Source organism: Microtus oregoni, unplaced genomic scaffold, assembly GCF_018167655.1.
Source record: "Microtus oregoni isolate MIOR12 unplaced genomic scaffold, Mior012 000077F_ref0000221, whole genome shotgun sequence".
NCBI classification, from domain to species: Eukaryota; Metazoa; Chordata; class Mammalia; order Rodentia; family Cricetidae; genus Microtus; species Microtus oregoni.
This window is the reverse complement of record NW_024544029.1, coordinates 3628651-3689598: the sequence shown is the minus strand read 5'-3', so window position 1 is coordinate 3689598 and position 60948 is coordinate 3628651. Positions and strand designations below refer to the sequence as shown.

The 60948-nt window shown below is 42.8% G+C and overlaps 1 protein-coding gene across 2 annotated transcripts; it reads left to right on the top strand.

Moving 5' to 3' along the window:
- Positions 1–2715: 2715 nt before the first annotated feature.
- On the top strand, positions 2716–37819 carry Rpap3 (RNA polymerase II associated protein 3). Of its 2 annotated transcripts, none has more exons than XM_041642760.1 (17): positions 2716–2790; positions 5447–5605; positions 7228–7368; positions 14511–14633; positions 17289–17416; positions 17671–17792; positions 18640–18710; positions 20443–20568; positions 22367–22494; positions 25451–25572; positions 27808–27878; positions 27987–28088; positions 30513–30739; positions 32199–32385; positions 33313–33410; positions 34066–34166; positions 37531–37819. In XM_041642760.1, exons 2-17 carry the CDS (start codon positions 5453–5455, stop codon positions 37611–37613), a joined length of 1983 nt encoding a protein of 660 aa, XP_041498694.1. In that variant the 5' UTR covers positions 2716–2790; positions 5447–5452; the 3' UTR covers positions 37614–37819. The 2 variants fall into 2 exon arrangements, with proteins under 2 accessions (XP_041498694.1, XP_041498693.1); XM_041642759.1 differs by having other exon boundaries at positions 2722–2763.
- Positions 37820–60948: the final 23129 nt, after the last annotated feature.

Sequence of the window (60948 nt, the reverse complement as noted above, 5' to 3'; positions counted from 1 at the left end):
GTTTCAGTGGGTGTCCCCGTCATGACCTCTTTGTTCATATTCTCACTCCTCCCTCTCTTCAACTGGACTTTGAGAGCTCAGCCATAGTTGCTTTTCTAAGGATACCAATATCCATTTTAATAGATTTATGATTAATTTAAACATATATCAAGATTATTTCAACTTTTAATTATTTTTTAATTAAATTATTTTTTAAATCTTTTTTTTTTGGTATGAGTGTTCTGTCTGCATGTATGCCTGCATGCCAGAAGAAGGCACCAGATCTCAATACAGATGGCTGTGAGCCACCATGTGGTTGCTGGGAATTGTTCAGGACCTCTGGGAGAGCAGTCAGTGCTCTTAACCCCTGAGTCATCTTTCCAGCTTCCTTATTTTTTAATATTTACAAATGTTTTAAATTTATATGTATGAGCATTTTGCTTGCATGTATGTCTATGTATGATATGTGTGTGCCTGGTGCCCAGGATGTCAGTTCTTCAGGAATTAGAGTTACAGATGTTGGACCCTAGAGTCCAATCACTGAGGAGGAGTTGCTCCAAGAGACCATCTTTCACACCACAGTTGATATAAAAGCATGAGGATTTTATTAATTCTGTCACGACAGGGTCTTTCAGCATTCGAGGAGCCAGAAAGACCCCGAAGGGCTGGTACAGGCTATTTTTAAAAGAAAAAAAAAACACAGAAACAAGGGGGGTGTCTGGGGATTGTTCTTTAACTATTATGATTGGCTTATTCAAAAGGGCTATTACCAATAATTGGCTGGAGAGCGGTTGCCAGATCAGATGAGGTAAGGGGGAACATCTGAGGGTCACTTTGCCCCCTTCCCAGGGAGTCAAAACACCAGGAACTGAGTCAACACCTAAGGGCTATCTTGCCCCTATTCAGGGAGATGGAAAGTTCCCAACATCTCAGTATGTGCATGCATAGCTGTTATGTCCTTTGTTCCCAGGGGAAGGGGGAACACTACTGCTGAGAGGCCTCAGACATGGCTTCAGAATTGTCTTAAAGTTTTAAACAGACAGTTGTGAGCCACCTATGGGAATCAAATCTAGGTTCTCTGGAAGAGAAGTCAGTGAGCCAGTGCTGTTAACTGCTGAGCCATCTCTCTAGCTCTATTTTTATTTTTTAGGCTCATGGCTTTGGCTGACCTGGAACTCACAGAGATCCACCTGCTTCTCTCCTGAATGCTAAGCCACATTAATTTTTTTAAAGCTAGTTTTCCCTGCAATGGTTTCTGCTGGTTGTGGGGTTGTGCACACAGTAGGATGTGGTGAAGAGGTAGAGGCAGGAGAATTATGAGTTCAAGGCCAGTCTTGATCAAACTTTGCTAAAAGCCAGTTTATCAACATAATACCATCAACAAAATCTTTAATCCTCTAGTTTTATAAAATTTATTTTTATTTGTATAATTGTTTGCTTGTGTAAATATATGCGTACCACATGCATGCCTGTTGCTGATGGAGGCCCGAAGAGGGCATCAGATCCTCTGGTATTGGAGCTACAGACAGTTGAGAGCTGCCATGTGGGTGCTGGGAACTGAACCTGGGTCCTTTGGAAGAGCAGACAGTGCTGTTAACTGCTGAACCATTTCTCCAGTCCCCAGACAGCATTCTTAACCATGGAGACATTTCTCCATCCTCTGATCTTTACTTTTAAATGAATTTAAAATAAACAGTCACACAGTGTGGGAAAGGTTCTAATGATCCGACCTTGTGAGGGAAGATCTAAGGTGTTTTTCATTGACTGGAGCCTGGGTTAGTGGCTCTCAGCTTGCACAGCTGTATCCCATACTTTGAAAATGTCTGATGCCGAGGTTGGATTTCCGATTAATTATGTCAGACCTCTAGGATAAGATTCATAAATCAGCATTTGTGGAATTCTCTCTCTCTCTCTCTCTCTCTCTCTCACACACACACACACACACACACACACACACCTGCCTCCTGCGATGATTCTAAAGTCAAATTTGTGAATAACTAACTGATCTTAATTGGGGATGATAAAATTGATTCCATTTGAAAAACTGGTGTGTTTGTGGACTTTAAAAAATCATGTTTGTTTCAGCGTGCAATTCTAGAGTTGGTTTTTGTTTGTTTGTGGTTTTTTTTTTTTTTTTCGAGACAGGGTTTCTCTAACTTTGGAGCCTGTCCTGGCACTAGCTTTGTAGACCAGGCTGGCTTCGAACTCACAGAGATCTGCCTGCCTCTGCCTCCCGAATGCTGGGAGTTGTTGCAGTGGGAAGAGTTTACTCACAAAGGAAGCAGAAGCAAATGGTACAGGTTTCAAAGTCTCTGTTTTAGATAAGCCAGGGTAAGCCTGACACAAACCTGAGAGCCACAGATACTCTTAGAAAAGGTTACTTACTAGCAAAAAGTTCAAGGAAGACAAGCAGTCAAATGCAAGCCTTAGAGGAAAACAACAGAGTTACCAGTGTAGACGGTTCTTAGAAGTAACTTTCTATGATCCTCATGCAGAGGCTACAAACATCTTGTTAGCTGAAAACAAGGCTGCTCTCAGAGACACAATCGAGGGAAGTTTAAATTCCTATTGTTTGGAGGGGGGGGGGGTCGGAATATGTCAGGATGGGCGCACATTTCGGGTTCTCACACTCAGTTTACTTAAACACTCAGTTTGTCTGTGAGCTACCCGACCCAGACCTGCCGGGCGCGGGAGCCGAACCTTCTGCGCACGCGCGAGCGGCGCGCGAGTCCTTGTGGGAAGGCTCCGGCGGCGGCGCGTGACCCGCGCGTCTCCCTGGCTGCGGTGGGTGTGTGGTGACGCCCGGGGCGGGTGAGCACGCTTTCCCGTTACCGCCGGCTGCAGGGGCGCTCTGGGTGCCGGGCGGGAGCGCGGGGTCGGCCTGCGCCTGGCCGGGAGTAGGCGGAGACGGCCGCCGGGCAGCGGGCCTGCGCGGCCGGTTCCTGAGTGGGCTCCGCGCGCCGCCGAGGCCTGCGCGTTCGGCCTGACCGGGAGCCGGCTCTCCGTCCCGGCTCTACGGTGGTGGGCGCCTCGGAGCCGCCGTACGGTCGCCTCCTGTTGGCCAGGGTGTGAGGGTGTTTCGCCAGGCACTGGACGTTTCTGGTTGCCCGCGTAACGAATCCCGTCTGTAGCCGGGGCTGTCGTAGGTCCGAGGGCGGGTGGGTAGCGGAAGAAGAGCTTTTGGCTCTGCTGCATTTCATGGTGCCGCCCCCCTCCGTAGCTCTCTGGCTGTCCTGCTATAAACTTTGTAGTAGAGCAGGCTGGCTTCGAACCGGCTGCCTCTGCCTCCTGAGTACTGGGATTAAAGGCATGCAGCATCACCTCACGGCTAGTTATTTATTTAACTCACTTCAGGGTCTTGTTTCGATTTGTGCTGGTTTGTCTCCAGCAAAAGCATTATACAAGTTTTGTTTATGAACGAGATGCATGCGCATAACCAAATGTGTACACTGCTTGAAGCTTAAACTGTGTTGTTGAGGCGGAGTCAGAAGATCCATTGCACCCCAAACAGTTTCTTTTTAGTGGGGAGTAAAAGCTATTGTGTCCCTACTCTGACTCCCCCCCCCCCCCTTAGTTTCTCTACCTTAAAGTACCCGGTCTTATCTCTTTATCCCTTTTCATCTATCTGTCTGTCTGTCTCTGTCTGTCTATCTGCCTGCAGTCTTCAGGGTTGAACTTAACATCTTTTTCAATTGTTGGCAAATGCTAAGCCTTTAAAAATTATTCTTAGGCAGGGTCTGTTAAGTTGTCCTGTTGACCGTAATTTGTAATGCACCCTCTACCTCCTGAAGAACTGGAATAGAAAACAATGGCCCCTGTGCCCAGCTATAGTCTTCATGTGCCTTCAGTGGATTGAGTCTTAACATTACTTTTTTAATTTTTTTTTTGTTTTTTCAAGACAGGGTTTCTTTGTAGCTTTGGAGCCTGTCCTGGAACTAGCTCTTGTAGACCAGGTTGGCCATGAACTCACAAAGATCTGCCTACCTCTGCCTCCCGAGTGCTGGGATTGAGTCTTAACATTATTAAGTGCAAAGTTACTCTAGTCCCATATAATATAATTTATTTAACTCATTTCTACCCTTAAAAAATCCCATGTATATTCTCATTCTTTATAGGGCCTTTTCAGGTATGTGCGCTCATGTGGCATTTGGCACTGCTTTCCCACTTAACAAACTAATTTCCTCAGGTCTTTGGTGACAGTGCTCTCATATCCTCTCAGCTCCCTAGGTACTGATGCCTGGTTTTTCTGATGTAGCCATCTCTTCCTGGTCCCTAAGTATTACTGTTCTTCGGGCTCTGTCCAGTTTCCTGTTTTAAGTATTCTATCAGTTACAGCGGCTAAGCATGTTCAAACGCATGATGAGTTTCTAACTTTATTAATGCTGGTGTTGCCAGGTAGTAGTGGCACACACCTTTAATCCCGGCTCTAGAGAGGCAGAGGCAGGCAGATCTCTATGACTTTGAGGCCAGCCTGGTCCACAAAGGGAGTTCCAGGACAGCTAGGACTATTATACAGAGAAACCTGGTCTCGAAAACAACAACAAAACTTTAGTGCTGGTGTCCCCCACATTTATCTCTAGTCCCTTTACTTACTGGTTATCTTCTGATGACCCCTAAGCACTCAACATTCAGCAGTCCAGACTGAACTCATTCTGCTATTGTTGCCTCCCTTTTAAAATTGCTTTTCTTTTTCAAACATTTTAATTCCTTTTTACTGTGTGTGTATTTGATGTGTGATGGTGCATGCATGTGCTGTGGTATACATGTCAGAGAAAACTTTGTGGAGCTGGTCTTCCCTTTGCACCTTTATGTGGGCACCAGGATCAGACATAAGTTATCAGGCTTGAGTGGCAACTCCAACCTTGCTCAAAATTTCATTTCTTGACTCAAAATGACATTACCTGTTCCTACCAAGCAGAAATCTAGAACATCATTTAAATCTTTATTTCCCAGTTTCTCACCTAAGTAGTATCAAGTTATTTTTATTTTACCCGTTAGTCCTTTTACGTGGCCTTTAGAATGTAACACCCCATGGCTTGGCATTTCAGGATCTGTCCCATGTCCGTGTCTAAGCTCTTCATTCCCTCGGCGTTCTCTCTGCTGCCTTTTCCTTCCTGTTACTCCTTTAACTGGACCACTTTTCCAAGCCCAACTGAGGTTTGAACACTTAGTCAGTTCTACTGTTTTACCCTCTGATTTACGTTTATTCATGCCACGCCAGCATAGTAGTGACCAACACACGTGGCCTTGTTGAGCACCTCAGAGTGACCTTGACCTTTGACACTACTGCCTCAGTCTTCTGAGGGTTGGCATCACAGGCATGTACCACTACAGCAGGTTTAAATGCAGTTTTCTATTTCACAGAACCATTAAATTATGATGGATTTATGGAGATGCATCTCCATTGTGAATTTAAGCATCTGTCATCCCAATTCTTACCATAGGGTGTGTACTCAAAACTTTGCAGGTCAGAATGACTTCAACAAGTAAAGCCATTGAATTACAGCTACAAGTGAAACAAAATGCAGAGGAATTGCAAGATTTCATGAGGGATTTAGAGCACTGGGAAAATGACATTAAACAAAAGGACCTGGAACTAAGAAGACAAAGTGGTGTTCCTGAAGAGGTAAATGAAGGTTTCCGTTAGTATAATTTGTTATTAGTGTGTGTCCAATGTATGTGCGTGCACGTGTGCCAGCATGCTACAGGCATGATTAGAAGTCAAAGGCAGCTCCCTGGAGTTGGTTCTCTGTGGGGTCCAGGAAGTGAAGCACTTTCACCTGCCAAGCACGTTACTGATCCAGAAATTTATTTTTTAAAAAAGTGTGACCTTGTAAAATGTGTTCTGAAAAGCCTGAAATTGCCTGTAATCCTAGTACTCAGTAGGTGGAGGCAGAAGGCTCAAGAGTTCAAGGTCCTCCCTGGCTATGTAGAGAGTTTGAGTCTAGCCTGGGCTACATGAGATCCTGTTAATAAAACATAAAAATGCTGAGATTGAAGTGGTTTATGTCACCGTTAACATTTTCAGAGACTCTGCTTACTGAGTTTGAATAATGTGTTAACTATCATAAGATAACTTTTTTTTTTTTTTTTTTTTTGGAGACAGGGATTCTTTGTTGCCCTGGCTATCCTGGAACTAGTTCTGTAGACCAGGCTGGCCTTGAACTCACAGAGATCTGCCTGCCTCCACTTCCTGAGTGCTAGGATAAAAAGCGTGTGCTACCATGCCTAGTTAGGTTGAGCTATTTGTATTAAGCTGGTGTGTTTAAAATCTGGCTAGGTTTTCATGCTGTATGTAGCAGTTGTTAGCATGCCAGATTGCCTTTGAACTTGTGCTCATTTATCCTACTAACTGAAAATCAGGAAGGCTTTGAAGTTTGAATTTAGAGTTGTAAATTTAAAGGCATAATTTAGACTTCAGGTTAATACTTTTGTGATTGAACAATCTGCAACATTCATCAAATAATGAGTTGAACTTACAATCACTGCTTTTTTTTTCGTGTATGGGTTTTGTATGCCTAGGTGTGCATGCTCATGCATGTGCCCATGTGGTACATGTCTCAGCCCCTTGTATTTGGACACAAGGTCTTTCAGTGACCTGCCATATCCTGTGTTGTAGCAGCTAAGCTGACCGGCCTGAGAGCTCCTGAGATCTGCTTGTCTCTGTTTCCCACTACAGTCACAGGCATGGAGACCCAGGTCCTTTTGCTTGCATAGCAAGTGCTCTTACCCACCAAGCTATTTCTCCAGTCCTCATAATCAATACGATAAAATGATGCATCTGCAAATTAAATTGAAAAAAAATTTTGTATTTGAAAATATCATTTTTAGTGCCAGGCATGGTGGCACAGACCTTTAATCCCAGCACTTAGGAGGCAGAGGAAGGCGGATCTCTGAGTTGGAGGCCAGCTTGGTCTACAGAGTGAGTTGCAGGATAGCCAGGCTTATACAGAGAAACCCTGTCTCAAAAAAAACAAAAAACAAGCTGGGCGGTGGTGGCGCACACCTTTAATCCCAGCACTCGGGAGGCAGAGGCAGGCGGATGTCTGTGAGTTCGAGGCCAGCCTGGTCTACAAGAGCTAGTTCCAGGACAGGAACCAAAAAAGCTATGGAGAAACACTGTCTGGAAAAATAAAAAATAAAAAAAAAAGAAAGTATCATTTAGTGATAACTTCATACATTGTTAGTATACAAAAGTAACAAAGTGTCAAAGTGCTCAAAGCTTTTGTTTTTCTTTCTCTTGTCTAGAATTTACCTCCTATTCGAAATGGGAATTTTAGGAAAAAGAAGAAAGGCAAAGCTAAAGATTCTTCCAAAAAAACCAAAGAGGAAAACACGAAAAACAGAATAAAATCTTTCGATTATGATGCCTGGGCAAAGCTTGATGTGGTAAGTTTATCTAGTTATGTACTTCTTAGTAGTTAGATAAACATTTCTTGGCATAGATACTAGTCACAGATTATACAAAAAATGATAGTGTTTGTGTGGCCTGTGTTTCTTTCTCTTTTTGTGGTGGGCAAGGTGTTTGTTCTAATGTGGTTCAGGCTAGTTTTGAACTTGTGATTCTCTTGCATCAGCTTCAGGAGTGCCAGACACATTGTAGATAGGTACATACCACCATGTCAGCTGCAATGCAAGCACGGGTCCTGGTTTGCTTCTCTGCTACTGTGATGAATGAAGTACTGACCAAAAGCTGTTCAAGGAGGAAAAGGCTGGTTACATCCTATAGTTTAGAGTGCATCATCAGAGGAAGCCAGGGAGGAATGGAAGCACAGAGGAACACTGCTTACTGACTTACTCTCAATAACTTGCTCAGTCTGCTTTCTTCCTTTTTTTTTTTTTTTTTTTTTTTAAATTTCTTGAGACAGGGTTTCTCTTTATAGCTTTGGAGCCTGTCCTGGAACTCGCGCTGTAGACCAGGCTGGCCTTGAACTTGCAGAGATCCACCTGGCTCAGAAGTTAAGTGCACTGATTGCTCTTACAGAGTTCCTGAGTTCAATCCCCAACAGCCACATGATGGCTTACGACCATCTGTAATGAGATCTGATGCTCAGTCTGTTTTCTTATGCAAACCTGGACCACCTGCACAGGACGGGTTCTGCCCATAGTGACATTAATAAAAAGATTACCACACAGACTTGCCTGCAGGCCAGTCTGATGGAGGGCTTCACTTTCCTAGATCTGAGATAGTTACTGAGTACTGTGTGTATCTTATTTCCCATGTATGACTCACACAATGATAAGACATGCTCTGCCTCAGAACCTATCCCAAGGCTCCAGACGTCTACTGTCACGTTAGTTTGTGAACCTATTAGCCAGTTAGCCTACCTTATTCTGGAATCACACCTCTTAAAGTAATGTGGTTAGAAGTGTCTATATTTGGGGAGAGAAGTGAAACCCTATTTAGAATATATGGGGTTTTTTTTTTGTTTGTAAGAAGATTTATTTAGTTTTGTGTGTATGTGTTTTGCTTGCATCTATGTAAATGTACCACTTGTGTACAGAGACCTGAAGACAGAGTCAAATTTTCTGTAACCAGAGATAAGGAGTTGAGCTGTTGGTGCTGGGAAATAAACCTGGGTTCTCTGCAGGAGCAGCAAGTACTCTTAATGGCTGAACCATTTCTGTCATCATCAATGTCCTAGTAATGCCTCAGCATGTATGGGCAGCCCGTTTATGGTGGTTCTCCAGTTGTTCCTATCCTGGGCAGTCCTAGATGCTCATGTTATTGTCATACCCAAGGTTCCACAGTCCTCCTTTATGCTGTCTATCCATTGGTTTTTGGGCCTTCCTCTTTGCTTTATCCCGTGCACTCCTCTAAGCAGTGCTATCTTTGGGTATCGCCATCATTCATTCTCATAACATGGCCAAAGTATCTCAAGTGCTGTTGCCGTATCCTGTAGTTTACTTTCTTTTGTAGATGGAGATGTTTCTTAATGTCATCTCTTTGTGTGATACCTAAAATCCTTCTGAGACATGCCATCTCAAACACGTCAGCTGCTGTTCTGAGGAGCGTTTCATTGTCCAGTTTTTAGAGTTGTAAAGAAGGCAGCTCAAGACAAGTGTCTCATATACCTGTGATTTTGTTGTTGTCGTTATGTCTCTTGCTGATGAAACCTTTCCTAGTACCTGAAATGCAGCCCTCGCTATCCCTATCTGCCTCTTGAAGTCTGAAATAGTTCCCTCCTTTGAACTGAGGTTTCCTCCCAGATAGACAAAGTTGACTGTTAGCTTGAGGTTCTGATTCTTTATTACAATGTTAAAATCCTTATGCTCCCTTCCCAAGTGTAGCCTCTCAGTCTTCCCGATGTTTCCTTACTCCCACCACTCTATTCACCATGGCCTGCTGCTCATTCGGACTTTCAGCAACTAGTGCTGTATCGTCAGTAAAACACAAGTTATTGATTCTCACACCACCTATCTGCACGCCAATCTCCTCATCCTCCAGGGCTGCTGCTATTATTAATCCCAGAACTATATTGAAGAGCAGTGGTGAGAGGACACATCCCTGCAACACTCCTACGATTGTCTTAAACTGATCACTTAGTTCTCCGCAGACTTTGCAAAGGTGTCTTTATAGGCATTTTCTAGTATTCTTATGATTTTCTCTGGGTACCTGTAGAACCTCATTGTTTGCTAAAATCCTTTCCTCCAAATGCTGTGGAATGCCTTCCTGAAGCTCATGTAACAGATAATTCTTTGTATTTTCTGTCAGTTGCCTCAGAGTGAAGATCTGCTCAGTTTTGCTCCTGTTAGCTCTGAATGCACACTGGCCACTGCTAGGACTTCCTCTGTTCTGCCCTTGATCCTTTGCAGGATAATGGGGGAGAAGGTCTTGCTGCTATGGTACAACAAACTAATGCCCCTGTGTTTTGAGCAGTCCAGCTTGTCCTTCTTGTTTGTGGGAATTATGATTGAGTGCTTCTATTCTGTGGGAATCACTTTGTGTTACCGTATCTCTGAAGAGTCTGAGAAGTGCCTAGGCCACTGAGCTATTGTAGGCACTTCAGCTCCTCCACCGTGATGTCATCCTCTCCCAGAACCCTCCTGTGTTTCACTGTCTTGATAGCTTCCTCTATGTTGCTCCTATCAATATTTAATAGTTCCTCATCGTCTCTGGTGTTGGAGTGACTGCCAGAGTGTTTCTCGTTGTAGTCTACACTGACAGCATTAGGGTCATTGTATAGGGTGTCAAACTATTGTCTCCATCTTTGCTCTACTTCCCCTGGTTCTGCTAATAAATGACCTTGCCCATCTTTAATCACCCCAATCTGAGGAGCATATCTGGCAGTTATCCATCTGATAACTTCATAGACAAGATGTGTCTTATTATGGAGTCAAGCCTTTTCCACCTCTTTGCATATACATTGTATACACAGCTTCCATCCTTCTTCGCTCTTTAGACCTCCCTGCACAGGTAGTTGTGTTCTGCTGCCTGCTGATTGTCTTGTTTGCCCTTTAGCTTCCTTCTTTTTTCTGCCAGGTTGATTGTCTCTGCGGTAAGCCGTTCTACTGGTGTTGCCCTTTTTGTATACAGGCTTCTTCTTGGGAGCTTCCTGTGTAGCTCTTTTGATTTTCTCCCATTCACTTTCTTTATTAGTAAGGGTTGTTTCATGATTTCCCTCGTCTTTTTTCCAGCGGTTCTCTTGTACTCTGTACAGCTGTGTTCATCAGTTATTTACAATCAACCTTCCAGTTCGTCTTGCCTGGTGTGCCTCTCCTACGTTTCAGCTGAATGTTGGTCATAACAAGTTGGTGATCTGACCCTAAGTCAGCACTAGAAAATGATCGGCTCTTTTGGATGCTAGATAAGAATGTAGTCAGCTTGGCTGTATGTGCATTTGTCAGGGGATGCCCACATCCAGCATCTTGATGGTTGACCTGCTTGAATTTTGTGCTGGATATGTACAAATCATTTGCATAGCAGAGGTCAAGCAGTCGTTCCCCGCTGTCATTCCTTTGTCCAAATCTATATGTTCCATGACACTATAGTCCATTCTTTCTCCAGATTGCACTCTTGCATTGAAGTCATCCATAATCATTAGTATGTCATTCTTATGTGCTCTGCTTACCTCGTTCTATAGATCTGTGTAGAAACTGTTGATGACATTCTCTTCTGCTTCCTCTGTTGGAGCTTATGCCTATATGATAGTTACTGAATGTGTCATTGTCTGAGATCTGGCTGATATAATTCGGTCATTTACAGGTCTGTACCCGAGCATGCATTTTTGGGCCAAACTGCACAGCACTAAAGCTCCACCTGCTGCGTGTTTTCCCCTCCACCTGAGTTTATAATCTTGCATCCGTTTACTACACATTCTTGTGTTCCTGTCCAGTGTGTTTCTGTCAGTCCAATGACATCCCACCTGAAGTGACTGAGCTCATGCATGAGCAAGCTGGTTCCCCAGACTGTGTTTAGTGTTCTCAGGTTCCTGTTGTGACTCTTTTTGGTGTGAGGAAGTGCCTTTCCTGTCCATTTCTATCAGTTCCCCTCCCTCCTTTTGGCTTTAAGAGAGAAGCATCATTTGTTCTGCTCTTAGGACATGGAGGTCCTGGGGCACTGTTAGATTCTGGGACTTTAACCCAGGTGTTTCTGTTGAACTTGTCCATATTGGATTTTATGGTTTGAGTTGATGAGGACGACTGGCCAGGTCTCTTCCTCTTCATAATGTAGCCTTTAGCCATCTCTGTAGCCCCATTTATATGTTATCTTGCTTGCCTTTTATTTTCTTTCTTTTCTTTCTTTTAGACCAGGTTGGTTTTGAACTCCCAGAGATCTGCCTGCTGCTTTCTCCTAAGTACTGGGTTTAAAGATGTATACTACCATGCTTGGTCTTTTTGTTTATTTTCAAAAAGATTTATTTAGTCTGTTGTTACAATTTCTTCTCCGGGAGAGATATAAAATAGTGTCTACTTTTCCTTCTAAGGTCCAGATGACAACCTGAGGTACAGTTCTGCCAAAGATTGCTCTGGGGAATCCACGAATGTGTTGGGTTTTCTTACAGAGCCTAGATGAAGAACTACCTCCAGGGCTGTAGATACTCCTCCCCAAACCAGCTGCATCTGGAAAGCCCTGTCCAACAGGGGTGTGAGTGACCCCCATAGCCACATAGATGGAGTCCCCTCTAGCTTTCCCTCACCTCTGTGTGCTCTTATCCCTTCCCCAGGCCACAGGCTGAATACTCAGGTGAGACTCTTTTGCCCCGTTCCATGGAGATGATGTAGTGTAAGCCATCACCCAACTAAGCCGGGTGATCTGTGTGTTGGGGGAACATCTGAGCTCTCCAGAATATGGTCTTTTAAAAAGTAGTGGGTGGGGCTGGAGATGGCTCAGCCATTAAGAGCTATTGCTGCTCTTGCAGAAGACTTGGGTTCACTTCCTAGCACCTACCTGGTAACTCCCAACTGCCTGTAATTCCAGTTCCAGGGGTTGATTCTCTCATCTCCACAGACATCTGTATACATGTGGTATGTACACATACACACACACACACACACACACACACCCCACTTAAATAAATCTTTAAAAAAAATCATATTATTTAATAGCTAGGTGTCTTGGTGCAAACACCACTTGGGAGGCTGAAGCAGGTAGATTGCTAGGAGTTTGACTCTAGCTTGGGGTAAATAGCATGTATTATATATTTATTCATTTGAAAAAATGTATGGAGATATATACATGTCCTAGAGTACAATAATGAAATTAATACATGTGCTTAACAGTCTACAGGAGACTTCCCAGTGCTGTGAAGCTCTATTGTCCATTTCTTTCTTTTCACATGTGTAGAGACAGTAGCTGCTGTTAATTTTATGTTTATTGTCTTTGATTTTTTCTGTTTAACGTATATACTAAAGTATAATGCACATAAATTCCCAATGTTAAGTGAATAGCGTTCTAAATTTTCCTCCTATATACACATAGAAAAACCGTATTCTTTCCAGTTGTAAAGCATTTCAGTACCCCAGAAGCCTCCCTGTGCCCTGTTAGATAATCCCTCAAAGCCGCAGCTCTTCTGACCTCTCATACTCTAGGTTACTATAGTTCTGTGTTCTAGAGTTTATATAAATGTCGTATGCAGTATGCACTCCTGTGTTTGGTTTCCTTTGTTAGCTTTGTTTGCTGTTGGTCTGTGTCATTACAGTGTAGCGGTACTGTTTGTTGTTTTTATTCTGTTGTGTGGATTCATTGCAACATGTGTCCATTCTCTTGTTGATGTACACACAGGTTTTCAGTTTGAAGTCGTGTGGATAAGCATGCTATGAGTAGTCTCGCACAGGTTTAAGGATATAAGCACCTAAGAGGGGACTTGCTGGTCATAGTTCATTCTTCATTGAACAGTTTTCCCAATATATTGTGTTGTTATTTTTGTTAATTAAACCAAAGCTAATTGACTCAAGTGTGTGTGTGTGTGTACACACACTTGCAGAGGGGGCAGGGGAAGAGGGAGAGAGTAGGGAGGAGGAGGGTTTTGCTATGTAGTTATGACTGATCTGGAACTCATTACATAAATGTAAAAAAGAAAAAACCCTTTCTTTGTTACTGGGTGCTTAGTAACAATACTGTATAAATTTTACAAACTGTCATGTCATTCGTAATACCTCATTGCTATTTGTGATATGCAGATTGCGTTGACTGAACTTTGAGTTTAAAGTCATATATATATATATATATAATAGATATTATGCATTTTGAGAAGGACAATGTATTGGAGATGGGGAACTCTTACACTGTAACCCAGGCCAGTCTTAAACTCACAGTAATACTCCTGCCTCAGCTCCTGAGTGCTGGGGTTAGATGTGTGAGCTACTTACTATACTATACTTAGTCTAAGTCAGATTCTATTTATTTGTGTGTGTGGGGGGGGCATGCACATGCCATGCATGCATGTGGAGTCAGAGGACAGCTGGTGAGCTTTTCTTTCCACTATGTAGGCCCTGGGGATTGAACTGAGGTCATCAGGCTTGGTGGCAGGCACCTTTACCCACAGAACCATCTTACCATCCCCCAGAGTTAATTCTTTTTTCTCCCCCTTTGTATCCCTGAACTCTGTAAGTCCTGGAAATCTGTGGGTCGGGCTGGCTTCAAACTTATAGATCCACCTTCCTCTCTCTCCTGAGTGCTGGGAGGTGTGTGCTACCACGCCTGACTCAAGAGCTGGTTCTTTTTGTGAAAATTTATTTTTACTTTACTATATGTAGGTATGTGTGTCTGCATATGTATGTGTGCACATGAATATGAGTACCCTGAGACCAGAGGTGTCAGATCCCTGGAAATGGAGTTACAGGTGGTTGTCAGCTTTCCGGTGTGGGTGCTGGAAACTGAACCCAGGTCCTCTGCAAGAGCAGCTACTGCTCTTAGCTGCTGAGCATCTCTCCAGCCCCTCTGTTTTTAATCTTAATTGAAGGAGATTATTTGGCTTTCATTTATCTTTATGTAAGTCCCTAGATCCTAATGATTTAAATTCTGTTGAAGGTAATTGATTTTCTTAATTTCCACGCAAGTATGAGCACTGCTCTGCTTATGATTTCAGGACAGTATCCTAGATGAACTCGACAAAGAAGATAGCACCCACGATTCTGTGTCGCAAGAGTCAGAGTCAGAAGATGACGGTGTTCGCGTGGATTCCCAGAAGGCTCTCATTTTAAAAGAAAAGGTACCTTAGACTAGTTTTAGATTCCTTAGAGGAAGGCTGTATATAAGATTATGCAAATTCTAAAATTCTTAGCATGGTTCTGGGGATCTTCACATTTGAAATTGTTATTGGCTATATCCTTGTTTGGTGGCAGTGTGCATAATAGCCAGGAGCATATTCTTTAGAGCCAGATTAATTGCCTGGTTCTAAATCTATGACAAGTTCTTTAAACTTTTTATAGCCCACTTTCTTAGCTGTACAATGGGAACAGAAGTGTTGCCAAATCTCCAGTGTTGATGTGTTCAGTGAATTGATTCCAAGTGCTTGGACCATATCTGGGATTATTCATGCTTTCAGTGGTAGACAGTAGCATCTTGAAATGAGTATGTGATTGTTGGTATAAATGTTACTTTCCACTTCTCCATAGCACAGGCCATCTTTGGTTACTTTTGTGATGTTTAGTATCTCTCATTTCTCTTGGAGAGGAGGGCTAATAGAAATATTTTAAAACAGGCTTAAGTAGAAGAGTTAAGAAGGGTGCTCAGAAGGAAAGACAGTCCAGAGCGTGGGTGTGGGCTAGCAGTCAGATGTGAGGATGGGTGGGTTTTGACAGTCCAGAGCGTGGGTGTGGGCTAGCAGTCAGATGTGAGGATAGGTGGGTTTTGACAGTCCAGAGTGTGGGTGTGGGCTAGCAGTCAGATGTGAGGTTGGGTGGGTTTTGAAGGTGTCTTTAAAGATTGCTAAGAAACATAAATGAGATGACAAGGTGGGTTCCAGGGGCCACCTGGCAGAAGTACTGTTGGTGATGTAGAATGTGGACTACAGGGATGCAGGAAGGTAGGACATCTTCATTGTAGACAGAGTAGTTGTTGCTAACTCTGTAGTAGTTTCCTAACTACTAGTAGATTCTCAAGAGTGTCTAGGGAAGGAATCAGGCCCTACCCAAGGTCTTACGCATTTAAGCTCTAAGTGTGGGCCACTGCTATTTTAATAGTATTTTTATGTTAATAACCTTTATAGCAAATGTTAATTGTCTAGAATTTTTACTTCTCAGCTAATGTGAGGCTTTATTGAGAGACTCTCGGGTGAAAGGTTTCTTTTCCTTCTCATATCTCAACAGTTTTCCCTGTCTTTCTGTCCTGCCTCAATTTGCCCCTGTGAGACTTTGATTTCTTAATCTTCAGGGCTTCTGATACTGAACAGCGGCATGGAGCCTCCCCATCCAGGCATCAGAAGTTTCAACCCGAGTTCCCTAAGTGGGACATGAGAGAACTTGGGCTGTAGCTTTGTGGGTTGTTATTTGAAGGTAATCTTGAGGAGAGGATGTCATTGCTTGGGGCATCAAACTATATATAAGTAATAAAACATATAGGGAATTGTTCCTAAGGTTAGAACTAAAAATATCAGGGCCTATTGTCCTGAGAACTGTGATGTCAATAAATCATTAACGCATAAAGGCAGAATCTGGAAGGGATTTAATTAGGGTATGCATATCTTAGAGCACCAGCACATGTTGTTCTGGTTGTTAGGTGAATACTCCACAAGGTTCGTAGTACATCTGTTTTTATCATCTTCTAAGTGTGAGAGCCCATGGACTGTAAAAAGAACATACTGATAGTGACATATCAATACTATAGCAAAACACAAGGTTAGTTTTAAGAAGTGGAATAAATTAAAAGGAAAATAGCTTGAGATTATAATCACTGATGCATATCAACAGTGCCCAGGAAAGAAACAGTGTAACAACCAAACCATACAGTAACACTGTAACCACCGATAAATTAGAAATGGAGCATATTGTATTACCGCTAGGCTTGCTATGAGTATCCTACCTGCCATGTTAGCATCTCACACTTAGGGCTAATGGGGACGTCCTGAATTATTGCTTTCTGTCCCTTTGAAAAGTCTAGGAAATTGTTTGTTCTGAATTATTACCAGTCATTTTACTTTTTTTTTTTAAATTTATTTATTTATTTATTATGTATACAATGTTCTGTCTGTGTGTATATCTGCAGGCCAGAAGAGGGCACCAGACCTCATTACAGATGGTTGTGAGCCACCATGTGGTTGCTGGGAATTGAACTCAGGACCTTTTGGAAGAGCAGGCAATACTCTTAACCACTGAGCCATCTCTCCAGCCCCCAGTCATTTTACTTTTTAGCTATACTTCTTGCTGGGTGCTTAAGACCATACAGGTTGCCAAAAATCAACCTTTTTTCTTTAACTTAAGGTCTCTTGGCTCTTTCAGTCTTCTTTTATCATTGTGGCATCTGTGGGCATAGGTCAAGGCCTTGTAAGCAACATGACTTCTTAGAAGCATTTAGGGCACTTTTCTTGGTGTTGACCCTCTTTGTAGAGTGAACTGCTTACAGTCCAACTCTGAAATCTGTGGCCTCTCTGACCAAGAGGACAGGTGATTTAAGGAGCTTTAGGACACTTAGAGGTGTCCTGTTGTCCCCTGACCCCCTAGAACAGAAGCAGCCTGGGAGCAGAGTCCAAAGTATTGGAGGTTTTTTATAGCTCTGTATCCTCAGTGGTGTTGAAAGGCTCCCTTCTCCTTCAGGCTGTCACATTTCTGTGAGCTGGTACTGTCCAGGAGAGCAACGCGGACTGTTTTCATTCCTCTGGCAGAACTCGTGGATTCAACCCATTTTGCTTGATTCTCTTTTCTTTCAGGGCAATAAATACTTCAAACAAGGAAAATATGATGAAGCTATTGAATGCTACACAAAAGGCATGGATGCTGACCCGTATAATCCTGTGTTGCCAACAAACAGAGCATCAGCTTACTTTAGATTGAAAAAGTAAGGGCTTTCTACATGCCTGTGAGTGGTTGTACGTGTGTAGAGATTGGGTTTTTAAATTTTTGTTTGTTTGTATTTTAATTTTTCTTTTCTGTTTTTTTTTCCTTCCTTTCTTTCTTTTTTTTTCTTTTTTGAGACAAGATCTCATTTTGTACCCTGGAACTTACTGTGTAATTTCAGAAATTAATTTAGAAGTTTTTGTCTGTTAAGTTATTTTTATAACTTCATTTATTTTAATTTTTTTTGAATTGCAGATTTGCCGTTGCTGAGTCTGACTGTAATTTGGCAATTGCCTTAAGTAGGACTTACACCAAAGCTTATGCCAGACGAGGTGCTGCTCGGTTTGCTCTGCAGAAGTTGGAGGAGGCCAGAAAAGGTACTCATCTTTTTAGGTCATCATTTAAGTATTTCTTCATTCTGTAACACATAGAATACAGAGAATACTGATAAGTATAGTACCCTTTATACTTAGTGTTTTGAACAAAGCTTGTCTTTTTGGCAATTAAAAAAAATTTATTTTACAATTAAAAAAATACAGGTGTGTTTGGGTGTGTGTGCATGTCCCAGTGTGAGTGGATGCTGAAGAACAACTTGAGGGAGTCGGTTCTCTCCTTCCAGGGTGTGCAGGGCTCCCAAGGATCAAACTCAATTGTCAGGCTTGACAGTGGGTGCCTTTACCTGCTGAGCCATCTTGCCAGTCCTTTCGGTAATCTAAACGATGCCTTCTTATTTTGGGAAGAATGCATTGTTTGCTGCGATCAGACTTTGTTTCAGACTCTTACATAATTGAACACTGGAATGGCACGGGTGACTCGTGACTTCTGACCTTTAGTTCTCATCTGCAAAATAAAGGTGAAGTCATCTTGTTGGCTGTTGTGAGGCAGGACACAGAACAAAGTGTTTTTATTTATTAGTAAATGCTGTCTTGTTATTCCATAACAAGCCCTGTGTAATTACAAAGTATGAATAAAACTGATGTTGCATGGATGTTGTTCTGTGTGGCTTGGTGGTGTACACTTTATGATGACACAACCGCCTGGGAGCTGGTGGAAGATGGTTTGCTGAAGGGTTTTCTTAGGGTTCTGTCTGCCTGAGAGAGAATGAAAAATGCTTAGTAGATTAATAGCTGTTGATAGTTCATTTTATCGTAGCATAATTGCTATGGTTTTGTACAAGTTGTAAAATTATCCTCCTTTTAAAAAATTATCTTCTGTTTTACTTAGATTATGAAAAAGTATTAGAACTGGAACCAGATAACTTTGAAGCAACAAATGAACTCAGGAAAATTGATCAGGTAAATGATAAACATTTAAGTGCATCAGGTTCGACTTTTATATCATGAAGGTGAAACTTTTTGCATAGATTGTATATATACTATAGATTTTTTTAAAAGCACATTTATTTATTTTTATGTGTCTGAGCATTTTGCCTATATGCACAGGCTTGCCTGGTGCCTCTGGTGGTCAGAAGAACGTCGGGCCTCCTAGAACCAGAGTTACAGATGTTTGTGAGCTGCCATGTCATCAGCTGGGTCTTGAACTCGGAAGATCACACAGTGCTCTTAACTGCTGAGCTGTGTCATCAGCCTCCCAGCCACAGTAGATGTCTGTTTCAGGATTTCAGTACATAGCTCAGGCAACTTGTGCAAGCTTCAGCTTCCCAAGTGCTTTCCCAAGTTATTTCATGTACTATACAGTTTAACCAAACTGGCAAGGCAGAGGTACTGTAGAGATAGAACCCTAACTGGTAAGGTGGGGGGTACTCTACAGATATGGCCCCTACTCATAAGCTTTTTTTATAAATTGGCTAACATTGATTTACTTAGAAATAATGATTCTTAATAATTTTATTTCTTTGAAATCTATTTGAAGCACCATCAAATCGCTTTGTTATACATAATTTGTATTGCTATAATATATGTTATATATATATATATATATAATAAAATATGGTTGAAAGAAAAAAGTTGGCTGAGATTTCTAAAACTGTTGCCTCTTTTTTCCCAAATGACAGTTTTTAAATTTTTTTTTTTTTAAAGATATTTTTTAATTGAAAAATTTAAAAAATTTAAAGATTTATTTTCAATTATGTGCACATGTGTGTCCAGTAGAGGGCACTAGATCCCTTGGAACTGGAGTTACAGGAAGTTGTAAGCCACTGTTGTGGGTGCTAACAATCGAACCTGGGTCCTCTGCAAAACCCGCAATTGCTTTTAACCAGCCCAGTTTTAAAATTATTTCAGTGATAAATGTTTGCATATTATGTGATTCTCTGCCGTGTAAGCTGTATGTTAGTAAAATTACTAACTTTATAATAATAGAATCATCAGACATGGTGGCTCACTCCAGTGACTGACATTTGGGACAAGAGAGATGTGAACGCCCAGATTTGAGGCCAGTTTGTGCTACATAATGAGCTTGCGGCCAAAAAAAAAGGACCGTAGATGTTATTAAATGGGAGATCGGTGCTCCAGTGGCAGAGAGCAGTTGCGTACTCCTCTCACTTGGCCTTTGAATTAAAGCGGCAGTTGTTTTACAATCTTGGCACATTGTGAAAAGTGTGACAGTCATTGAGGAAATCTGGTTTTAAATATTACTTATTGCACATAAAATTGATGATAAGTATATCAACTTCATTATTGTTGCAAAGAGTATTTTCTTATATATTAGGTCAAATAATAGTTGAATAATAAATCTGGGAAATTTAGTAATATGACTCAGTTATTTTATGCTTGAAAAACAGCACCTAGGATAGCCTGGACTATGTAGAATTTGACAAATATTTGGAGTTTAAATAATCAACTATTTTGCTGGCTACAGCTCATTTTATTGAAATAGGCAGCATATTAAATTTATTTTACATATTTACACAATATTGCTTTTACTTTAATAAGTAGAAAGACTGAGTGAGAATAGAAAGTATCCCAGTGTTTGAGTGTAGCAGACATTTTACTCTATTTAATTGGGTCTAATACAGATGCATCTTGCGTTACTTGTTTTATTTTAGTTGAGTGCTGTGTCTCCTAGGCTTTAAAATCCAAAGAAAACTCATGTTCCAAAGAAGCTGCTGCAGTGACTAAACCAGCTGAAGGGAAGAAAAAACACATTGAAGAACAGCAGAACAAGCAGAAGGCCATTTCAGAGAAAGATCTGGTAATCCAGTGGCTTCTGATGTTCAGTGAAATGTTTGCTGCTAGTGTGCTACTTGTCAGCTACGTTTCTGTCTATCACATTAAAAACAAGTTTTTTGAATAGGATGTTGAAATTAAGTGCACTAAAACCTCTGGTGGCTACTATTCAAAATTTGAGTTATTGATGACTCATACATAAGCATAATCATGTGCAAATAATTATAGGCACATTTAGGTTTAGGGAACAAACTAAATGTATTTATATGTAGATAACTACAGATTTAATACAGAACTAAGTTACAGTTCATCCTTTTTTTTTTAATTGATTTTTATTGAGCTCTACATTTTTCTCTGCTCCCCTCCCTGCCTCTCCCCTCCCCCAAGGTCCCCATGCTCCCAATTTACTCAGGATATCTTGTCTTTTTCTACTTTCTACTTCCCATGTAGATTAGATCTTTGTAAGTCTCTCTTAGTGTCCTCATTGTTGTCTAAATTCTCTGGGATTGTGGTTTGTGGGCTGGCTTTCTTTGCTTTATGTTTAAAAACCACCTATGAGTGAGTACATGTAATAATTGTCTTTCTGTGTCTGGGTTGCCTCACTCAAAATGATGTTTTCTAGCTCCATTCATTTTCCTGCAAAATTCAAGGTGTCATTATTTTTTTCCTGCTGTGTAGTACTCCATTGTATAAATGTACCACATTTTCCTTATCTATTCTTCGGTCGACGGGCATTTAGGTTGTTTCCAGGTTCTGGCTATGGCAAACAGTGCTGCTATAAATATAGTTGAGCACATGTTCTTGTGGCACAATTGAGCATCTTTTGGATATATACCCAAAAGTGGTATTATTGGGTCTTGAGGAAGGTTGTTTCCTAGTTTTCTGAGAAATCGCCACACTGATATCCAAAGGGGCTGTACCAGCTTTTATTCCCACCAGCAATGCAGAAGTGTTCCCTTTTCCCCACAACCTCTCCAGCATAAGTTGTCATCCGTGTTTTTGATCTTGGCCATTCTTACAGGTGGAAGATGGAATCTCAGAGCTGTTTTGATTTGCATTTCTCTGATGACTAAGGATGTTGAACATTTCCTTAAGTGTCTTTCAGCTATTTTAGATTTTTCTTTTCAGAGTTCTCTGTTTAGGTCTATACTCCATTTTTTTTATTGGATTTGTTCTTTTGATGACCAATTTCTTGAGTTCTTTTTATATTTTGGAGATCAGACCTCTGTCTGATGTGGGGTTAGTGAAGATCTTTTCCCATTCTGTAGACTGTTTTGATCAGTTTCTAATGTAAGTAAAGACTTAGTGTAATATTTGGGCATTAACTGTTTAATTAGTTCAATAATGATGTTGTAGAGTAATATAGTAGCATTTTTGTGCTGAAAAGAGAATAGCACCATTTAAGAAATCCATGTTCTAATAGATAGTAAATGTCTCATGAAGTAGATGTTTGTAACATCTATGTAAGGGGTATGATTGTGTGAAGGCCAAAGATCATCTTTCTCTGTTACTTTTTATCTTCTCGTTTTTTTCTGAACTTGGAGCTTAAGTTGGCTAGACTGCCTGGGTAGACAAGCCCCTGAGCTCCTTGTCCACCTTCCACAGTAGGGGCTGCAAGCTGATGCGGTCACTCCTGGCTTTTCTGTGGCTCAGGTCAGTCCTCCAGCCTACTCAGCAAGCATGTCACTCGCTCACCTGTTTCCATCTCTAGATTGTCAGCAGTGGGAATATAATATAATTACTGATTTCATATTGGTATTTGGTATGGTTAAGATTTTAATTTTTCAGCATGTTTTGATTTTCATTTCTCTCCCAAATAATAGGGGAATGGATTTTTCAAAGAGGGAAAATATGAGAGAGCAATTGAATGTTACACTAGAGGGATAGCTGCCGATGGTGCCAATGCCCTCCTCCCAGCTAACAGGGCCATGGCCTACCTGAAGCTTCAGAAGTAAGTATTATGTTTTGCTCTCAGGGTGAAATTTACTACAGAGTGCATTTTAAATTAACCAATTAATAAAGTTTAGTCGATTTAGTATTTTTGTCATCTGTCTTTGATTCTTTTTTCTCCTTTCTTTCTAGTTTTTTCTTTCTTCTTGGTGTTAGGGTTAGAATCCAGGACCTCTCATACACTAGAGATGTGCTCATTAACTTTAATGCAATGCTTAAGAATAAATCAACCCCCAGCATTGCATTAAAGTTAATGAGAGTAAAATTTAGAGACAAGGAATGTGTGTACATGTGGTGTAGTATGTATCATGTGAGTTTTATTATATTTACATTTTTAATAGCCATTGTACAACATAATTATACTGTTGTGTATTATTTTAAATTATTTTTATTACATTTATTATTGTGTGTGTGGTATATGTGTAGTCAGAGAGCAGGTTGCAGAATTGGCCTCTCCTTCCATATCAGTTTTGGGGATCAGACTTAGGTCATCATGCTTGTGGGCAAGGACCTTTACCTGCTGAGCCATCTTCCAAGCCCTACAAACTTTGTTGTTATTGTTTTTGAGGTGGTGTCACATGCAGGCAAGCAGTAGGTTGAATTACTGCTGTGATTCTGAAATAATAATGAGCATTAAGGACATTTTGAGGTCTAATGTAACATTGTATTATACATAATAATATCTGTGTTTTATTGGTTCAAAGTTACAGTACTGCTTTACTAGTGAGCTTAATTATCTGTTTGTAATTGAAAGAAAGCTAAATTTCACTTCAGGATTTCTGAGACTATGTAATTTTTCCCCTTGCAAGTTTTCAGACTCCTCAAAGGACTCCAGGTTAGGAAGGCTATTAAGGAGGGAAATGTTGGTTGTGTTTTTAACTTCACTTAAGCCAATAGACACAAATTGAGCTTTGTCTTTTCTTGATTAACCAGTAATGGCTATTTCACCTTTTGGGAGCTTATGAATCTTGCCATTGAACTATCATACGTTGTTTTAGACAAAGACCCAAATGGTTTGACTAATGTCAGACATAATAGCTTCATAGAGGTGAGATTTTGTTTGTATTTGTGAGTGTATCATTGTATTGATTTATTGCTTTCATTGTTAATCACCTTAGTAATGTATTAGGTCAGCACAGTACAGTTTAGCATCACAAGCCTTCTCCTGTACTTGGAAGGTGATATATATTAGAGGTGAATGTAGAACATAAAGCACAGTATTTTAAGCTTTCACAATCTTTTGTTTAAGTAACAAGCCGTGGCTTGATTTCCACAGCTGTCAGGCTAGAGCTGATTAGTTGGACAGGGTGGGGAAGGGAGATCTCGGAGTGGGAAAGTGGGCTAGAAAGGGAGAACTGGTTCAGTTCCCAACATCATAGTCTGAGTTTGCATTGCTAGAGCCCACATGCAAAGCATGGCAGCACACACCTGCAGTCCCAGCCCTGGAATCACGGACTTGCCAAAGCATAGTCTTATCAGTTGGTGAGCTCCAGGGTCACAAAGGTGGAGGATCATTAAAGACAGTTCACACTAACTTCTGGCTTCCACATGCACACATAGGAGCACATATTCCACACGCAGGAAGAAAAAGAAAGACTATTCAAGTTGTTAGACTAGCTAATTTATACAAGAAATACTGTTTCTTGAGGTGGTAGTCTGTATCAGTAGTTGGTTTCTAGTGGATGAGTAAGGCAACCTTGAGCTATAGTGATGGAGGTCTACAGGCAGGCAAACTGTGGGCTGTAGGCTGGTGAATGGTTAGCTTCAGAAGAGCTGTCGAGGTGCTGAGATAGAAATGATGTATCCAGGCATGGGAGGTAGGATTTTAGTACTTGAATAAAGTGGATCCAGGACAAATCTGGGTCCTATTCTTGAGGTGCATATTGAAGACATATAAAAATAACTCAGTAGTATGTTCTTTCTTTTTTTTTGGATTTTTCGAGACAGGATTTCTCCGTAGTTTTTTTTTTTTTTTGTTCCTGTCCTGGAACTAGATCTTATAGAGCAGGCTGGCCTCGAACTCACAGAGATCCACCTGCCTCTGCCTCCCAAGTGCTGGGATTAAAGGCGTGCGCCACCACTGCCTGGCCAGTAGTATGTTCTTTTGTTACTCTTAGACTAGCGCCAATCAGTCTGAACTGATTGCTGGTTGCATTACTGATTAGTATTCATCCAGATATCAGACGTTGTGCAATGGCTCACATACATAGCAATCCCTTAATTTTCTGTGGGTTTTCCCCTTACATTAGCTGCTCCGGGGTTTGGTGAGCTTTACCATGAAGCCAGTGGTGCCAGTTGTGATTGTCATGTAGCCCATTGCGCACTGAGACTGGAGAGCTGTGTAGTGGCAGTGCTGTTCTTTAGACTACTCTACGGTCATGGGCTCCATCCTTCCCTGACTTTCCACAGTCTGTGATTCTTTTCTTACTTTCCAGATGGTTCAGAGATTTAGTGGGAGTAAGAAATTTTGAAAATAGTCTTTCCCCCCAAACACAGAGTTTTGGGAATTATTCATTGAAAATATATATGCTAGGCTGAGGAGAAAGTATAGCCAATTCTAAGTCAGCCTGGTCTACATAGTAAGACCAGTCTCTCTCCTCTCTCCTCTCTCCCCTCTCCCCTCTCCCCTCTTTCTCTCTTTCTCTCTCTCTCTCTCTCTCTCTCTCTCTTTCTCCCACCCTCCCTCCCTCTCTCATCTTTCTCTTGTATGCTTTTCTGCATGTGTGTGTTTGTGTGTGTGTGCTTGGCTTGTGTGTGCATGCACCATGGCATGTGGCATGGAGGTCAGAGGACAACTTGTGAGAGTTGATTCTTTCCTTCCACCATGTGGATAATGGATCCAGGTCTTCAGGCCTGGCAACAAGCACCTTTATCCACTGAGTCATCTCACCAGTCCCAGTATTATGTTTTCTATAAGCTACATGTTTTCCAGTTAGTAATTTTATCTTGTTCAATAGATATGAAGAAGCTGAAAGAGACTGTACACAAGCTATCTCACTAGACGGCTCGTATGCAAAGGCTTTTGCCAGAAGAGGAACTGCAAGAACATTTTTGGGCAAGATCACTGAAGCCAAGCAAGGTAAGGCTATAATAACTCACATACTCACTCTGATAAGACTTGTAGGGGCAGAAACAAAGATTTCTGTAACTTCCCACAGTTCAAGGATACTGAATTTCATGAAGCACACCGGAGAGCAAGGTGAGTTTGAAAATAGCACCTTCCATAGTATGCTTGATTATCTATAACATCTCTGTCAATCACTAACTGAAGGAAGGAAAATGTGAATTGTAGACAAATAGGAAAAGCAAGAAACAGTCAAAAATGAGAAGAGGAGGAGGCATCAGCAGCTGGCATTGAGAATAACATGAGGGCTGTAATGATTCCTTTCTTATTCTTTTTGTTTTGTTTGAGATGGGGTCTTTTAGTAGCCCTGGCTGTCCTAGAACCCACAGATACCCTTCTACTTCTGTCTCCTGAGTGCTGGGATCAAAGACATGTGCTTCCACACCCTGCCATCCTTTCTCAATCTTAGAAACATTCTTTTTCTCCTTTTTTGTGATCTTGTCCTGTGGGATTCCTTTTCTTTCTCTTCAGAACACCAACTTGGTTCTGCTACTTGTGTTTTCTTTTGTTTCATTTTGCACTTTGTTCTTCATCTTTGTGTTTCACTTGTTTCTCACTTTTTGTTTCCTTTGAAGTCTGTGCTGGTGAGTTTTATCTCAGCTTGACACAAGCCAGAGTCATTGGGGAGAGGAAACTCCAATTGAGAAAATGCTCTACCACACTGGCAAATAGGCAAGCCTGTGGTACGTTTTCTTGATTGTTAATTGGTGAGTGAAGGCCCAGCTACCGTGGGCAATACTACCCCTGCTGGCCTGGTGGTCCTGGGTTTTAAATTTGGACTTTTTTCCATTTGAGGTGTATATTTTCAGTAAAAGTGTATTGTCAGTGTTGTACAACTTTCTGTCTGTTTTCATTCTAAACTTTGTGTATCAGATGCTAATTATTCACTTCACTTTTCCCTTTGTCAGCCCCTGGTAATCACTGTTTTTTTGTGTTAACCTGACTATTTTACTGTTACTACTGCATTTTTAAGACAGGGTCTTACTGTATAGTCAGACTGGATTTGAACTCTTTAGCCTCTTGAGTGCTGGGATTACAGGCATGTGCCACCATACTGGGCTAAGTTTGAATATGTTAGATAGGCCTCATAGGTGGACTCATGGCCATATTATTATGTCTGGTTCTTTTAACTTAGAATGTTTTTAAGCTTTACACATGCTGAAGTATTAGAAGTTCATTCCTCTTTTTAAAGTTTTCTAAAAAAATTTTTTTTTATTTTATTTTATTGAACATGTGTATGTACATGCATGCATGCCACAGACACACATGCGGGGGTCAGAGGCTAACTTGCAGAGAATTACTTCTTTCCTTCCACCACGTGGGACCTGGGGGTAGAACTCAGATCAGCCAGGCTTGTGGCAAGTGCCTTTACCTGCTAATCATTCTTTTTTTTTTTTTTTTTTTTTTGGTTTTTCGAGAGAGGGTTTCTCTGTAGCTTTGGTGCCCGTCCCGGAACTAGCTCTTGTAGACCAGGCTGGCCTCGAACTCCCAGAGATCCGCCTGCCTCTGCCTCCCGAGTGCTGGGATTAAAGGCGTGCGCCACCACCGCCCGGCTCTGCTAATCATTCTTACTGAACATTTTTTTCAGTGTTTGAGAGATGGTCTTGCTGTGTTAGCCCTGGCTGGCCTAGCATTTGATATGTAGTCCTGGATAGGTGTGAACTCATAGCAGTCCTCCTGCCTCTGCTTCCCAAGTACTGGGGTTACATGTGTGTGTAGCCGCACCTTGCTTTATTGCCTTTTAAGCACTGAGTAATATTCTAGGATATGGTAGTCTCGTAGGGAAGTTACTCCAGCATCTATTAAGTGTGAGCTGTGGTTAAATTCAGTGTTCTCTTTGTATCATCTGTAAACCAGGGTTGTGTTAAGAGTTCCCTGGAATCCCTGTGAAACCAGTAGAGCAGCTGAACAGACACTTGTTCTTACTGTTGCCTGCCTGTTCCTTAGTGTCTGAAGTAGAGCTCACTGGGCAGCAGTGAGATTTCTGTCGGCTGTGGTGACATGCTCATAGTCCCAGTACTCAGGTGATAGAGGCAGGCTCAGGTTTGAGAACAGCCTGGACTATGCAAGAGCCTGTTGCAAAAAGCCAAAATGAATAAATAAAATAAAGGGATTATTAACGAAAGATGTCGTGTTTTGAATGTCTTAAAGTAATTTCACTATTTTGTTGCTTTTTAAAATACCCATTAGACTTTGAAACTGTATTACTTCTGGAACCTGGAAATACGCAGGCCATCACCGAACTTTCCAAAATTAAAAAGGTAGTATATTTCTTCATCAAAATATCATCATGACATCTGGTACATAAATTTATTAGTTACATAATTAACTTAAGAATATTTGATAGCTATTATAAATTTGTTTTCAAGGAATTAATTGAGAGAGGACATTGGGATGAAGTCTTTCTTGACTCTACACAAAGACACAATGTGATAAATGCTGTGGATAATCCACCTCACCGTGGGTCACCTGTGAGTACTGCGCTTTCATTTCTCCCTGCCCTTGAGTATCTGATGTGGGATTCCCGTCTGTCTGCTGTCAATACCACTGGTTAATAAAGAAACTGGTTTGGCCTGATAGGGTAGATAGGTGGGGAAAACTAAACTGAATGCTGGGAGAAAGGAGGCGGAGTTAGGGAGAAGTCATGTAGTCCCGCCAGAGACTAAGCCACAGCAACGTGGTGATACACAGATTAATAGAAATGGATTAAGTAAATATGTAAGAGTTAGCTAATAAGAAGCTAGAGCTAATGGGCCAAGCAGTGTTTTAAATAATATAGTTTCTGTGTGATTATTTCAGCCTGAACAGCCGGGAACCAACAAGCGGCCTCCTTACAACAAATATCATTGTTACAGGATTAGAACTGGAAACAAACTTTGTACTAGTAAATGTAAAATGTTGGAAACTCTTGGTGTACCTAGTCAATACTCTTAATAAATGCCTCATAGAATTATTGACAAAATTAGGGAGAATTCATTCTAGAGGAACTTACATTTCATTTATACATTTTTACATATTTTTCTTATATAAAGAAATGTTTATATTGTGTTATTGGCTCAACTTTGTCCTCCATCTCTGAAATTTTGTTTAGTATTGTCCATTGATGATGCTTTCTGATGTGTTTTAATCTATTGATTCTTCCATTTCTTAAATTCCTGTTTGGTTCCTTTTTAGCATCAGCTTACTTGTTGAATCTTTCCTTTAAGTTATGAATTATTTCACTTACTTTGGTAACTTCTTGTCTATGTCCTGAACTGATTTCCTTATCTTTTTCTTTGGGTCCCTTATATGGTCATCGGTCCTATTTGGGGTAGAACTCAAGTTTTTTTTTGGCATTTCAGGTGTCTTATCATCTCTGTTTTTCTTACCCAGAAGGTGTCAGCTTGGTGGGAGTGTGCCACAGTGGAATGCTTTCATGGCTTTGGTATTTCTTTCTTTGTGTTTGTGTATCATTTGTGATGTATGTGGTCTTTGGATTTTAGTTTTCCCCAATTGATTTTGTTCATCCTGATGGATTCTTTGCTTGAAGTTATGTTCAGGAGAAGACTAACATACTTGGCATTTTACTGTGCTTAGAGTCAGAGAGACCACTGGGGTATTGGTTGGAGAAAATGTAGTTTATGGTATTTTTGTTTCAGAACTAAGGGTATCAGCATTTAAGTAGTGATCGAGGGGGAGTGGGAAAGCAGTAAAGAGGAGGTAAAGAATGAGGAGAGTGTTGGAGATATGGAAAGCAGAGAAAATACTGTGTATTAGGTTTAGAGAGAAAATACAGACATATATGCTTTTTCCAGTGAGACACAGGTTACCATATAACTGACAGTACAAAATTGTAAATGCTAAAATAAGGCAAAAACTAAAAAACAAAACAAAGCACCAATGAGATGGCCCAGTGGGTGGAGCACTTGTCACCAAGCCTGACTTGCTCAGTTCCATCTCTGGGGTTCACATTGTGGGAGGGAGGAGAGAACTGACTTGTAAGTTGTCTTCTGACTTCCACATGACCCCTCCCATTAGATAGATGTAAGATTAAAATGATAAAAACAAAAATGGACAGTTGGGCCAGGGAGATGGCTAGGTAGGGGAAAGCAGGCTCTTTGACTCAAGTTCAGTCCCTGGATTCCATGTGAAAAGCTGGATTTGGGGATATGTGGCTGTGGTTCCAGCACTCTGACAAATTGGCTGGAAGCTTCAGGGCAGCTGGTCTGGAGAAGACATCATAGCAGCAGAAGCAAGAGCAACTCTCCCTGTTTGGCTCTTCCTTGATCAGTAGTGAATGTTATTCAATTGGAAAACCTTTTTGGGTAACCCCCACCAAGCTTATAAATGTGGTTTGCAGATGTGTAATCCTGGACTGGGCTTATCCAGCTGTCACACACTTGAGAGTGTGCGTAGGGTATCAAGCTAGACTTTCATATGCAGTGCTGGCTCCTGTGCTGCTTCCTCAGCCCTGAGGATGCCGTCAGGATGGTTCTGGGTTTTCCCTATTGTCCTGAAGGTAGAGTCCAAACTCTGGTTTGTACACAGGTTCCTGTACTGGCTGTCCTCATACCCTCCCAGGCAGTCTGTACCTCTCCTCCCTCTCCATGAGCTACCTTGCAGCCTTCTTTCTACTTTGCCATTCCTGCTCTTTGCAGTCTGAGCTTTCACCTTTGTAACTGGTGTTATGTATATCCCTTGCCTACCATTTAGGTGCCGGGGGTAGTCAAATAGCTTTTTATTGTTTGTATTCTCAGATGTATTATTATATTCCTAAATCTGTCTAGCCAACAAATTGGATTTACTTTTAACTGGGATATTAGCCATAAGAACATAGCAGTCTTTTTAGACTTGTGACCTTAGGATGGGAAAGTTTTTAATATATTGATTTAAAGAATCAATTTTAATTGTTTTAGAAAGCACTCAAGAAGATTTTTATTGAAGAAACTGGCAAGTTGATAGAGACTGTTGATTCTCCAGATAGTACTGTCACTGCTCCCCAGAGTAATCGAGCAAGTGCAACAGCGATGGTGGGCACTGAAAGCAAGAAGAATTCAAACCAGGGGGACGCCTTGCCTGCAGGTGATACTCCAAGAGCCAAAGTGTTGAAAATAGAAGAAATCAGTGACACTTTGGCCCTACAGTGAGTAGCTACTGTTACGACAGTCTCTATAACGATAATTTCACAAGCAGTTGGTATTACAGAGAAGAGTTCTCATTTGTTCTCATCATTGATGTTGAGCAGCTAGCTGTCTGCAGGCTCTAGTGTGAAATTTTGCTTAGGGAACCATAATTATTTTTTTACCAAAGCGAATACAAGTGATTTAGAGGTGTTCAAGTGTCTTCATTCTTTGTGTGTGTGTGTGTGTGTGTGGTTTATCGAGACAGGGTTTCTTTGTGTAGACCAGCTGTCCTCCAACTCACAGAGATCCACCTGCCTCTGTCTCCCGAGTGCTGAGAATAAAGGCGTTTGCCACTACTGCCTGACTTGATTCTTGATCAAATTGATTTTGTTTATTTTCTTCTCTAGAACTTCAGTAATAGCTGTTCTACTGGGACGTGTGTGTGTGTGTGTGTGTGTGTGTGTGTGTGTGTGAGAGAGAGAGAGAGAGAGAGAGAGAGAGAAAAGGAGAGAGAGAGAGAGAAGGAGAGAGAGAGAGAGAGAGAATATGAGAATGAGTATTTGAAGGAAGTAAGTATCATAAAAAAAATGAAGAGTTGATCTTTGAGTTTGAGGCCATCCTGGTCTACAGAATGAGTTCCAGGATAGCCAGGGCTACACAGAAAGACTCTGTCTCAAAAAAACAAACAAACAAACAAAAAGTTAAAATGTTACCATTGTTATATCCATCAAGACTATTGAGCACTCTAAAAGATATAGTTTAGAATTGAGAGTCAAAACCAAATAAGGGAGGCTATTTCAGGGAGGAGGGACCTCAGCGATAGAGGCAGAGACAGGGTGGTGTGGGAGCGGGGTGAATTCAAACACAGTGTAATGATGTGTGTACAAAAATGCCTTACTGAAGCAATCCCATTTGTATTCTAGCTTAAAATTAATTTCACATCATTTTCCTACTGACAGTAGAGAAGACACAAATCCACTGGGTTGGCTTGGGCTACTGGTTAGTCTTATATTGCCACTCAGTAAACACACAAAGTTTGTCAATATCAGCATTGAACTTTAGTAGTTTATTTAAAATAGTGTATGATTGTTCAAGAATGCTGTTCAAAGGTGGCTTTAAAGAGAAGTATTTCTTCCTCAAATATCTTGAAACTGAAATTCAGATTTCTGAAAGGCTGAGTTGTACTAGATAAAAATGATATTCTCAAAGAATGGCCTAACTCATGACCTAGCAGTTGATTACAGCCATTGTATAGCCAGAATGTGAAGATTTGTAAAGATGGGGACACACACACACACGTTGTAAAGATACATGTTGTGTGTACACACACACGTTGAAAGAATTGAACATTGTCAGAATGCAGATAGGAAACACAATATTAGTAAAACCAGAAGTTAGAAGTTTCCTGTTGCTCTTTCCTTTTTTGGATTTTGGCTGCTGCTTCTTTAACTGGTTGCCTAATGCTCTAAAATACTCCAGACCACAGGCTGATTTGAAACGGGACCTGGGCCAGTCTTTCAATGAGAAGACCTCTGTGAAGGTAGAGCAGACACCGGATCAGTTTGCCACTGCTGTTCTGCCTCCAGTTCCTGCCAACTCCTTCCAGCTCGAGTCTGACTTCAGACAGCTGAGAAGTTCCCCAGATATGTTGTATCAGTATTTAAAGGTGAGTGAAGGGAGCCAACAGCGCCCCTGGGCGCAGGTCAGAGACTTTCTTCTGGTTGCTGTAGCAATGCCATGTTTGCCTTTTGTGTAATGAAACTGCATAAAATGCTTCTCCCTTGCCTGGCGTGCATTGTCCTGGACAGACTGCTGGACATGTCGTAATCAGGGAAGTGAACTGTGTGTGAAATTCCAGGGCCTAAAATGACTTAAAGTCTAATTTCATATCAGACTTTAATATGAAAGGCTAAGCTTTAATATTTCATCTTCCAAGAGCGGGGAAGAAAATTGCAATCCTTGAGTGTCTTTTGTGTGTCAGTCAGTGCTTGTGGTATCTGGGCATTTATTTTCCTGAAAACGAGCTTTTATTTGTCTCAAAATAAGTTAAATTGCATGAATTTAGCAAATCATAGGTTAGTACAGTCTTCAGGTGTAGCGACGCTGTCTTACACTTTTACAGTGAACGGTCATTTCAGGCACTATCTCAGGCCAGGCTGCCTTCATCTCTGCTTGTAAGTTGTAGTTTGGGACTTTCTCATAGGGCCCATCTCTTCTGTTCATAGATTGTTCTGACTATTTATAATTTTTAATTATGTACATGTGCATATGTATATGTGTATACATATAAGAGTGTGTTTCAGACCCCCTGGAACTGGAGTCATAGGCAGTTGTAGGATGGTACAGGGAACTGAACCTGTGTCCTTCGCATGAGCAGGAAGTACTCTTAACCATGAGCATCTCTCTAGCTAAGAGCCGTGATTATCTTACGTCCATCCTTCTTTCAGAGCTGTGTTTAAGTAAAACCTCACTATTTCTCATTAAATATTAGTGTTTAGTAATTATTCGTAATATTTTACATGAGGAAATATTATATAATACATGTACTATGAGTGTTGTCTCAATTCAACTTTCTAACTCTTCTTTTTCCAAGAAAATCGAACCGTCTTTGTATCCGAAGTTGTTTCAGAAAAACCTAGATCCAGATGTATTCAATCAAATCATTAAAATTTTACATGACTTTTACATTGAGTAAGTTGAATCTTTTAGTTGTCTTCTCACTTTGTAATGTTATGTCCAGTGATCTGGAAAGTTCATTCACTTTGATCTTAACATCTTGTCCATAACAACATTCTGTTCCTAGTAAGATTTACTCTTACAGAAGCGAAGAGATGACAAGAACAAACCAGGAAGAAGGCAGAGTCTATGGGGACAGACCTCTTTTTAGAGAGAAGTAGAATAAAAAGTACCCTGTGTGAGAGACAGCAGTAGTGCATGCTGTGCTCCCTTTAAGATACAGATTTACAGTCGGGCGGTGGTGGTGCACACCTTTAATCCCAATACTCAGGAGGCGGAGGCAGGCGAATCTCTGTGAGTTCCAGGCTAGCCTCATGTACAGAGAGTTATTAGTACAGCTAGAACTGTTTCACAGAGAAACCCCATCTTGAAAAACAAAACAAACAAATATATGTGTGTGTGTGTGTGTGTGTGTATATATATATATATATATATATAGAGAGAGAGAGAGAGAGAGAGAGAGAGAGAGAGAGAGAGGGAGGGAGGGGCAGAGACAGAGACAGAGAGAGAGAGACTGACTTACCTCAAGGGAAAGTGAAGAATTTGTTGTTATTAGGAAAAAACGACTGCCTATAACTGATGATTTGTGTTCACGTTTGGACTGTTTCAGGAAGGAAAAGCCATCTCTCATCTTTGAAATCCTACAGAGGCTTTCTCAGCTGAAGAGGTTTGACATGGCAGTGATGTTCATGTCAGGACCCGAGAGGAAGAGTAAGTTCTGAGAGAGCTTCCCCGCAGCTCCTCACCCTCCTCTGCTGCTGTTTTACTACTAGCTGCTTACCATGTACAAGATACATGCAGTCAACTATAGATGCTTGTAATTAGGTTAATTGATGTGCAGCTGGATTACATAGAGTTAAAACTGTAGCTCTTGGCAGTATATTCAAATCTAGATACTATTATCATTTCCTAACAGGAGGAAGCCAAGGCATGGGGGGGGGGGTTAAAGGTGTTTATGAAGGTTACAGAGTTAAGGAACCTTACTGGAGCTTTGAGCCCAGGCTGTACCCAGTTGTATAGAGATTGAATTCTGCTGTTGTGGGGCATGCAGAGGCTCCTGCCACAGAACTGGGTACAGTTCTGAGGCGCTCCCTCCCTGAGTGTTTAATTTCAGCTGAATTCTAAGTGCAGAAGTTAGTTAGCCAAAGGTGTGGGGCCAGCATGTGCTGGAGGCCTGGACAGTCACAGCAGTAGCATTCAGAGCGTGCAGTGCAGCTGGGTTCTAGTTGGGGTCAAGAGTGGTATGATGACCCTGAATTCTAATCCTTATTTGTACTGCTGGGTGGCATAACAGTTAAACTCTATAAAAGTTTCAGTTCTCAGTGTTTGGCGATCTATTTCTGTTTTTAGGCAAAAGATAAATCACTCAATTAAAAAAATGCCCTTTTTGTCTGTTTTTCAAGACATGGTGTTCTGTGGAGCTCTGATTGTCCTGGAACTAGCTCTGTAGACCAGGCTGACCTCGAACTCAGAGACCCACCTGCCTCTGCCTCCTGAGTGCAAAAGCTAGAAGTGGTGGTGCATGCCTTTAATACCAGCATGTGGGAGCCAGTGGCAGGTGGATCTCTGAGTCAGACACAAGCCTGGTCTACACAGTGAGTTCCAGGACAGGCAGGACTACACACAAAAACCCTGTTTTGAGAAAATCAGCAATATCTTCAGTGCTCCCTGCACTAAGCATCCGTGAGCTCCTCTTAGGTCTTTGTTTCTAGTTGTAACACACAGGGATCTCAGTCTGTACTCTGGTGTCGACGCTCTTAGCTGAGTGTGCTGGGCGTGCACTGTGATCTCAGCCTTCTGGAGGATGAGGCAGGATGAACAAGCAGGGAGTAAAAAGTAGTTAGGACTGGAGAGATGGTTCAGTGGTTAAGGGCACTACTTGGTCTTGAGGACTTGAGCAGTTCCCAGCATCCACATGGTGGCTGACATGTCTGTAACTCCAGTTAATAGGCTGTGATGCCATCTTCTGACTCTGGGTACCCGGCACATACATGGCGCACATATGTGCATACAGGCAAAACACTCATACACAAAATGAATCTTTAAAAAAAAGAAATTTAACTTAAAAGTTTCTGTTAAAAAGAATTTTAAATAATTAAGAATATTTTTATGTTAGTGTAAGAGTGTGCTTAGTGTGTGTGTTGATACTTGTACAAATGTGGGCTGTCTGAGGACAGCCTTTGGTACCAGTTCTTGTCTTCCATCTTGTTTGAGGCAGGGTCTCTTGTGTGCTGCTGCATACACTAGGCTAGCCAGCCCTCTGACTGACAGGGGATTCTTCTGTCTCTGCTGTCTCCTGTTCACCGCAGTGTCCAGCTTCATGCGGGCACTGGGAATCTGGTCCTAAGAATATCTGGCAAGTGCTTTATCCATTGAGCCATAGCCTCAGACTCTGTTCCTTCCTTCCTTCCTTCCTTCCTTCTTTCCTTCCTTCCTTCTTTCCTTCCTTCCTCCCTCCCTCTCTCCCTCCCTCCCCCCCCCCTCTAATATTTGGATAGGAAACAGAAAAGCCTTTGGGATATTCAGAACTCAACTGAGTATAAACAGTCATTCTGGATTTATGTGAAGAGAAAGTATGTCAGAACCAAACTGGCCTTACAGCTTCATGGAGCCTAGTAAATAGTGATGTAAATTCACTAAAGAGAATGAGTCATGGAGTCAAAAATTGTTATTTTTCCTTTGTTTTGATACAAGTTTTAACATATCTCAGGCTAGCCTTTATTCACTTGTAGCTAAGGATGACCTTGAACTTGTGACCTCCTGTCACTATCTCAGGATTTTAGGTGTGTGCCACCACAACCTTTGGCTCACGTTGAACCCAGGGCTTCATGACTGTGAGGCACTCTGCCAGCTGAAACACATCCCCAGCCTTCAAATTCCTAGTCAGTATTGCTATTATTACTATTCTAGAAGACTTTATTTTGTCATTTTTAAAAATCACAACAGAGCTTTGCATTTTAAAAATTATCTCCATCGTGTTATCACCAGTGTGTGTACACATCCGCGTGCCTGTATAACTCAGAAGACAGCTTTTGTTATCACCGGTGTGTGTACACGCCTGCATGCCTGTTTAACTCAGAAGACAGCTTTTGTTATCACCGGTGTGTGTACACGCCTGCGCGCCTGTATAGCTCAGAAGACAGCTTTTATTATCACCAGTGTGTGTGTACACGCCTGCGCACCTGTATAGCTCAGAAGACAGCTTTTGGAGTAGGTTCTTTCCTTCCATCTTGATGTGGGTCCTGGGGTTGAAATCAGGTCATCAGGCTTGCATGGCAAGTACTCCATCGGCTGAGCCATCTTGCCAAGCTTTTCCCTGGAGGCCTGTGTTTCTTCGGTCTTGAGTACCTACTCCCATATCTTCACCACTTCATTCTGTTGTCACTTTATTGCCATCAGCTCTGATCGAATAACTTCCTGCCTTCCACTGTTCATCCCCTTCTCTGTCTCCTTTCCCTGCTTATGCATTTATTTCCCTTCTCAGACAGAACGAAAGCTCCATGAGAGCAGAAATTGTGCTTCCTTCCCTAGGCCTTAGTGCCGGGACATAGGACGTGTCTTTCTCTCCAGCAGCCTAAGTTCAGGGTGTGCTCTGAGCCTGAGCTGGTTCTTCAGGTCACCCTACCAGCAGGGTCTTGGTTGGTCTCTGCCATCTGCCGAGTGAGACGTGGAAGCAGGTGCAGTCACTCTGCTCTAACTAAGCTTTCAGAAACATCAGCTCCAGTGACCTGCTTTCTTACCACTGTCAAGTAACCGTTTGTCCCAGTTTAGTGTTGAGAAGCATGGGCTGTCGTTGTTTGCCAAGTGTTGAGTGTGGACTGCTTAGATTAATGTCATCAAGGATGTAAGGGAAATTTATACTGGAGCAAAATACTTTAGAAAGAAATACTGGATTGCTGTATTCTTTTCATATTAGCTTTTTAAATCTATAAACTAGAATTTATGAAAATGTTATTATTGCTTTTATTTGACAGGTTAAAATCTCTTGATTTGACAGGTTAAAATAATCTCTTGAATTTATGTTTTGCATAGTTTTTTAAAGCGAGAGTGATATACAATCTATTTTCTTTTTCAGTCACAGATGTATTATTCAATCACTTAGAAAAATCAGAATTGAAGGATTCTCTTGAAGAACTCAAGAAAAGATATGGTGGCTGATCATGACTGCTGAGGTTGTCTTTGTCTTTTACGTATACATTATTTTTCTCACTGAAATCAAGTTTTTTGTTTGACTTTTAAAAATGAATGAAATCACACCTGAGAGGACTCTCATCTCGATGGTATTAGTTCATGTAAAGTGTACCAGTGAGAAATGGTTCAAACAAACTTAAGTTTTTATGAAAATAAAAAAATGTAAATAATGAGATATACTTGTAAGGGTCAGTATTTTATAAATAATTTTAAATGTTATATTTAGTTACATTCCTCAGTGTCTCATAATTGTAACATTTTTATAGTTTCACAAATTTCTGTAACCACACACAAAGCTACTTCATTACCACATGAATAAAGTGATTTCTTTGGAGAGGGTATTGGATAGATGTCAGCATGGTCTCCCTCCTTCCTCTACACCAACAGCGGTGTGAAGGCAGGGCCTGGGCTTCCTGAGGGTCCTGTGTGGAATGCCCACAGCTTACTAGACTTGGCAGTTACAGTCTAGCTGCTGCTGTGGAATCCGATTCTGTTGCCATAGGTGAGTATTGGTGGTGAGTCCTGGAGCAAGCCCTTACATTCTGTAACCCTTGGCTGTTTGCAAAACCTTTCCTGTGTGTAAGGTTCTGGGGTTCTAGTGTTGACGGATCTTAATGTGTGCTTGCTTCCAACACTCCTAACACTTGGGAGGCGACCCCAGCTGGATGTCAGCTAGGAGGGAGTGAGGAACTGGTGATCCTGAGGGAGGATAGGAGAGCCTGCTCAGTCTACACATCACAGAGCCTAGTGTAGCCAATACGGGCTCCTGTTATACAACAAGAGGCTCCCCCAAAGTGAAGACAGCCTGGGTAGACATGAGCCAGCAGCCATGGGGAAGACAGGTCAGCTGATTCCCCCTGCACAGAGCAGTCTCCAGTTACTTCAGCTCGTATTTAAGTTTCTTGAAAACAAACAAAACTATTTTTGGTGTTTTTACTTATTGAATTAAAAATACTTTTATCTGTCACTCCCCTTCATGCATTTGACCAATGTACACTTAAATTATTGAGCAGCCATTGTCTCCCACCCCACCCCCATATCCCTTCCTTCTGTTTCTCTGGGTTTTTTTTTTGGGGGGGGGGTTGTTTTTTGTTTTTTTTGGTACACTTTTAGAACTAGTTTGACTATCTTGTTGGGTTTTTGTTGTTTTTAAAAAAAAGCTTTATGTTTTGACTTTTTATTCCCCTTCATTTATGATTACTGGCTTTCTCATTGTGATTTTGTTTTCTAATATAAGTTTTGCTAACATCCTTGACTTTGTGTCTTCTCTTTCATAACATTCTGCTTCTCTGATTTGTTTCTTCAGCTTTGATCCTCTTCTTTCCCCTTTCCCTGCCTCCGTCCTTTTATCTCATTGTTTATAATGTCTGCACTTACCCTTACTGACTTTAAACTCTGGCTCACTGCATATTGGTTTTGCCATTTTCTGTGGTTTTAATTGACGTTTTATTGCACATTTTTATTTACGGAAAGCAAAACATTTTAGTGTTCATTTAGCCTTTCTTTTGGCAACAAAACAAAAACTTTGACAGGCGGATCCCAAATCAATCAGACTCCCAGAACTTATCAGACACTGTGGACTGGGCACAGTGAGAGATTTAGTGGATGTGCAGCCGCATCACAGATGGAAAATAAACAAGGTCTGAATTCACCTCAGCAAAAATCTGCTCACCAGCAGGAAGGCTGGAGCGGAGGGGCAGTCTCTCTGCTGCAAGGGAGGGAGTAGGGGTCTGGGATAGAGGCAGGGATGGGAGAGACCCCTTTCCTAAACTAGAGGGCTAGCCTTATTCTTAATTCTCTCACCACGGAGAAGGAAGACAATACAAAACTACAATGCCTTGACCACTCACTCACCCTCAAAAAGCTGGAGAGGCATGTGGGGACTGCACAGCACATGTGTGAATATGTGAGTGGGTGTCTAAACAGCATTGTCCATGTAGGCCCAGCACGTGTCTAAACGAGGTGCCACTTCATGGACCCTCTGTCTCCGTGATTCCCCACTGAGACAAATTAGTGCAAATTTCAGAGACAAACATGGGCAGAAGGGAGGGGGTGGCCAGGGAGCAGGGAAGACAGTGCTCCAGAGAGGGAGGGGAAGGAAAGCAACACTTAGAAATGGCTTATGTTATCAAAACATTTCACCTGCCCATCACTCCCACCACTCTGGGCTGTAGCTGGCAGAAGTCAGGCTCCTCCACAAGCTGGTGGCAGAATTCCTCAGTGAGGCAGTTCCCTGAGGCTATGATAAAACACCGTGACCAAGGCAACTGATAGAAGGAGGGGCTTATTTGGACGTGCAATTCCAGAGGGTTAAAGTTCGCTACAGCAGGGAAATGTAAGAACAAGCTGAGAGCTCACTTTCCCAAACAGGAAGCAGAGACAACAAGCCAAATGATGTGATGCCTGAGTACTAATAAGCACAGGGCTCTTAGTGGCTGCAGTTGATGACCCTGAGGGCAGGCCAGCATGATGCCTGAATGCTAACAACCAGGGTCCAGGCTTAGGGTCTTCATGGAGAGGGCCCAGAAAACCCCCTAACTTCTGCTGTGTGAATTCACAGAGGGAAGGCAGGCCCTCGCCTGACACCGCTTTATCTTGAGCTTGGCCTTCCCTGTGACCAGAATGTGAAAAATTTCCATCATTCTTAAGTCACACAATTTATGGTATTTTGTTAGAGTGTGAGGCCGAAAAAGATTCCATTTCTATGCTGGGTCCTTTTGGAACCTTAAACTATACCCCAGCCACCAGGAAAAGCTAAAGACCATAGGACCCCTCTTTAGGGAAGTATTAGCTAATGGAGAAACCTAAGTTACATAAAGTTTCTGACTGCAGCCCGTTCCCCTACCCATAGTCATAAAGAGAATGTTGACCACCTGACTTCCCCTGTCAGCTGGGTAATATTTCAAGCAGCCCCTGTGGTCAGCAAAGGGTCAGCAGATGTCTGGAAGACGTAACCAGGGGGGCTGTTGCTATCCCCCTTAGATAATAATAGCCTATCAGGAACTGACAGCTGGGCTTTACCTAATCTTTAGCCAATTATGATATAGGATACGTAATTTTGTATTTTGAGACTGTAACCTTGTGATTGTTTTGTGATTTTTGTCTTTACAAACCCCTTACAATAGCAGACGGGATCCTTCTCCATCTGCTGTGTCAGACTGTAAGGCAGAGGACCTGTGAAAGCTCGTACCTAATAAATTAAACCTTATTTTTGCATTTGGAAGTATGGCTCCGTGGTGGTTTTCTTGGGGGTCCTAGAACTCAGGCACAACAAGAGTAGTCTGCCCTGATAAAGATAATTATCGAATAACAGCCAACCCAGCGAACAACAGGGAGCCAAGGTTTGTATGAGGCACCCCTGTCTACTGAATGCAGCTTTGCGGAGATTACCATCAGGAGTTGGGTCCTCCACATCCGGGGACCCTGGGACTTATCTAAGAAACGCATGTAAGAAGAAATGCTCACTTGCTAGTTTAACTTCTCCGGTCTTGGTCAGTCAGATAAATGCTGGCAGGAGCCTCTTGGCTCCCCATGGAAGCCGGAGTCAGTAATCTTGTGCTTCCCCGTGACTAACTCTCATAGATCCCAGCAAAGATGCTGGGCTGTGTGGCAGAAGGCTCACAGAAGAGGACTGTTAACAAAACGGGTGTGGAGACAGCTTCTGGGAACACACAGAAGAGGTGGTCTGGTGTGAGCCGGCAAGGACAGCTAGGATCTGGGTGGACAGGGAAGGGATCAATCCTAACTGTGGTGACGTCACATGGGTGGCAGAATGGTGGGATGGACATGGCTCTATTATCAGTGCCAACTGCACATGCCGGGCTCTGGGTCTTCACTCAGGAGACACCTTGGGGAGAGAACGGTGCTAGAGTGGTCATTTGGTTTATCTCCTGGAAGATTAACAAAAATTACTGCTATGCGTACACAGACATACATGTGTGTGTGTGTGTGTGTGTGTGTGTGTGAGTGTATGTGTAGGGGGTTAGCGAACATGCCACAGTGTGGGTGTGGAGGTCAGAGGATAACTTTATGGCTTTTACTCTCTCCTTCCACCTTTATGTGAATTCGAGGGTTGGACCTCAGGTGACCAGGGAAACGTTTTTACCCAGAGTCACCTCACCAGGCCCCGCGGAGGATCTTGTATTTTACATGAGGGTACTTCAGCATTTAAGTTTCCTGTTTTAGGAATAGCAAATTGAGGGGTTGGAGTGGGGATGAAAGCAGAAGACATTTGTGCAGTTAAGACAGATAGAGGTCGGTATTTCGACCTGTGAGAATCCATTGTTGGGTTTATGGTCTCTCTGGGAGTAGGGGTGGAGTTGTGCCTAAGTTCTAGGCCTGTTTAATCTGCAGTTTCTTGTATGCTTGGCTAATTGGCATTTTAAATCACTCTAGGCCCTCATTAGTATTAATAAGTGATCACCCCAACGCTGAGGGAAAAATGCTATTTCATGAAATTTGTGCCAATCCTTGGGTTGGAGAAGAAGATAAAATTGGAGGGAAAATGAGATTAATAAAGGTTGAGGAATGCTATGGAAGAACATGTAGAAATATCATCAATAATAAAAAGTCTCAGCTGCTACTGAAATACATTAAATGTGCCTCTAAGCCCTGACCTGGCTGCCCTTTGGTATAGAACCTTGCCTCTACCACAGCCTGGAGACAGCTGCCCAGGCAGAGCCATAGGGGGCTCTCCGTACTTGCTGACCAGTAAGAAATGCTTACCTCAGCCCACCATACCTTGAATTTTAAATTAACTGGCTCTTAAAAGACTGTAAAACAAAACAAAGCAAAACAACCCCAAATCGTCACCAGAATTGTAGCCAGATGTAGATGTCTTCATTGATACTCTGGTCATGTAGAACACAATTACAATACCACTGAAGTACACTGGGAAGTTTGTCCCAGAGACTCAGGCCACAGTGGAGGAGCTGGGATTGCAGCCACACGCTCTGTTCTGGAGAGTGAAACAGACAACAGACAAATGAACAAATAAACTCAAGTTCTTATTAGCCTCTTGCTAGTGAGACACGTGCAACAGTTGTCGTTTGCACACAGGAAACAGATCTGGAAAGGTTAAACTGTTGCTCAAAGTCAGGGAACTTTAGTTTCTGTTTCCTTGCTTTGCAAACCTCCTTCCAGGCGGCTCAGAGACTAAGTACATTGACTTTACTCAATGTAATGGGCGGTGCTACGGATTGAATGCTTTCAAAATTCACCTTACATCTTCTTTTAGAAGCCCCAGAGCCCTAAGGTGGCATTTGGAAATGGGATCTTTGGGAGGCAGCCCGTCATGAGGCAGGACTAATGACATTAGTGTTCTTATGGGAGGGCAGGAGACGTCTTCTCTCCTCTCATTCTTGTGCTCACTCTCTCCGCTACATTGTGGGGATGCAGTAAGATGGTCGTTTGTAACCAGGGGGACCTTCACCAGACACAGGGGCCACAGCATCTGTAACCAGGGGGACCTTCCCCAGACACAGGGTTCACAGCATCTGTAACCAGGGGGACCTTCCCCAGGTACAGGGTCCACAGCATCTGTAACCAGGGGACCTTCACCAGACACAGGGGCCACAGCATCTGTAACCAGGGGGACCCTCACCAGGTACGGGGTCCACAGCATCTGTAACCAGGGGCACCTTCGCCAGGTACAGGGTCCACAGCATCTGTAACCAGGGGACCTTTGCCAGGTACAGGGTCCACAGCATCTGTAACCAGGGGCACCTTCCCCAGGTATGGGGTCCACAGCATCTGTAACCAGGGGGACCTTCCCCAGGCATGCGGGTTCACAGCATCCTGATAACTAGGATGGATCTGCTCTCTGTGTGATTACAGTCATATAAAACGTGGTTCCCATGGGGCAATGCTTAGCTGTGATCTGAAGTTAGCTACTTGCGAAATAAGCAAACAACGGATGAATTCAAATGCTGCAGAATGAGAATGAGGTCTGCACATGGAGAGCCTTTGAACTCACTCAAAGCCCTTGTCTGAACATTAAAGACCTATCTCATCATTAATGGATATTAGTTCAATTCTCTTTTACAAGATCGTGTTTAGAGAGCTGCTCCTCTCAAACATGTTCTGAACGCGGAGTAAGCAGGAATCACATTCACATTTCTGCTTCTCAGTGGAACTCTCTTTTGTGGGTCACAGCACTTCAAATGGGCTTAGTGGTGCCATTATACAGACCCTAACTGTGTGTTAGACACTGTACTTTGCATGTAATACTTAATCTCAGAAAAGGGTACGACGAGCTGGTTGTCCTGGGCGTTGAGCAGAGGCTACTAGGGTTTAGATATTTGTGTTCTTTCTTCTGTTTCTCTGGGTGACAAACGACCTTCAAGAGAAGGCAAAGACGCAGCAGCTGGAGCCCTGGGGCCTGCCGCCTGGTGGCCTTACAGAAAATAGCACATTATGTCAACATTTGATAGCGACAATGAAAGAGAATTTAAATTTCTCAGTAAACACTGGCTGCTGTACTTGTAGGTCTTATTTTAGTATGTTGCATTAGTCAGGGTTCTCTTAAGGAAGATAACTTATAACATGAATGTGTGTGTATATATATATATATATATATATATATATATATATATATATGGATTTTTAAAAAGCTGATTTACAGGCTGTGGTCCCAGTAGTCCAGCGTTAGCTCTCTTGATGGAAAGACCGATAATCCGATAGTCGTTCAGTCCAGGAGGCCGGATGTCTCTGCAGTTCTGATCTGGTACTGAAGCCCTGGAGGGTCTAGAGAGCTGCTGGTCTTCAGTCTGTGTTGAAAACCTAAAGAAGTTGGATTTACTATCAGCAGGATAAGATGAGCTTATCAGGGTGAGTTAGGCCAAACAAGCATACAGCAAAGTTTCCTTCTCCTGTGTCCTTCATGTGGGCTTCCACCAGAAATGTGACCCAGAGTTAATGTGAGTCTTCCTGCTTCAAATAATCTAATGAGGAAACTCCCTCACAGGAGGACTAATGTCATGCCCAAATCCGCGAAGTCCCCGCAAAAGTCAGCAAGGAAACCAAATCCCATATGTAAAAGCAAAGAGCCTGTATTTTAATCAAGTTTGCAAACTCAGTCTCTTTGCATGTCCAAAGTACTGGAATAACCAGAGAGCCCCGAGCTCAATTAGAATAGGGTTTATAGTAGTAAAGGTGGGGGTGAGGGGTTTCTGAGGTTTTAAGACCCTTGATTGTCTGACATTTGTCTAGGGTGTCCTGGTGAATGTGCCCTGGCAGGTGTTCCTATCTACAGCACTTGGAGTACCAGACATTTCCTTTGAATGGTCTGTTTTTGGGTGGGGGTCAGGTAATTTCAGTTGTGGTTCCTCCTGCAGCCAGGCATTGCTTCAGGGTAAACTACTGAGACTCTGGCCTCCATTTAAATTTGTCAATGGCTGAGTCCTACTCTGGGAGGTGATAATGGCTGGAAGTAAAGAGCTTCCTTTGGGTGATCTGTTAATATTTAACTTATCATGGCTGGTCCCCACATTTCCCCCTTCACAAGCACTGATAACAGGACCCAATCTTGGGTCCTGCTTGCTCCTGGTTTTAAGGAGGCATGGAACTACTTAAATTAATAAATCTATTAATTGACAACTCTGGACCTAGTATATTAACAGGCACTATAGGTAGTTATCTTGTCTCCCATGCTAGGGAGCTTCCTCTTGTCTCAGCCTTTTAACCTATTTTGAGCAGGGGGCATGGGATGATGTGTTCCTTTTCACAACTACTTCAAGCTGACACTGGGGCGTTGCTACCGGGGCCCAAGCAGGTTGAAAGGCTAGCCAAAGGTGGGGGAAGAAATTTAGGCATTGGGGCACTCATCAGACTCCATTGAAGGGACAGGGAGAATTCATGTTCCTATCAGCTGGACTGGTCCACATCAGCTTTCAGGAAGTCCAGGGCTCGCCACCATTCAGAGCAGGTTGCAGTCGGCAACTGATGCTTAGATGCATCTGCCAGCCAAGTGGAAGCCTATTGGGATAAGTTTAAACTAGGAACAAAAGTTAAAATGTATTTACTTAAAAAAAAACCCATATTGTAGAAAAAGAGCAGATAACAGGTATCTGTAAACAGAAGGAATAGACTCATACCTTTGAGTCCTAGCAAAAACTACAGATTTGTTAGACATATGTATATTTTTCTGCTGTCCAGAGAACCATGAATGGTTTGGACAGAGATGTTTTTGGCCCAATGAGAAACACCTTCAAGTGCCATTTAAACTATTTAAATGGCAACCAGAATAGATTGAAAATCTTGAGCTTGTGACTCAAACAGTAAGTAATCATTGCTCTATTAGCTTATTAGAACCACCGAGGGGGGGGGCAGAAATTAGAAACATTTATTTACATTTTAAGTTATTTTTTTAGATCCTCAAGCTTATGAACTTTTGTATCCTCAGACCTTAAAACATTTTTTAATGAGCTAACAAGCTGGCAGTAGCTTTGTGGAAGGATCTGGATACCTTTTGCTGATAAACTGACATTGTACTATCAGAGCCATTAATACTATCAGAGATCACAGAAGGATAAATAAAGTATATCTGAGTACAGACCAAATAGTTTTTTAAATCTATTAAAAATGACAGGGACCAGAGTCCATATACATATACCCAGGTCTCCATAACATTGGAGGTAGAAGTATCCAGAACAGCAGTCTTACTGTCCAAGCCAGGCCCACAAGGTGAACTTTTCATTTTCTGTGGAAGAGGGACATGGAAAGACTAAGCTTATTTCGTCTAGGCAAAAGGTGCAATCAGTTCTCCAAGGTCCTGCTGTTTGTCCACAGTCTGGATCTGGTCCTGGCAGCGGTGTTGCCCTGGGTCATCTTGCTGTTGTAATCCCGGTGGAGACATTATGGTGTCTCATAATCTTCTCTGGAGACTTTGGGTTACTGCTAGGCTCTTGGAGTCTCTGTCTAATATAATAAGCTTTTTAATTATTATTTTGAATGCCAGATTCTGCAGATCTCTGAAGTATGAGGGTTGCCTAGGTATGTCTGATTAGCAGACTTTGTTTTTTATTACTTGCTTTAAGTTTGACTTTGAAAACATAGACAGGGAACTAAATAAGGCTTATTATTCCTGTAATTAATTATATCAGCACTTTGAAGATGACTGACTAACTTGTATTTTTTTTTAACAATCTATAATAAGTTAGCAGCTTTTACAAGACTAGAACTCCACACTCTGTAATGATTTTGAATTAAAGCTAATAAAGAAACTGAATTAGTCATTCCGAGGGTAAACACAGAACAAGTTTGTATCTAGCTGTTAATGCTGTCTCCTGCAAGGGCAAAGAACAGGTCCCAAGGTGAAATGGGAACAGGAGGGAGTCTTAGGGCAACTGAGACTCAGGTCTTCCTTCCTGCTGACCTATAGAACCCATCTTGGCAGGTGTGTACTTAGGTGACCTGGGAAAACTCTTCTAGGCCTTACATTTCCTCCCCTTCACAAATACTGATGACAGGACTCAATCATGGGTCCCGTCTGTCCAAGGACTCAAGGAGGTGATCCTGGAACCTTAATACCATCAGTTGAACAGTATTGACCCATTCTCGAACAAAAGCCATCAATTCTATTGATAAGAAGCAAGATCGTTAAAGCTGGAAGCAAGGTTGTTAACCAAGGAGACCACTTGAACAAGTTTTTATCCAGCTTAAGTGTGAACATTTTGTTTTTTATTATTAGCAAGGCCATTGAATCTCTAATTACCCCAGAGTGATTGACATAGAAATAACATTTTTTTGTTCAGAAGAGGAGATCTAAACCTCTTAGTATTAATGCAAAAAAAATTATGACTCAGTTCATCCAAATAGCTTAAACCCTAACAATATAAAACATTGTATAGCACAGATGTCTCACAACCATATAAATGTATTTAAAAACTTAAAATCTCTTAAATGTCTTTTTAACCAGTATTACCTGGATGACTCTTAAATTAACAAAGTCTAGCTGGCAGAACAAGGTAGCTTTAATCTATTTTAATCCAAACCATCTTGGAGATTTGTTAGGCCCATCCCACATGGTCACCTTTAATTAAGATGGTGGTGAAATCATGTGGCATCCATTTTTTTTAAACTCTAGTAAAATAGCAATCCAAAATTTAAAATGGAAACGTGCCTTATGATTTTTTAAAAATTAATTACCCATGTATAGATTTTAAGTAAATAAAACATGGGTCTAGCAAAGGAAGAGCCATAATCTAATTTTAGAACCAGCTTAAAAAAACAGCAGCACGTAACAGTTTTAATATTATCTATATCAAAAAGTTATTTGAATTTTTGCTAACCCAAATTTAGTAATCAGAGCTCAGTGATAAATTTTTGAAGTCAGGCCCGTAACAGCACAAATAGACCAGATGTCTCAGCTCCATACTTGCAAAAAAAAAAAAAAAAACCCCTTACATAGACAAACTTTTCAACGAAACAAGCATATTTAGTATTTGCACGTATGAAAAACCACAGCAAACATAGTTTACATTTCTTTTTTTTCTTGCTTTCCAGATGACATATTAAAATGTTTTTTTTAAGACAACATAAAAACTCTTACTGGTCTTTTTTGTGGTTTTCCTCAGTGAGTGGTGCATGATATATGGCTACAGTATTTTAAACAACAACAGCACATAAAATCCCGTACCAGTGTGAAACATTTGAGACCATCAGTATTTTTTTTTTTTTACGTTAACCAATAATAACTTGTAACCAGCCCCTATAAATGATGACAGATTTTTATAACCCATTGGATCTGAGAAGAGTCCTTGACCCTCAGAGGTCAGGTTCGACCAGAAGTTGTGGCTTGCAGCCCCCAGGGCTGGTGGAGGGAACTCATCCACCAGCATGGGAAGTATGCAGCACTGTGGGGAAAAGATTGTTAACCTCTCCAACCATAGCAATTAACCCTAGATTCTCTGTTTAGTGTTTGAAATCCTATTGGGGTACATCCGACCCCTACAACTGTGCCTGGCAGCCTTGCTACATTGTAACAGCAAGGCTGCATAGCCCAGCCACCCAGCCACCCAGCCACCCAAGCCGGCTGCCCTGCAACCTGCAGCCACATGCTTGGGGCCAAGGCTGACTTCTTTTCATGAAATGTTTAAGATGACAAGGAAAATATACCCTTATGTAGGGCCCGGGTCTGCCCTTGTTTCTGGGGTGCATTTGGGAGGACAGTTTCTGGCCAGCTAACTAAGCATCCTGTTTGTTCCTGTGTTCTCCCTGCCCCACCTGGTGATTAGCTGTAGGGCTTAGACTCCATTGATAATATGGTAATTTCCCACCTGCCTGGGCGGAGATCCTTATGCAGCAGTTAGGTACTTACGGATTTCCCCAAGTCTAAATAAACAGCATTCGGCTGATCTCCTTTCGAATGACCCTGGTCTCTTTGTGTGTTCTTTCAATCTCCAGGCCCTTGCCTGACTCGCGTACAGTACAGTGGCGCCCGAACTGTACCGTGGATGTAACACAGAATCGGGTGTTACACCCCTATGCTTATGGCCCTATCTCTAAAGTCCTGTAAAGTAATCACAATATCAAAGTCAAAGAAGTCATGATTTGAGTCTGTTGGAGTCAGTCTAAGTCAGGACAAAAGCACAGTACACAATATACAGACATACAGGACAATGGCGCCAAACCAAACCAAAAACACAGCTTCAAGCAACCAAACCAAAGACACAGCTTCAAGCTGTTTTGCCGGTGTGACCTATCCCTCTAGAGCAATGAGACCCGGCTATCTGCGTGTCTTTATGCAGACTTGAGACCCACTACCCGCATGTCTCACCAGAGAACTGACCATGCTACCTGCGTGTCTTACCACAGAACTGAGAAATGCTACCCGTGTATCTTCCCACGCTACCTGCATGCCACACCGCAGAACTGAGAGACCCGCATGTCTCTCCACACTACCCGCATGTCACCACACCAGAGGGAACCACCCTCTGCAGAAGGGCCCTGAGAACTTCTTCCCGGGTGCCCCGCCTGTGATCTTTTTGTGCATCCACAGATCGTCTCCAAGCACTGTTTCCTGGGCCCACTCACAGACAGACATGAGACATGAAACAAAACACAGAAAACTTACTGACCCGTTACTACGGATGGTAGTCCTAGTGGGCCTTGGGGGACCTGGGACAAGCCCCCAAATGTTATGCCCAAATCTGCAAAAACCAACAGGGAGACTAAGGCCCATATGTAAAAGCAAAGAGCCTTTATTTTAATCAAGTTTGCAAACTTGGTCTCTCCACATGTCCAACGTATTGGAAGAACCAGAGAGCCCCGAGCTCAATTAAAATAGGGTTTTGTAGTAGTAAAGATGGGTGTGAGGGGTTTCTGAGGTTTAAGACCGCTGATGGCTGACATTTGTCTAGGGTGTCCTGGTGAATGTGCGCTGGCAGGTGTTCCTATCTACAGGTGTTCTTATCTACAGGTGATCCTATCTACAGGTGTTCCTATCTACAGCTCTTGGAGTACCAGGCATTTCCTTTGAATGGTCTGTTCTTGGGTGGAGGTCGGGTAATCTCAGCTGTGGTTCCTCCTGCAGCCAGGCATTGTCTCAGGGTAAACTACAGAGACTCGAGCCTCCATTTAAATTTATCGATGGCCAAGTCCTACTCTGGCAGGTGATAGTGGTTGGAAGTATAGAACTTCCTTTGAGTGACCTGTCGATACTTAGTTTATCATGGCTGGCCCCACATACTCAGTAGCCTGGGGGTTAGCTGAATCTAGATGCTGTTGTGTTGACAAACAGGATAAATCATTGCATGTATATAGCAAAAATTAAGACAATCTTTCCATGTGTTATCTGGAAAGAGGGCATGGTGAGTAAGGGACTGTGGGGATTATGGTTGAAACGGCTTGTTCCCTCATTCACACATGAGGCATCTCAGGAAGGCCGCCTCTGTGCCAGACACTGTGGTGGTGTGACTGAGTGCCAGCACACAGGGAGGGCCATGGGATTCACCCTGTCCTTGGACTATAGGCAGGTCAGACAGAGAAGCTGGGTTCTTGGTGGCATATCCGGACAGGCGCACAGCCCACAGCTTTAGCTGGTATCCAGTCATGGCCAGGTTGGCATGCCAGCTGCCCACCCTAAAGGAAACCTCTTTGGTAGATGTGTATTAGGTCTTTCTGTTATGATTTTGCTGGCCTGCCCTGTTACCTGGGTACCCTGTCCCTTTAAGAAGTAAGCTCTGCCCACTCCCAATCTCCCTTTTCTCCCTGAGGCAAATGGGGTCTCCCACTCCTCCCCACTTTCTTCTGAGGAGGCAGCTCTTTGCCTTCCTCCTTCTGCTTCTCTTTCCTCTGTCTCTCTCTCTCTCTCTCTCCCCCTCTCTATTTCTCTCTCTTCCCTCCTCTTATACCTTCCCAATACTCACTAGATAAACTCTCCATCCCAAGCTCTCTCTGCATGGCGTATCTATCTGTCCCTTACCCACTGAGGTCCTCCACCTGCCAGGGGATCTGAGGGTCACTGGCGCCTTTCCAGGGACTTGGAAAGTATTTAGAGGAAGTACTCCCGCCCCCAGTATGCCTGTGTGTAACCCCCCCCCCCCCCCCCCCGATTTAAAATAAATATCAGAGTGAGCTTTGCAAAGAAGAACTATCACAAAAGGCAGGAAGGAGCCCGTGGAAAAGGCTCTTCTCATGGTGGTGGTGGTGGTGGGGTTGATGGCTCAATGTTTTTTGTGGCTTCAGGGCTCCTAGCTATGGTCACCTAGGAGTTCCTGTTTCCTGTTTGCTCCCGTGTCTCTCAACTCCCAACAGCAGCAAACTTCTATGATGTTTACTTTATGAGGCCCATTTAAATAATAAAATATAAGTTTGATATTTATTATTCCCACTGAGGTGATTGAATACGCTTTTCACCAGACCCAAGCTATAAGTAGGCAGGCTGGATATTATGATGAAGTAGTCATTTGCCATGACAAACAGCTAAGAGAGAACAAAAAGATGTTATAGTTTTGTGCTCACTGATCTGGATTTTTGGATTACATCATGGTCAATCCTCTTTTAAACATTTTTTTTATTATTATTACCTGTGTATAATATGTGTGTGTTTGAGCTGTAGGTGCATATGTCCCATGATGTGTGTGTGCGCGTGTGCGTGCGTGTGTGGTCAAAAGGCAACATTTTAAAAAAGGTGTATTTATTTTTCATAATTGTGTATGTTTGTGTGTGCCCATGTCTGGATAAGTGCAGTGCCCATGGAGCCCAGAAGAGGGTGTCAGGGTCCTGTAACTGGAGTTACAGGCAGTTGTGAGCTCTTCAATGTGGGTGATTGGGAACTGAACTTGGGGCCTCTGCCAGAGCAGTAAGTGCTCTTAATTGCTGAACCATCTTTCCTGGCCTGTTTTAAAAATGTATTATTTTTACAATTTATTTATTAGTACTGTTATTATTATTAACTTGTATGAGAGAAAGACACACAGAGATGGATGGAGGCCCCACCAGAGAGCTTTCATGAACTGACCTTATGACACACCCTGACCAGGAGATGGCACACCCTGACCAGGAGATGGCGCTGTGCTTCTCATTTAAGCTGGTTGGTTTCTTCCATACATGACTGCCAGCTGACGTTACATTGCAGTAAAAAACATTAGAGAAATTGAATAGGGAACTACTTATTTTTATCAATCAAATATGGTACTAGATGTTCAGGCACCAAAAGAGAAACTTAAGAAGCCACCAAAGCTTAAAACTTGTGTGCATACATACAAGGCTCATAAAAACAGAGCAAACATATGTTAAATAAATTATATTTTGATTTGATACAAAATTATTGATTGACAGCTTTCTTTTTAACCGCTGATAATTTTTGTGTTATATTCTACGGCCCTCTGAGCCACGGTGCCTAATGAGAAATCTCTTGTTTTCCTCCTATGGGTAAACTGCCAGGTTTTTGTTTGTTTGGTTTGGTTTTATTTGTGTTTGTTTTTGTTTTTTAAACTATTTTCAAGTAGATTTGTTTTAGTAAGTTAAATTAATTCAATTAGTCATGATGTGTGTTGGCACAGATTTCTTATGCCTTATCATATTTGAGGCTTGCTCATATTTTTGAACTTGGAATGATTTCAGCCATTATTTCTTTGAGTATCTTTCTCTCCCCTTCTGAAACCCCAAAGAAACGACTTAAGACTCTTCTTATAGCCCTCCAGGTCCTTGAGACTCTGTTCATTTTCCCGAATCTATTTTCCCGCTCAGAGTTCCTCCGGTCTGCCTCTCCACCTCTTGAGCTATAGTGTGTGTTTTCATTCCGGGCTTTCATCCGGTCGCTGGTAATCTGAATTCAGGACCTTGTGTTTTGTGCCAAAGACTGCACTTGACTGAGCCAATCTCCCAGGTCCGCTTCACTGGGATTAAAAAAAAAATTAGTCAATTAGTTTCTCTTATGTGTATGGCTGTTTTGACTGCATGTATGTCTGTGCACCATGTGTGTGCCTGGTGCCCACAGGGGCCAGAACAGGGCACTGGACCCCCTGGAACTGGAATTACAGGTGGTTGTGAGCTGCCAGGTGGGTACTAGGAATTGAACCCGGGTCCTCTAGAAGAGCAGTCACTGCCTTTAACCACTGAGCCACTTCTCCAACCCTTCATTTCAGCTGCTTTATTTTCAAATCTAAGTTTACAGCTGGTTGTTCTTTACAGCTTCTATTTTTTTACCTTTTTTTTTGGATTTTTTTTTTTTTGAGACCAGGCTAGCCTCAAACTCAGCGATCCTCCTGCCTCTGCCTCCCAAGTGCTAGGATTAAAGGTGTGTGCCACTGTGTCCAACCTATTTTTTTACTTGTTTCAACCAGGTTTGCAATTGCCTGTTAAAATTTTTTTATCTTGGCTGTTTTAAAACCAAAAATCATTTCAGCATTTCCGTCATCTCAGGATTAACATTTATAAATTGTCTTTTCATCATACAGTTTGAAAAGTTTCTTTATATGCTGATTTTTTTCATAGTATGTATTTAAACTTTATTTTAAAGACTTATTTAGCTGGGTGGTGGTGGCGCATGTCTTTAATCCCAGCACCTGGGAGGCAGAGGCAGGTGGATCTCTGTGAGTTCGAGGCCAGCCTGGTCTACAGAGTGAGTTCCAGGACGGCCAGGGCTACACAGAGAAACCCTGTCTTGAAAAACAACAAAAAGAGAAAACCAAAACCAAAACAAAAAATAAAAATAAACCTTATTTATTTTTTAAAAAATAAATTTAAACCTTATTTAAAAAAACTGTTTTAGGGCTGTCGAGACAGCTCAGTGAGTAAATGTACTGCCACCAAGTCTGTTCTGAGGTTGAACCCACGCGGCAGAAGGAGATAACCAACTCCTGCACGTTCTCTCTGACCTCCTCTTCATTCTCTGTGGCATGTGTAAGGGTGCTCACACATGCGGATGTATAGACACAAGCACACACATAGATAATGAAATGTAAATACAAAGACCCTATTTAAGGTGTCATTTCTTTGTCAAGGGCGAAGCTGGCACTCCCTGTCACCGCTAGATGGCAGTAGGGTCTTCCTGATCCCACTCGGCTTGGATAGAGTGGGTAGGGGCTGTCGGTTCCTCATCAGTGACTGGTGGAGCCAGGTGTCTGGGTTCCCATGTGGTCTCCAAGGACGCAGTGACATGGAATGATTTCATTATTTCTTTTAAACATATTTGAGGGGTAGGGTTAATTTCATAAAATATTTTGATCATATTCTTTCCCCCTCCCTAACTCCTTCCACATCTTTCCCCTTATCTCAGTTCTGAGAGGTGGCCAAATTCCTACTTGTTGGTCTTCTGGTACCACCCTGTTTGGGAATGAGAAGGTTCTTCCTTGCTCATCGTAGAGGGCTCAGTTCCAGGTGCTTTGTGGGGTCTCCATGGTTTCTCACTGGCCAGCAGGGACACGTCCCTTTGTGTTGGCGTTCCTCTTTACAGTCTTACCAGTAAAGGGGTCTGCACTGCCACATCCCTGTGTTCTGGTGTGGGTGACTGCAGGTTTACAGGGCGTTCTGTGGTGACGGACTGGAGTCGAGAGGTTGTCATCTAGAAGGGTCTGTCTTGCTCGGGTGCTGGTTTCGGGTCCTCTGGCTGAGAGCTGGCTGCTCGGTGTTTCATTTGGAATCCATGCCCATTGGTGTTCCCAGCTTGCCGGCCTCTGGGGTCTGCTTGGGATGTGAGGAAAACACTAAGCTCAGGGAAATCACACTGTATTCTTCATAGCCCAAGGCCCCTCGTCAGGCTGCTTCCTTTTCTGCTTTATTAGAGTCCTCCTCCTCCTCTTTTTCTCCTTCCTTTCTTCTCTCCTCCACATCCTTGTGCTTGTCACTGTCTTCCCCTCCTCTTCTTAAGACAGTGTCTCAATATGTAGCCATGGCTGTCCTGGAAACTACTATGTAGACCAGGCTAGCCTCAAACTCACAGAGATCTGCCTGCCTCTGCTTCCTGAATGCTGGGACTAAAGGTGTGTGCCATTATGCCTGGCTTTTAAAGCCTTCTTATATTGATTTATATACAATGTCCAGGCCTATCAGTTGTACTTAGCAATTAAAGTATGCAAAACTGCATTGATTTTTAATTACTTAACAATATTTTCTGTATCAATTTCTAACCTCCCCAGGGGTGTAAGGAAATCTGTCTGTGTTGTTTGTGTCCCCTCTATGTGCTTCTGTTGAGTACCAACGGTGACAGGCTGGCTTTGGGAAATGTTGCAGTTGGAATGTGAAATCCTCCCTACAGGCTTCCATCTTGGAACATTTGGTCTCAGTCTGGTCTTGCTTTTTTGGGAGGTTATGGAATCTTTCTGGATACCGTACCTACATGACAGAAGAAAGGCTACAGCAGCAGTTCTCAACCTGTGGGTCACGACCTTCTGAGGATCCAACGACTCTTACCTGGGGGTTGCCTAAGACCATTGGAAAACACAGGTATTTACATTATGATTCATAGCAGTAGCAAAATTACAGTTATGAAGTAGCAATGAAATCATTTTATGGTTGGGGTCGTCACACCATGAGAAACTGTATTAAAGGGTTGCAGCATCAGGAAGGTTCTACAGGGATGGGTCTTGAGGGTTAGAGACCGGCTGTGTTTCCAGTGTAGCTGTTTCCGATTGAGACTATGTAACACACATCTGGCCGAGGCTCCCGCTGCCAAGCTGTGAACCCTGCCACAGCGGACAGCGTCCTCTCTAAAGAAATCCTTCCCCCTCTCAGTTGCTTCTGTCCGTTATCTATCACAGCAGCCAGGAAAGGAGATAATCCAGGACTTGCCTTGCTCCTTCCACACCACAAGGGGTCGGTAGAGAGGCACCATGCTAGAAAACAGGTTCTTATCAGACCCTGGATCTGCTAGGACTCCCAGCCTCTGGGCTTTATTAGGACAGCCTGCAGCTGTCCTTGGCACCTTAGCCCCCACCAGCCCCTCAGGTCCCCTGGGTTCCCTCTCTGAAACTCACTCAGACTCGCTTCCTGAGGTCTTCACTCCACAATCTCCCTAGTCTGCCCCAGGATGCTCCTATTTGGTCTTCCTGCTCCTAGTCCTCACAATCTGTTCTCTATAGCAAGAGGAAACGTAGAATTATTTATTAGCAATGCATACGTGTGTGTGTGTGTGTGTGTGTGTGTGTGTGTGAGAGAGAGAGAGAGAGGGAGAGAGAGAGAAAGGAAGAGAGAGAGAGAGAGAGAGGGAGAGAATGTGCCATGATATATGGGGTCATAGGATAACCCAATGTAGTTGGTCCTCCACATTCGGTGATAGAAAGAGCTCAGGTTGTCAGGGTTTCATGGCAAGTACCTTTTAACCAATCACCATCAAACCTATAAAAGCACAGATCCAGTTCTTGCCACTACCGGATTAAGAACCTGAAAGCGGTATGTCATTGCACTTTTATTAAAATATGGCTTCTTTTAAAAGTTTTTTTATATTAATTAATTTGTGTGTGTGTGTGTGTGTGTGTGTGTGTGTGTGTGTGTATGTGAGAGAGAGAGAGAGAGAGAGAGAGAGAGAGAGCTCCTTCTTCAGCTCCATGTCTGCCTGCATGGCGCCATGCTCCCTGCCATGATGATAATGGACTAAACCTCTGAACTGTAAGCCAGCCCCGGTTAAATGTTTTCCTTTCTAAGAGTTGCCATGGTCATGGGTGTCTCTCCACAGCAATAAAGCCCTAAGACAGTGACATCACTATTGTTGACTCATGTTCATCAGGATACTGGGAGGTGGAGGACATGAATCGAGTCAACTCTGGGTGAGATAGTCTGTGGAGGACAAGGTAGTGTTTCACATTTGACGTAGTGCACGTGGCCAGGGGCTGAGTTGTTGATGACCTTGACACTCTGTCAGAAGTCCTTCAGTAAACTGAGGGCATGTGTATGCCAGGCACAGTGCCTGACACCAGGGTTACACACATGAACTGAGCAGGGCTCTTACCTTCTTGAGGATCATGAGTTCATGTCAGTAAGAGGAGCGTGAGCCACTGGTCTTGCACTGTGTGTGCACACACTGTGGCGAGCCTCCGGTGCGAGGAAGGACACAGCACCAAGATAAGGAATAATGTGCTTCTTATTGGGGGAGGGGGATGAAGAGTTTGAAAAGCTTCACGTGGAGGATGGTATGTGAACGAGGCCTTCCAAGATGAATAGGCTTTTCCAGGTGTGGAGGAGGAGATAAGCGCTCGCCTGGAAGGGGGCGCAGAGAGAGGCTGAGAGACACATTCGGGCTTGCCAGCCCTTTGAGAGCAGGCTGGACTGTCAGGATATATATTAATGTTAGTATAAAAGTGAATTTGGCTAAAGAGCTGGATGAATAGACTTAATTTTCTCAGCAAATGAACTTCTGATCTATCTCCAAGAGTCCATAAAAGTTTTCTCTGGCTCGTGTCGGCTCTTCCAGGCTTTGTGTTCTGCCTTAGTTAGCCTCGCGATTGCACAGAACAGTAGCCGCTGTGGAGGTAGAGACAGGCGAGGTGAACTCGCACACCTGCCTGAGTGCCTGCTTCCTGCGCTGAGTGTGTGTTTGGAGGCTATTCCGGAAGGCCTTTCACACAAGGCCATGAACCGGGCAAACTATACTGAATTTAAACCAGTTTAAGCCCCATCGTCCATTGTCCGCGGGAAGCTGGTGTGGATCTTTGCCTGATTCCCGACCTGCTCAGACCCGAGTCTCTTGGCAACACTAAACATCGCTCCTGAGGATGTGTCACCCCAAAATAAGGACTGTACCCCAGAGGTGCAAGGGTTCCTCTTGTGTCTTACACAGGTTTTTTCTTTTAGAGACTGGAGAGACTGGAGTCTTCAGCCAAGCAAGGGAGCCATTGGTGAGGAGGGCACCCACTCCAATACACATATGCATGCCCCCCTCACAAAGAGACAGACTCCATTGAGGGGACAGGGGTCCAGAGCTGAAGCACCTTTGCCTCTGGGGTGTCTGGACTTTTGTTCTGTTGGGTGAGGGCCAGGGCCAGGGCCAGGTCTCATTTCTCCTTCTTGAATTGAATCAGGCAAGAAGCACTCTGTGGATGGCCTTCAGTGACAGCAGGGACCTGGCTGGTTGAGGCAAGAGCCAGAGACTCTGAAACTCCCACAGAGGAAAAGTCCACTAGCGAAAACAAATCCTGGAAAAGTGGGCTTCTTCTGAGTAGAAACTGGGGCGTAGGCCATCTTGGACCAAAGTGAACGCAGTCAGGGTTCAGCCTGGACACAGCTACACACCCAGTTAAGAATAATCTATCTCCCGTCTTCCCCCATCCATGTTCTGATGACAAGGTTCGTCTTTTTTATGTATCAGGGCACTCATCTTTTATGTTTCTCCATGTCTAAAATGTTAGCTCCTTATAAACAGCAATCCTGTTTGCTCACAGTCTTCACCCACCGGGAGTGGTTTGCAGTTGTTGAGTGCATGAACTGCTCTCCCCGTGGAATGTAGCTAAAGCCGGACTCAGACTCAAGTCAGAGCCATTCAGTTCTGTTCACAACCCACATCCAAGAGGCAACTGATGGAAGGACCTTGGTGATGAGGGTCCTCACTGACGTGGCACCGAAGGATGTCCCCAAATGTCTCTCGCTCCACAGCGGCTCTTGTTCATCACCTGCAGCTGAGAGCAAGGCCTTTCTCTTGTCAGAAAGGGCTGCAGCCATGCAGCAGTGGGCACACTGGTTAGGGAGGCTGGTGAGGGTAACAGACTGTCTGGTGGAGAATCACGTTTTCTCATTTAGAGTCTGGGTCACGCCCCGGGGGAGGCATCCTAGCCCTTTGCCTGCTGTCAGTTCCGATTTCAAGCCTTTCTGCAGTGCTATCTAAATTAAATCTCTTCTTTGCTTGGGAGCCTTCTGGCTTTTAGGTCCTATTTTTGGAATAGTATTCAAGGTTTGAATCTCCAGAAAAAGAGGCTCCAGGGTTTCTGCCCCCATCTGGGCTTCCCGGGCTCTCCCTGCTCAGCACACTCAGCCAGATCTGCGGGGCTTCGAGGCTCCTTTTCTGTCTTTCATGCTGTGGGGAAATGGTTCAGGCACAGACCCTAGTTGGTGTCTTGAAGCCAAGCCCTCACCCAGAAGGAGTTCCAGGACCCCTACCCCCACCCCCACAGGCTCTGAGACCACAGTCCCAATAACAACAATGTCAATTTTGACAAAGGAAGGCCTGCAAAGGGGGTGGGGGTGGGGGATGAACTGTGAGATCAGTTTACATGTGATGTTGAACATGCTGGGAAAGGCCAGCCGCTACCAGCCTGACCTGGGGCTCTGACACTCTGTGTAGTAACTAACACTTGTTGGAGGAGCTGTGGGAGGAACAGACTGCAGCAGGCACTGTGGTCAGAGACCTCCCTGTGGGGCTGAGAAGACCGGACAGATGGGGGAGAGTGAGGAAGGACTCAGTATGTCCACTTGACTTTCCCCTGAACTACTCATAACCTGCTGCCTCTGATAGTGGTGAGTCTGGCTAACACGGGCGGGGGGAGTTAAGTCCTGAAACTCAGGTCTGTGGGTAAACGCTTTCTTTTGGCTGCCTTGTGCAGAGTTTGGAGAAGCTGGCATTTGTTACCTGATATTGAGTTCATGTCCTGATGCCACTGTGATTTCTTCTTGGGATTCTCAAGCCTGTGCTGGTGGCCATGTCTCTGAGTCCCTGTCTTATTCTGTTTTCTGCTGTGATACAGCGTTTGAGTGACTTGCAATTAGAAGATTATTGGCTCACACTTAGGGAGGCTACAAGCCCAATATTGAGGGCATCACATGGCCAACGTGTGCTAGACAGTGACAGTACAGTCTCAGCTTCAAGTCCTCATAGCTGGCATCAGGCCATTGACTTGAAGTTTTTATGGTATGTGTCCATTGTTTTGATCTGCATTTCTTTCTTTCTTTTTTTTTTTAAATATTTATTTATTTATTTATTTATTTATTATGGATACAATAGTCTGTCTGTGTGTATGTCTGCAGGCCAGAAGAGGGCACCAGACCTCATTACAGATAGTTGTGAGCCACCATGTGGTTGCCGGGAATTAAACTCAGGACCTTTGGAAGAGCAGGCAATGCTCTTAACCACTGAGCCATCTCTCCAGCCCCTGATCTGCATTTCTTTAATGGCTAGTGTGTTTAAATTTTTCATGTTCATTAGACATTTGCGTTTCATCTTTTGAGAATTGTCTGTTCATGTCTTTAACCCATTTATCGAGTTATTTCATGTCTTCTTGTATAGTTTTTTAAGTTCATTGTATATTCTAGATACTAATCCTCTGTTAGATGTGTGGTTAGCCAAGGTTCTCTCCCATTCTGTAGGACATCTCTTTGTTCAGTTAACTGCTTCCTTCACTGTGCAAAAGCTTTTCAATTTCATAAAATCTTATTTGTCAATTGCTCACATTATTTCCGGAGTGCCTAGAGTCTGTTCAGAAAACCCGTGCCTGTGACCCTGAATCCCATGCCTGTGTTCTCGAAGTCCATGCCTGTGACCCTGAAGCCCATGTCTGTAACCCCAAAGCCCATGCTTGTGACCCCGAAGCCCATGCCTGTGACCCCAAAGCCATGCCTGTGACACCAAAGCCCATGCCTGTGACCCGAACCGTGCCTGTGACCCCAAAGCCCGTGCTTGTAACCCTGAAGCCCATGCCTGTGACCCCGAGGCCCGTGCCTGTGATCCCAAAGCCCGTGCCTGTGACCCCGAAGCCCGTGCCTGTGACCCCGAAGCCCGTGCCTGTGACCCCGAAGCATTCCACCTGCTTCTCCTTCTAGCAGAGTTTCAAGTCTTATATTCCAGTCTTTGATCCAGCTGGAGTTGATTTTTTTTGTGTGCACACTGGAAAATAGGAAACTACTTTCATTCCTTTACTTGTGGCTATCCAATTTT

Bases quoted from the DNA above. Each gene is read 5' to 3' on its own strand.
- Rpap3 (XM_041642760.1), top strand. From the start codon at position 5,453: ATGACTTCAACAAGTAAAGCCATTGAATTACAGCTACAAGTGAAACAA. The intron at 25,573-27,807 runs GTAAGGCTATAA...AATACCCATTAG, and splicing joins GATCACTGAAGCCAAGCAAG to ACTTTGAAACTGTATTACTT. The intron at 32,386-33,312 runs GTGAGTGAAGGG...TCTTTTTCCAAG, and splicing joins TGTTGTATCAGTATTTAAAG to AAAATCGAACCGTCTTTGTA.